Source organism: Pongo pygmaeus, chromosome 1 (assembly GCF_028885625.2).
Source record: "Pongo pygmaeus isolate AG05252 chromosome 1, NHGRI_mPonPyg2-v2.0_pri, whole genome shotgun sequence".
NCBI lineage: Eukaryota > Metazoa > Chordata > Mammalia > Primates > Hominidae > Pongo > Pongo pygmaeus.
Window position 1 is genome coordinate 162,819,048 of NC_072373.2, and position 61,122 is coordinate 162,880,169.

Here is a 61,122-nt window from a genome sequence, read left to right on the forward strand (position 1 = left end):
GGGGGTGGCCAGTGGCACACCCTCTGCAGAGAGAGATTCAAATAAACACGTTCCTTCTTCTGTTGTCTGTTTTTCAGTGGAAAGGAAAAACAGATACGTACCCTGCACTCCATAATAAGAGGTTTGGTGTGTGCCTCTCTGACTTCCTCAAAAACAGCCACAGGGAGCAGACAGAGTCCTTAGATTACTTTTTTTTTTTTTTTTTTTTTTTTTTGAGGCAGAGTCTCACTCTGTCGCCCAGGCTAGAGTGCAGTGGCGTGATCTCGGCCCACTGCAACCTCTGCCTCCCGGGTGCAAGTGATTATCCTGCCTCAGACTCCTGAGTAGCTGGGATTAAAGGCACCCACCAACATGCCTGGTTAATTTTTGTATTTTTAGTAGAGATAGGGTTTCACCATGTTGGCCAGTCTGGTCTCGAACTCCTGACCTCAGGCAATCCGCCCACCTCGGCCTCCCAAAGTGCTGGGATTACAGGCGTGAGCCACTGCACTCGGCCTCTGATTACTCTTGACCTTGGGAATTGACCCTTGGAAATGCATTCTACTTCAAGATCTGAGAAAATAAAACCCAACTCAACCCAACAATGGCTTGTGAAAGACAGTTTGTTTCTTCTGGGGACCCTATTTCTCTTCTCTAATCCATTGCCACTCCACAGTTAAGATAACTTTTATAAACACACACACACACACGTACCCCAGATCATCCCTCCTCCAGGGAAAACTCTTTACAGCTTCCCACTGTCCCTAGATTAAAATCCACACAACAAACTCTGGACACTAAGGTCTTAAATGATCCAGTTCTTGCCCACCTCTCAGACCTCATCCCATACCACTCCCTGGCTATTCATTACATTCCAACTACCCTGGCCTTGTTCTTCTTCCTGCCAGACTTGTTCCCACTTAGGGCCTTTGTACCAGCTGTTTTCTGGGTTTGAAATGCTCTTCCCCCTGATTTTTGTATGGCTAACTTCTTCTTGCCTTTGGTATCCCACTTAAATGTCACCTTCTCAAGGAGGTCTTCCTGAACCACTCAATCTGCAGTGTCCACTCTGTCACTTACCGGCACTTAATGCTATGTGGCATCTTTCTTGCATACTTGTTTGCTGATGATTGTCACTCTCACAAAACATAAGCTCTATGATCACAGGGCCCTATTTGTCCTGTCCACCTCTGTATCCACAGAGTCTAGTGTATTGCCTATCACACAGCAGAGCTCAAACCGACAAGAAGAATGAAACTCTGCTGGAGTGCAGTGGTGTGATCTTGGCTCACTGCAGCCTTTGCCTTCTGGGTTCAAGCAATTCTCCTGCTTCAGTCTCCTGAGTAGCTAGGATTACAGGTGTGTGCCACAACACCCGGCTAATTTTTTATATTTTTGTAGAGACTGAGTTTCGCCATGTTGTCCTGGCCGGTCTTGAACTTCTGGCCTCAAGTGATCCACATGCCTCGGCTTCCCAAAATGCTGGGATTACAGGCATATGCCACCATTCCCAGCCAAGAAGAATGAAATTTTTATCCTCTTATTCTCCCCACCAACCCAACCATCTTTGATGGCTTCATCTTCTACTTCAGTGACATTTGATCACTTCCCATCTTCCTTCTACACAGCACAGCGTAGCCATCCAGGTACAGCATAGTCATATTCCAGCCTCCATCATCATAATCTGGGTCTCTCATTCAACCATCTCCAGCTTGGAATTTCTCTGTTCTTCAAAACCTCCATCTTTTCCAAGCCTTCTTTACCCCATCTCCATGAAAGCAGACAATCCAATTGCTCCATTTTCCTCACATCTCCAAGCCATTAGCTTTCTCTTGACTTGATTCCCTGCACAGATTTTGGCATCATGGCTAAGAACACATGGTTGTATCCACAGCAGTGATCAGAGTTTGAGATCTCTTGGTAAGGGCTGAATGTAAGGCACAATGCTTGGCACATTGTAAGTGCTCACTAACTGTTAGCCAATCTTACTACTACCACTATTATGATTTAGGTTTCTTCTTGCCCCTGCCTCCTACCCTTTCTTCTCCCTCTCCCCTTTCACTCACATTTGGTTAGTTTTACTCTCCTTGGTTCACTTATATGAAGTGAAGCTGGGATCTCACCAGGTCTTCTTGGTGATGATACAGAGTTCTGATGCGTAAAACCAGTTCTGTGCAGGTTGGAGAAGAGCTGAGGAATTTCCACGCTCCCTGGGAATCATGCACACTAACCTCACTATAGTCCCGGGGCTCTGGCTGTCTGGTGTCCACAGGTGGGCCTCTAAAGCTGTTGGTGGGGATAGAGGCTCCCGGAGCAGGGTGGGTTGGGATGATGTACGCCTGTGTTTTCCCTTATTGGCTGCTCAAGAAGCCAGTGTTTGCCTGTTTTCATCATCAACTCAGGGCTTACTATAATCCCTTCAATTTTTTAGTCATTCTTGTTCAAGGTCTCAAGCATCCGGAGAGGCAGTCCTTGGAAATGATTGTCATTTCTGGCCTGGTTCCCTGTAAGGAAGAAGAGTAAGGTGAGCACAAACAGGAAGCTGCCTAGGTCTTTGGCTGTGGTTCTGTGACCAAGGCAAACTGAAATTGTGAGATCCTTTCCTTGCCTCACCTCAGATATATCTCAGATCCCAATTGTGAAGAATTTTTAACTTGAAAAAGTCCAATTTTATTTTGAAATGATTAGTACCTATAATATACCAGATTCTCAAATTTTTTAAGAGAATGTACAGATGAGTGAATAAAGGAACTCAGAAATGGATATGACTAGAGACCTTGCTACTACAAAGGACTGGCAAGTCTGGAGTAACCAGGGTCACTCTATAAAACTAACTAGTGATTTCCATAAACACTGTGAGCACACACTATGTGCCAGACACTGTGCTAGATGCTGGGGGTTCAGGGGGAAGCAAGGTAGGCCCAGCCCTGCTCTCATAGAGTTTCAAGTCCAGCCGAGCATTCAGGCAAGGATGGTATAGGATGACAGGTGCTACTGCCAGCAGGCAAAGTGCAGAGCAATCTCTCTGGAAGCACATGTGGGAGGCACCTAACCCAGACGAGGAGCGCCAGGCTGGTAGAGGGCTTCTTGGAGGACAATGTGATGCCCCAGATGAGGCTTGACGGATGAATGAGTCAGCCAGGTGGCAGGAGGGGAAGCGAGGTCAAGGGAAAGTATCTCAGTCAAAGCCAAGAGTGTGTGCAAAGGATAAAAGATGAGAGAGTGGGTGTTGCTCTGCCAGAAGTCAGAAGCAGCCTGTTAGGGCTCCACAGCCAGAGGTTCTTGTTTCATTGGTCTTGGATAGAGCCCAGCCTTGGGTATGTTTTAAAAGCTTCCCAGGTGACTTTAATGTGCAGCCAGGTTGAGATGAGAGCCACTGGACCAGAACATGGATGAAAGGGAGGGAGTGATGAAAAGTGAGGCTGGAGAAGTAAGCTTGGCACATCACGCTGGGCCTGGAAGGCCATGTCAAGGAGCTTGAGTTTTCTTCCCTAAGGACTGGAAAGCTATTTAAACATTTGAGCAAGGAAATCCGTGGCATGATCAGACTTGCAAACTTCAGAACACCCCTGTTGTGGAACATGGATTGGTGGGGGAAGGGCTGGAGTAGGAGTGAGAAAACCAGTTGGAAGGCTCTTGCAATAATTCAGGTAAAAGATAATCACACCCTGAATTTAGCTAGTGGCAGTGGGGATGGAGAGAAGTAGATAAATTCCAGAGATATTCAGGAAGTACAATTGCTAAGGCTTGATGAAAGATGGGCTGTAGGAGGGAGATTTCAAGGGCCATCCCTTTGTTTAGACAACTGGGTGGATGAAGTGTCATTTACTAAGATAGAGATCACTGGAAAGAAAGTACCAGAAGGAGGGCAGAAGCTGGTTTGTGGATATGTGGATGAGGACATCCACCTGGAACCTGTTGAGTTAGAGGTGACAGTGGGACATCCAGGTAAGACAAGCGGTGGACAGATGATAGTTTAGACCAGAGATGAGACATTTAGATTCAGGATAGAGATGTAGAAGTCATCAGAAAAGGTTGGGAATAAATGAGATCACTCAGGTGAGAGAGTGTGGAGTGGGAAGAGGAAAATAGGTTCATAGAATCTCGTAAGTTGTTCTCTTCCTCCAGGTAGACAGCCCTAAACCCATTAAAGGTAATTATGCTAAGTGGTGAAGTGACTTGTCCTAGCTAGTCCTCTTCAAGTATATGAGCTGGCTTACATTCAGCCAGTATGAACCCCTGCTGCTGGCCTACATTCAGCCTGTCGCTGTCAGTGCAATTGGATCAAGCTGATTTGCAATGAAAAGCAGCTGGCAGTTGTGTCGTGTACCTATGGAGCTTGGCTGCGGGAAGCAGTTCCAGATTCCGTGGCTCTGCTCAGAGGTTTCTAAATACAGTGGTAGTTACGTGTTAGACATATGAGGCATTTTAAAGAAAGCAGGTCTGAATCATCTGAGAATAAGAATATTCAGCAAGTAGCTCAATGCAAAGGTCCTGGGAAAAATTTACTGTGGAGAGGGAAGGATGGGTAGGCAGCTAGTAATGCTTTTATTCTAGGCTCTGTGCAATGGTGATTCTATTTTTGGTTTTTAGTCTGCATAGATCTAAGTTCCCAGTTATGCCCTCAGATGCCAGAATCAACCTCTGTTGTATTGCAAATAAAGACGACAAAGTGCTTTTACATTATGTTTCATTTACTCCTAACAACAAGCCTATAAAGTAAATAAGGCAGATGTGAGCCCCATTTTAAAGATGAGGAAACCAAGATTCAAGCTAATTAGCTAGCCCAAAATTGCAAAAATATATATATAAATGGGCTAAGGATCTAATCCAGTTTCACAATCCAAATCTACTCCAACTTCCCAACTGTGGCTTTTACCTCTTTAAAAAGGGGCTTTCTCTTTTTAACCCACTCTAGAGAAAGCTTCAGAAGGGGATGGGAGGCTGGGTGCAGTAGCTCAGGCCTGTAATCCCAGCACTTTGGGAGGCCGAGGTGGGTGGATCATGAGGTCAGGAGTTCAAGACCAGCCTGGCCAACATGGTGAAACCCCCCTCTCTACTAAAAATACAAAAATTAGCTGGGCATGGTGGCTTGTGCCTGTAATCCCAGCTACTGAGGAGTCTGAGGCAGGAGAATCACTTGAACCCAGGAGGCGGAGGTTGCAGTGAGCCACTGCATTCCCACCTGGGTGACACAGTGAGACTCCATCTCCAAAAAAAAAAAAAAAAAGTGGGGGGGCGGGATGGGAAGATTTGGAGAGAAGCTTAGCTTAGCAGACACCTTCTGTTATTACTGTGTTTGTGACTTTTTCTTTTGCACTGAATCTTACCCCAGCACAAATTACACATGCCTACTACCAAAAAGATTGAAGAAAGTTGTCTGGGCCAGGCATGGTAGCTCACATCTGTAATCTCAGCACTTTGGGAGGCCAAGGGGGGAGAACTGCTTAAGCCCAGGAGTTTGAGATCAGCCTGAGCAACATAGAAAGGTCCTGTCTCTACCAAAAAAAAAAAAAAAAAAAAAAAAGGAAGTTGTTCAGAGTGGGTTGATGGGTTAGAGAACCCACTTCTAAAAGAATTATAGACCCATAGGACTGAAAAAGACCAATGGGTAATTTACTTTAATCCCTGTCTTGCAGATGGGAGAAAGTAAAGATGTAAAGAGAATGTAACTCATGCATGCTTATATAGTCAACTGTTGCAAAACAGAGACCAGAACCCTCACCTGCTGATGTATGCCCAGAAGACAAAGTGAAGATGAGCTCAGTCTCAGAGCACTGAGACAAACAAAGTGAAAAATATGTGGGGGAATAAACAGCTGACCTAAAAGAAACAGTAAACACTCTGCTACACATTCCTCTTGTCTTTGGGACACATCTTCATGGGACTCTGATTGAGAAAGTTAATTAGGAAAATTATTGTGGTACTCTCTTTCTCTTGTCACTTATTTAAGTCATAGGAGGAAGTAGGTGGAAGTGCCTAGAAGGTAGAGTGGGTGGAACTGTGAAATTGCTCTGTAAGATTTAGGTTGGTGGCAATGGGATTGTTGGTTCCACCAGTTTATTATTCACTAGTCACTAGAATTATCCATAATAATAGCTTGCATTTGTATAGGATATTCTAACTTATAAAAGGCTTTTATGACATTGTCTCATTTGATCTCACTGACAACCTTGTAAGGTAGACAAGGCGGGTATAATTATCCCACTTTATGAATGAGAAAACTGAGACTTAGAGAAGTTCAACGACTTGCATACTCAGTCATTAAACTAGAGTCTGAACAAGAAACCAGGTGTTCTTACTTAGAAAGCTTCAACTTTACCAAGGTCATACGGCTAAGCAGGACTTGAATCCCAGTGAGACCATCTCCAGAGCCTATGCTCTTAACCACTGTGTTCTGCTAGTCATTTAACAGACATCTATTGAGTGTGTCTTATTTTCTTAGTTCTTTGCTCTTTAAAAATACAATCCAGGTGCTCTCGCTGAGGCAGGTATTCATTAATGAAGGCATGTTTGGTAAATGTTTCTAGTACCTTCTCCCATGCCTCAGCAACTCATTTGACCACAGAAGCAAACACAAGCTGTGGCCTAATCCCAGAGTCCCCACAAGCAGTAATTGCAGGGAAGTTGAGCCAAGAGGAGACTGACTCGCAGCCCAAAGACTACCCGCTCAGGTCCTCTGAGCCTGCAGGCTTTGGGCTCATGAGAAGTGCGTGTGGTCCATTTCCAGCCTGGATCCAATAGGAAGTGAGAAGGCTAGATGAAAACTTTTTTTCACAGGAGTTTCTGTGTTGTCCTCCCCCTTACCCTGTTAGCATTTTTTCTTAAAACCCAGTAGCAGCTGTTGGCTAGTTTTGAAAATTGTCCAAACTTAGTAGAGCCTGTCCCCAAGCACACAGGGCCTCCTTGGGGCTGGACCCTGGGGCCAGGCAGCTTGCCCAGGCAGCTCCATAAATAGCACCTGTGATACGTGCAAAAAGAGGTGAATCAGGGAGGGCTGCTGGTACTCCTCAGTGATGGTAAGCCAGTGAGTCTCAACAGCGAGTCTCGGACAAAGGCAGTTCCTATTACACATGTCTAACACTGAGGATCTAAAAATCAGTTCATATTAGGAATGGTTTAAGACTTTCTCTTTCCCTCATTCCTTCACTCCTCTTTCTCCCAGCCCTCTAGTAACATGCCTTTTCCATCGCGTCTGTCAGATGATATTGTATAAGAATCCAGACTGAGTTTTTCTGACTATTTATAGAAGACAGTTGTGCTGCGTTAGCCACTACAGGAACTAAAGTTTGGTTCTGGGTTATATGACATGTGAAAAACTTACAGAAATGTGTTTGTTCTCAAATGTGCCTATCCCGTCCTTGTCCTATCATATCAAACAGTCCTCTTGGAATAACACATTGCTCTACTATGTCCTTTTATAATTAAATTTTTTTCTGATTCTCAAAGCATGTTTATACTAGTCAAAAGTTTCAAAGACTATAATGTATATAGTCTTTTACATTTTGGGGTTTGTTTGTTTGTTTGTTTTGAGATGGTGTCTTACTCTGTCGCCCAGGCTGGAGTGCAGTGGTGCCATCTCGGCCCACTGAAACCTCCACCTCCCAGGTTCAAGCGATTCTCATGCCTCAGCCTCCCAAGTAGCTGGAATAACAGACACATGGCACCATGCCTGGCTAATTTGTGTATTTTTAGTAGAGATTGGGTTTCACCATGTTGGCCAGGCAGGTCTCGAACTCAAGTGATCCACCCACCTTGGCCTCCCAAAGTTCTGGGATTATAAGCATGAGCCACCATGCTGGCCTATCTTTTACATTTTTAGCTATATAATGTATAGCTTGTTAATCTTTCACCCAGAGGTAACAACTGCTAATAGTCAATGTGTTTTTTAGTTTAGGGGCTCCTGAACTGATGAGAAAGGTAAAGAGCACTGACAGTGGTTATAGAAAGGAGGTGGCAAATGCAAATATGCTTCTAAATAGAACCAATGGGATGTTAGGGGAAGAGGAAGGTGAAGAAAATTAGCCCCAATCTTTTAGCCTGGGCGACTGGGAAGGTGTCTCGTGAAATAACCCAGAGGCCACACGCCAAAAGATAGAACTAGGAAAGATATCTAGTCTGTTAGGCTTGTTGGTTATTTTGTATCAATTATTATCATCCAGGAGTCACAATTACAAATGATTAAAAGCCTACAGCTGGCCTCACAGATGTGCTGTTTAATATTTCAAACTCAGACCACTTCAGCATCTCAACAGGATTTAGAAGCTGAGACGCAAGAAGAAAGTTCAAATGTAGAAGTGACTGACTCACCTATTGGAGGAAATGAAAGTTTTCAGTCATCGCCTCCAATCAGCTGCTTGGAACATTTTAGCTCTGGAGTCCACATTTTCTATGAAGTCACCCATCACCATCTCAAGGTTTAAACACTCTTTAAAAAATTCAAAATCAGCTTCAAGAAAATGCTCAGAGCTCTAACTTAAGCGAAATGTACACCTTAAAGCTAAAGTAAGAGGTAGACTGTTTCTAGGTTAGAAATATGACTTTGTCAGTCTACTTGGGGGCTACATCATCTAATAATGACAGCTGATCACGAGTCAAACTTTTGATCCCATCACTCTTGCCACTATTTAATGTTGCTGACACTCATTTTGTGGTGTGTATAACCAGGAAAATTCTAGTTTTAGGGCCTGACAAACAGGTCCTACTAGTCTTTCCTTTTCTTAATGTACAATCCTGGCAGGTAGCACACACTATTAAGTAGACTGTAATAATGCTGGTTGCTATGCACCTTGAGTGATACTGGTAAGGTTAGGTCAGCCATGGGTCCTGCTGACTTCACAGTGGGAGGGTAATTGCCGCTGACTCGCAGCTCTGGCTCCCCCAGGCTTTGAGTCTCTCTGGTGAGGTTTTTGATGGGGGTGATGATTGCTGTATCTGTACTTTCCTTGCTTTTTAATTATCAAAAAAGAAAAATAAAAGCGCAGAGATAATGCTATTGTTGCTGCTACGTGGTTCTTTATTTCATTTAGTTTGTCATTTTAGGTTTTTAACATTGTCTTAACTAAAGCTCAAATTTTCTCACCATAGCTCCAAGGAGTAGAATGAGGATCAATGAGAAAAAAAGGAAATGGCAAGTTTTAGCATTTCTAAAGGCACCAGCCAAAGACTGAAAGTAATCTCATGAATACTGAGTTCTCTCTTTCTAACAGGAGCCAGGTATAAGCAGTGTGACCTATTGTTAGGATGTGGTCATCTGAATAGAGAGGCCTGGGATAAAGTTGTATGTTACTTGGGCAAGGCAAACTGGCTGACCATCTAGCAAGTTTACCAAAGGGTGGCATCACTTGAACATAGTCACCAGATTTCCTGGAAGGGTTATCCTCTTTGTGGGCTCACACATTAAATTACAAGTACACTAAGAGACAAAAAACACTAAGATACTAATTTACCAAACTCACGAGAGACAAGTGTATAAAAACAAGAGAGCCATTTACTTACTCCCATTGAGAAATATAATTATGTAGGATATTGGATATATCAGCCAATTGACTGCATTATCAATTGTGAAGGAAAAGAACAAGATGTAAACACATCTACAGAATCTTGGAAATATATTGTCAAGACTGTGTATAGTTAGGGATTTTATTGTACTTTAGGAATAAAATCAGCCTTATGTAAGACTATTGACAGATTTTCTCATGCTGGCATTTAGAAATGTGTTTTCAACTTTTGACTATACCTATGTTTCCAAAAATATATTTGCCTTTATGTGTTTAGTAGAAACGCTTGTTTTGGGGGATTCACAGATTCTTAGTTCACCTCCTCAGTTACTAAACTTAGCCTTAAATTTTGATTCATACTAATGCTCTTCTCAGAGGATTTTGAGTCCATTCTTTGTTTGTTTGTTAGGTTTTGGTTTTGTCTTTGAGATAGGGTCTTGTTTGAGATAGGCTGGAGTGCAGTGGTGTGATCGTGGCTCACTGCAGCCTTGACCCCCTGGGCTCAAGCAATCCTCCTGCCTCTCAGCTTCTCGAGTAGCTGGGACTACAGGTGTGCACCACCACACCTGGCTAATTTTTTATTTTTTGTAGAGAGAGGGTCTCGCTATGTTGCCCACACTGGTCTTGTACTCCTCCAGGCCCACCTCAGCCTCCCAAAGTGCTGGGATTACAGGCATGAACCTACTGCACCTGGTCAAGTTGAGTTGGTTCTGAGAAAAACTTATAGCTCAACCCCATGCTGACTATAGGGTATTCAGGTTTTAAGTGGGAAGCCACACTGGATGACCTTTATTGTCCTTCTGAATTGAGGTTTTATGGTTCTATGAATAGAGCAGGGGAAAGAGAGATGCATGGGAAAAGTTGGAGAGTTGAGACAGGGGAATAAGAGGAGGCCAGAGGCCAGATCTGATTTAATTAACTAAAGAAGTTATCTTTACCAAACTGGATAGAGATATGGAATTGTGTATGTTGAATTTTCTCTACTTTCATTGTTTATTGGCAAATGCTACTTTTGGCAGCTGTGTATCCAGGGAGGCTCTTCTGTGAGACAAACTAGGCAGTTGCTCAGAATTGTGCCTGTGCAGTGGTCCCCATTGTGTAACGGCCCAGGTACCTTGCATAAGATCACTAAAAACACTTCCCAACTCCATGCAGCAACTGGTTTGACCTCAATTCCATTTAGCTAAGTAGCTTGTTCTGTCCAGTAATTCATTTATTCAAATAACTTTTACTGAGCACTGAGCCAGATGCTAGCATAGAAAAATAAGGAAGATTGTTTCCACCCACAATCTAAGGAAGAAGAAAGATGTACAAATAATGGTTTTAAAATAGAAACTTTAGTGTTTTGCAAAAGGAACATGAAAAATGCTGGGGGATTCAGAGGACAGAGATATACCTCCAAGTACTGCTTTAGTTGTATCCTGCAAAGTTTGATATGTTGCACTTTCATTTATTTCAATGAATTTTTTAAAAGTTCTCTTAAGACTTCATTTTTGACCCAGGAATTATTTATATGGACTTAGTTTTGCTTTCAAGTGTTTGGAGATGTTTCTGTTATCTTTTTGTTATTCTAATTATATTTCATTGTGATTAGATAACACATTCTGTATGTTTTCATTTCTTTTAAATTTGTTAAAGTTTTATGGCCCAACGGATCACGAGGTCAGGAGATCGAGGCCATCCTGGCTAACACAGTGAAACCCCGTCTCTACTAAAAATACAAAAAATTAGCCGGGCATGGTGGCGGGTGCCTGTAGTCCCAGCTTCTTGGGAGGCTGAGGCAGGAGAATGGCGTGAACCCGGGAAGTGGAGCTTGCATTGAGCCGAGATCACGCCATTGCACTCCAGCCTGGGAGACAGCGAGACTCCATCTCAAAAAAAAAAAAAAAAAAAAAGTCTTATGGCCCAGGATATCTTCTGTCTGTATATATGATCCATGGACAATTGAAAAGTTTGTTTACTCTGTTGTTATGGGGTGGGACAGTCTATAAACATCAGTTAGATTCTGTTGATAGATGAGATTGTTGAGTCCTTGTTAATTTTTTGTCTACTTATTATATTGGTTGTTGAAAGAGGTGTACTGAAGTCTCCAATTATAATTGCTAATTTGTCTGTTTCTCTTCTCAATTTTGTCAGTTTTCGCTTCACATATCTTATAGCTCTGTTGTTTGGTGCACACACATTTAGGATTGTTATGTCTTCTTGATGTAATCCTCTTGGTGTAGTGTTCCTTTTATCATTATACATTACCCCTCTCTCTCTCTCCCTCTGTCTTTAATAACTTTTCTTGTGCTACAGTCTACTTTATCTGATATTATTATGGCCCACTCTTTCTTTGGATTAATATTTACATGATAACATTTTTTCTGTCTTTTTACTTTCAACCTGTCTCTGTCATTATATTTGAAGTAAGTTTTGTTTTTGTTTTGTGCTAACATGCCCAGCTAATTTGTTTTGTTGTTGTTGTTGTTGTTTTTCTTTTTTGATAGAGATGAGGTCTCACTATGTTGCCCAGGTTTGAAGTAAGTTGTTTATAGACAACACTTAGTTGAATCACGATTTTTAATTCAGTTTTCCACTCTCTGTTATTTGATTGGTGTATGTAGATCATTTACACTTAACGTAATCAGTAACATGTTAGGTCTTAAGTTTGTCATTTTATCTTTGTTTTCTGTTCTGTCTGTTGTCATTTCTGTTTTCTCTGTTTTCTTTTTTATACCTTCCCATGAGCTACTTGAACATTTTTGATAATTCCATTTTGATTAATCTATAGTGCTTTTGAGTATATCTCTTTGTATAAGCTTTTTAGTGCTTGCTTTTGGTAGCAATATTAAATATACACAACGTATCTACTGGTATCATCTTTTTACTAGTTTGAGTGATATAAGTGATTGAATCAGGTGAAGTTCTTTCCAAAGTCTTCAGTATTTAACAATAACATGTCACTTGAGAAGGTCTTGATGTCATAGAGGCCCAGATTTCTAACCTTCCTCAGGTCTTCAGAGGTGGCTGTCTATGAAATCCAGGCTGTCAACTCCATAGGAAAAGGAAATGTACTGAAATGTTTACCTAAAAAGCTATCAGTTATCCATGCTGGTGAGCAAAGGGAAGACTAAATAATTAAAATTCAAATGGAGCTTCCCAAATTCCAAATGTTAGCTGCATATGCCAATTTGTTAAAGTTTTAAGAGGAAGGCTTAAAAATAGCAAAATTGAATTACTCAAAAATTTCACCTGATTATTTTATTCTCTTTCTTTTTTTTTTTTTTTTTTTTTTTTTGAGACAGAGTCTTGCCCTGTTGCCCAGGCTGGAGTGCAATGGTGTGATCTCGGCTCACTGCAACGCCTCCTAGGTTCAAGCAATCTTCTGCCTCTGCCTCCCGAGTAGCTGGGATTACAGGCACCCGCCACCACGCCCTGCTAATTTTTGTATTTTTATAGAGACAGGGTTTCACCATCTTGACCAGGCTGGTCTTGAACTCCTGATCTCGTGATCCACCCGCTTCGGCCTCCCAAAGTGCTGGGATTACAGGAGTGAGCCACCATGCTCAGCCTCTTGCTAATATTTTATGTAAAAAAGGAAATGGATCATAAACGACTTACACTGTATCATCAGACTGCATGTACTTTGAGTAAAGCTGTATGAATTGGCTATTTGGACTTCTGGAAGATGTTGAAACTTAAATGTCAGAGAGCTGTAAGGTTGAATCTCAGCTTTGCCACTTGCTATCTATGTGGCATTAGATAAATTACTTAACTTTTTGGATACCTTGTTTCCTAATTTGCAAAGGTTAATCACTTTTCCTGCATATAAATTATGAACAAAGCCTAGCCGAGAAAAGGTGATCAGCAAAAATGAGTTCCCTTGCTATGCTCCTGTTGACTTTTCACAGAGAAAAAGCAAATATCTCTGTTTCCCAACTCCATGCAGGAATTGGTTTCAGTGTATGTGTATTTCCAAATTAGACCTCTCTCACCAGCCAAGGTTTGTATTTATTTATAGCATCTTGATGCATAGGCACGAGGTAGCTATCAGAGAGCAGAAAGGTATGCTAAATAGTTAATATTTTGGTAGCAGTAAAGAAGGCCCCTCTTGGCCAGGCGTGGTGGCTTATGCCTGTAATCCCAGCACTTTGGGAGGCTGAGGTGGGCAGATTACTTGATCCTAGGAGTTCGAGACCAGCCTAGGCAACATGGTGAAATCCCGTCTCTATCTTAAAAAACAATTTTTTTAAGTTAAAAAAATAAGGAAGGCCCTTCTTAAAGAGCTTTTTTTTTATTTTTTAATTTTTTTAAAAAAATTATTTCTGAGACAGAGTCTCACTCTGTCGCCCAGGCTGGAGTGCAGTGGCATGATCTCAGCTCACTGCAAGCTCCGCCTCCTGGGTTCACACCATTCTCCTGCCTCAGCCTCCCGAGTAGCTGGGACTACAGGTGCCCACCACCACACCTGCCTAATTTTTTTGTGTTTTTAGTAGAGACGGGGTTTCACCGTGTTAGCCAGGATGGTCTCGATCTCCTGACCTCGTGATCCACCCGTCTCGGCCTCCCAAAGTGCTGGGATTACAGGCGTGAGCCACCGTGCCTGGCCCAAGAGCTTCTTTTTTTAAAACCAGCATTTACTGATCACTGACTATGCGATTAGCAGGGAGTGGGCACTTTGACATCTGACATCATGGGTGTCTTTTCTTGCATCCATCTTGTCATCTCTGAGATCCAGAGAGACAAAGAGGCAGGCAGAAAAGGAGATGACCTGAAAATTAAAGTCTGGGATCCAGACCGAAGCTGTTTAGGTAATCGTTTGACCTTAAAGGAGTTACTTAGCTTCTTTACACCTCAGTTTCCTCATTTAGTAAATGAGGCTAGACCTGTCTTTGAGCAAGTTGTAAGGGAGAATTAGGTCATGTCCATATAATACTTGAGGTCTTTGGAAGAAAAGCATTTACAAACCTGTAAACGGCATAATTAATGTCATCATCAGCATTATTATTGTTGATGATGGGGAATAGTTCAATGCACATGCCAACTTCAGAGTTGGGAATATTTGTTACAGAGAATGTGAACCTAAAGACTACTATGGATCATCTGTTTCCCACTGCATTTTCTACTGGATTAAAATGTCCCACTCCCACAGAAGTATTCTTGTTCCCAGAATTGGTATTTTATAGCTGGCAACAAAATATGTGCCTACAAAGTCTCCTGACCCATTACCCTTCTTTTTCAAAATGATTCAGAGTCCCTTAGGAGTATCTTAGATGGAACCAGAAAGATTTTCACCTACTTAAAGCCTTATCTGTAATGCCACGCTTTCTATGTTAATATTAACTAACACTGATAGAGCACCCAGTGTATTCCAGGTACTGTGCTAAGAATTTACCTGTGTTATCTCATTTAAATCTCATAACAACCTGGAACAGTCGCCACTCTCTCACTTTTGTTAGTCTCTACTCAAAGGGGAGGCTTTTCAGATCACTCTATATAAAAAAGTAACCTACCCCCTCACTTCCTTTCCTTTTTCCTGGCTTCCCTCCTCCCCCCATAGCAATAGTCACCATCTGACATATTTACATTTCTTGGCTTATTCTCCGTCTCTGCCATTGAAATGCGAGGTCTATACAGGTAGAATTTTGTTTGGTTAACTGGCTATCCCCATCATATAACACAGTGCCTGGCATATACTGGGTGCTCAAAAAATACATATATTTGTGAGTGAATTATTGGCCCTGTGAATTAGGTATGATTATACCATTTATTGATGATCAAAAGAGGCTTCAACATGTGCCCATGGTCACGGGATAAGTGGCAAAGCCGGGAATGGAACGTTTCTGATTATGGCCTGATCACCAACCACTGATCTCATGCCCCACTGCCTTCAGGGAAGAACACAAAGGTGATAATTTATTGCTGTGGGATGTTTCTAACAGAAGAGTGATGAAAGCAATAGAAATGAAATAAAGGCAAGTGTTGTGTCTAAAGCATCAGATAAACTGGAGGAAATAATTAGATTCTAGTAAATGGCACTTTTCTCTCCTTCTAACATCTTTCACATCTAGAAAAGGTATCTCGGTCAATTTTCTTTTCAGGTTTAGCTAAGAAGACCTGTAATTTCAAGAGCCTCAGGTGTCTCCCCTCTCTTGTCTAACTTCTATAACCTCTCCATCAGTTTGCTGGTGCCACAAGTTCCTATACGGAGAAAGAGGGAAATCACATTAATTATTTAATACACATCTCCACTGCATTAGGCATGCTACATTCTTTATCTGTACTACTCATCGATTTACTAGCAGCAGCTATTTTAAATTTTGTAAATGAGAAAACAAAGTCTCAAAGAGATTAAATATCTATTCCAAAGTGTCTCAGCCTGACTTCAAACCTCATGCTCTTTACCCATGTAGATTACAGAAGACAGTAAAAGAGACTACTGGATTTGCCTATTGGGTAAACCCACTGGAATTTTCCTACTGGGATTCTGTTTGTTCTACTAGGATATTGCTGACAAATGCCAGGTCTTAAATACGATGATAGTCAACATTGCAGGATTGCAACACCAGAGCAAAATAACAAGATTACTATCTCCATACATGAGTGAGCTATGTCACCACCGTCTTCCACACCTTGTCCTCAGATGCTCTCATACATACAAAAAGACCAGGGTCCAGGACTGGGCATTCTCTGTTCCTGAGGCTTTATTCTCTCCAGGTAGAGAGCCTATGCTTAGAGAAGATCTTGATTAAAATAAGTTATCCTAGGACTATAGCAGAGTTGGGCCCTGAGAAAATGGATCTGACTCTGGAAAACAAAAGGGCAGGAGTATTGAGAGAAGGCAGCCTAAGACAGGAAAGGTGGTTAGGTTCCCCGGGAAGGACAGGAATTAGACCTGACACTTCCTCCTAATTCTCCACCTTCTTCCCCAACTCCCTTCCTAATTCCTCCCACCCACACCCCCCCCACCACTACACATATTCACTTTCTGTCCACCCTTCACTACTTCCCATTCTCTCTATCCCACCCCATCATCCTGCATTCTTAAAGGACTCCCTCTAACAGAAATAGGCTTAGAGAGAAATACAAATACCTAATCAAGATAAGAAAAGCTGCCAAACCTCTCTGGAAACCTAGGAAATGGAGATTTAAAACAAAGCTAACAAACCTTAGAAGAGCTCTTAAACAGGGAAGGGATGTGGTCAGAACATTTTTTTAAAATACACCTTTGTTCAACTTTAGATTTTAATGCAGCATGTAATTCCTTGAATACATTTCAAAAAATGAATGATTCCATTTCCCGTTTAAAAAAAAATACACCAACAAATACACTGATGTTTTAGTATTTAAACATACTGTGGTATTCTTGTATATGGAAAACTAGTTTTGCAATTACTTGTTCTTTCTTTTTCCCTATCTGAAGAACTTCTCTTACCTTGGGACTTATAGGACAAACAAAGAAACAAAATGGTCACTAATGAAGAAGCAAACAAGAACAATTTACACTTCATAAATATTAATTGAAATATGACAATTGAGTATCCCTTGTCTGAAATGCTTGAGACCAGAAGAAGTGTTTTGGATTTCTGGTATTTTCAGATTTTGGAATATTTGGATATACATAATGAGGTATTTTGGAGATGGGACCCAAGTCTAAACATGAAATAAATTTATTTATTTATTTACTTATTTATTTATTTACTTATTTATTTATTTTGAGACGGAGTTTCTCATTTTCACCCATGCTGGAGTGCAGTGGCACGATCTCGGTTCACTGCAACCGCCGCCTTCCAGTTTCAAGCGATTCTCCTGCCTCAGTCTCTGGAGTAGCTGGGATTACAGGCGTCCACCACCACGGCTGGTGAATTTTTGTATTTTTATTAGAGACTGGGTTTCACCATGTTGGCTAAGCTGATCTCGAACTCCTGACCTCATGATCCACCTGCCTCTGCCTCCCAAAGTGCTGGGATTACAGGCGTGAGCCACCACGCCCGGCCTGAAATTTATTTATATTTCATATATACCTTATACATATTGCCTGAAGGTAATTTCATACAATATTTTTAATAATTTTGTATGAGACAAAGTTTGTATATATTGAACCATCAGAAAGCAAAGGTGTCACTGTATCAGCGACTGCATGGTATTATGTGCCCAATGAATCCATGTGGGATCCTAGTGATAAATTCTTCCTCTTTAGTAATTCCTCTTTAGTAATTCAGCACTCAAAAAGTTTCAGATTTTGGGACCCTTTAGATTTTGGATTTTCAAATTAGAAGTGCTTAACCTGCGTGTAGATATGCATGAATTTTTTTTTTTTTTTAGTTTTTTCTTGAGATGGAGTCTAACTCTGTCACCCAGGCTGGAGTGCGGTGGTGCTATCTTGGCTCACTGCAACCTCCACCTCCCAGGTTCAAGCGATTCTCCTGCCTCAGCCTCCCGAGCACCTGGGATTACAGGCACAAGCCACCACACCCTGTTAATTTTTGTATTTTTAGTAGAGACTGGGTTTCGCCATGTTGGCCAGCCTAGTATCAAACTCCTGATCTTAGGTGATCCACCTGCCTCGGCCTCCCAAAGTGCTGGGATTACAGGCATGTGCCACTGCACCTGGCCTCATAAATGTTATTTAATAGAAAGTACACATTTAGAGTGGTACTAGGGTTAACTGCATAACTCAGAAATCTTTGAAAAGTTTTAAAAATTGAAAGTTGGTGGTTTTTTGCTTCGTTTTGTTTTGTAACTCATTCTGTGGCAAGACCTAACATAACCTGAATTCATTTAGTAGCAAAACCTGAACTGAGCTCACGTGTCATGTGGCTATATATATTCTTTATTCACCACTTACTATGAGTATTCTAAATTTCACTGCAGAAATTACATTTGATTATGATTACAAGTCTGCTTTATTGGAGTGTTACATAATATACTTTACATGCACATATTATCTTTCCTAAATCTGAAAAATTCTGAATTCTGATAACCTCTGCCTCCAAAGTTTTTAGATAAGGAATTGAGGATCACCTTTCTCTCACCTCAGGTATTAACAGCTGCATTAAAATGTCAAAGATAGAAACTATCTTAGAGCAGTAAGTCCAACATTGTCCCCTGTTTAAAGGGAGAAAACTAATGTCAATAGAGAAGGAACGTACACAAATGGTTACTCATAAGGCTGGGGCCAGCATCCCCATGTCACATATCTGATTCTGGAGAAACTCAGTCAGGGAGTAGCACCTGTGGTGTCTTGGCCTAAATCACCTATTTTCATCGTCATGATTCTGAGCCTGGCTTTCCCCTACCTTGTCTTAGAGGCTGAGAGAAGCCCAGGCCATGTATGGGTTTTGAAAATCTTGGTGGCCGGGTGCGGTGGCTCATGCCTATAATCCCAGCACTTTGGGAGGCCAAGGCAGATGGATCACTTGAGGTCAGGAGTTCGAGACCAGCCTGGGCAACGTGGTGAAACCCCATCTCTGCTAAAAATACAAAAATTAGCCAGGTGTGGTGGAGTATGTCTGTACTCTCAGCTACTCGGGGGGCCGAAGCAGGAGAATCGCTTGAACCCAGGAGGTGGAGGTTACAGGGAGCCGAGATCACACTACTGCACTCCAGCCTGGGTGACAGAGCGAGACTCTGGCTTAAAAAAGAGAGAAAGTAAAATAAAATGTTAATTGATAACACATTACAGTGGTGGGGTCCAGGAATGAAACACAAGTTTAAAATTGCATAATGAAGATGATTTTCTTTCAATTCTGTAAGTATATCTCTAGGACAAATATATAACCTCATTTGAAAATAACACCAAGAAAACCCAAGAATTACCCCCTTTGACTGCCATGGGATGCATGGAGATGGCTGAGAGTCTGTGTTTTATAAAGTGGGAGAAGGAAGATTGTACAAGGGAAAGTGGAGACTGAGAATCCCTATCACCTCATTTATCAGTGGGTTCTTAGTTAAAATAATTTTAGCAAAGAATACAAATGGAGCATACAAACTGGAATTAGATTCTCTAAAGTCATCCATGCCTAAGAGCCCTTGGAAAGTCCATAAGTGGGCGGGCACAGTGGTTCATGCCTGTAATCCCAGCACTTTGGAAAGCCAAGGGGCAGATCATTTGAGCACAAGAGTACGAGACCAGCCTGGCCAACATGGCGAAACCCCATCTCTACTGAAAATCCAAAAATTAGCTGGGCGTGGTGTGCATGCCTGTAATCCCAGCTACTTGGGAGGCTGAGGCAGGAGAATCGCTTGAACCCCGGGAGAAAGAGGTTGCAGTGAGGTGAGATCTTGCCACAGCACTCCAGCCTGGGTGGCAGAGTGAGACTCCAGCTCAAAAAAAAAGTCCATAGGTATTCTCAAGATTATCTGTACTTTATTTTTAAGACTCACCAAGTGATGTGCTAGTTTTTTTCTCCAGAATATTTGCCTTCCCAATATATGGACTATAATCCTTTTGTTTACCGTTTACGGTTTCACAATGTTACCCTTAAATCTCCTATGGTGCCTACACATTATCTTTGCACATAAGAGGTTCTCTGCAAATATTAGTTGCAGTGGAAGAATGAATTGTATCACTTTAGGTGAGAAAAGACAATTAAAAGGGCTGGGCACGGAGGCTCATGCCTGTAATCCCAACACTTTGGGAAGCTGAGGCAGGTGGACCACCTGAGGTCAGGAATTCGAGACCAGCCTGACCAACATGGCCAAACCCCATCTCTACTAAAAATACAAAATTAGCGGGGCATGGTGGCACATGCCTGTAATCCCAGCTACTTGGGAGGCTGAGGCAGGAGAGTCGCTTGAACCCAGGAGGTGGAGGTTGCAGTGAGCCGAGATCACACCATTGCACTCCAGCCCAGGCAACAAGAGCGAAACTCCATCTCAAAAAAAAAAAAAAAGGAAAGAAAGAAAGAAAACACAATTAAAGATAGCAAGCATTGTGTACCATAAGGAAAAAAACAAGTGTACATGGGAGGGCTTTGGATGGGAAGCCCAGGCCACAGGGCTCTCCTGACAGTCCTGTGTCAAGCCTCCTGGCTATCCCTGGATTGTTCACTTTCCTGTTTTAATGCTGATCTGCCAACTGCACAGAACTCTCATTTTCTGAGGGTACTAGGTTTGGTCCTTCAAGCATGGGCTTCCCCTGTATGACATATTTCTGTTGCTGAATTTATATTATTCTTATGTTTTGGGTCTGGACCTAATAATAATAAATCAGACCCACATGTATCAGGAGCCAGGATTCTCCCTCCAGGGAAAATCCTTTCAAAGGCTCTACAAGTCAGTGGCTCTTCTCTGCCCTCAGGATCAGGCTGTTAGGACCTCAGTGCCCAGAGTCTATTGAAAAAAAAGGCTATCGCCTGTGCCAAGTGCTGCCCGGAAGACTCTCCTCTTACTCAAAAACCTTTTCCTCTGGTTATTTCCTGCCTTTCACTGTAATTGTCTCCCTGGCAGAGAAACCACCTGCCCTAATTCTCTGGGGGCTGAACATAGCCAACTGACCTCAGGTTTTCCATTTAACTACTTCATGCCTACCCTATATGATTTGTGGTAGAGAGAGGTTATGTAACTTGCCCAAGTTCTTACTCCTAGCAAATAGCAAAGCAATGACATCAAAATCCATACTCTAGTCCATTATGCTAGATAGACCGGGTAGTATATTTCTTCTGACTTACAAAGCATTGGCAACTGACCGTTGAATCAATTACAAATCACCTAACTTTACTATCCTGTGACCTATATCTCTCTCTTTTTCTCAAGGAATTCATGAAATGCTATGCTAAATGCCATTAATTCTTTATGAAATATGTGGCGACTCCATCAAAGAAAAAAATACGTTTAATTTGTGGAGCAAGTATTTCTTGAATACCTACTTTGTCTGCCATGATTTTTTCCTAATGAATCCATGTGGGATCCTAGTAATAAATTCTTCCTCTTTTAGTAATTCGAAAACTATTCCCTCAACATGTTCCAGAATCTAGCCCAAGATGTACATTGAAGTAACTAAGCTGTAGTTTGTAGATTCCAACATCTTCACCTTTTAGAGAATCAGACTATTTATGCATGCACAGGATGGCCTCCTTGATGCCTCAGAGAGATAACCAAAGTAGTTTACTCCGTCATTTTTTTGTCCTGTTTTTTTAGATATGGGGTCTCACTATGTTGCCCAGACTGGAATACAGTGGCTATTCACAGGGGTGATCGTAGTGCACTACAGCTTCAAACTCTGGGTTCAAGCCATCCTCCTGCCTCAGCCTCTTGAGTAGCTGGGGCTATAAGCACACTCAACCATGCTCAGCTGTTCACTTCCCCCTTTTTTTTTTTTTTTGAGCCAGAGTTTTACTCTGTCGCCCAGGCTGGAATGCTGTGGCACAATCTCGGCTCACTGCAACCTCCGCCTCCCAGGTTCAAGCAATTCTCCTGCCTCAGCCTCCCAAGTAGCTGGGACCACAGGCATGCGCCACCAAGCCTGGCTAATTTTTTTGTGTGTTTTTAGTAGAGATGGGGTTTTCACCATGTCAGCCAGCCTGGTCTCGAACTCCTGACCTCATGTGATCTGCCTGCCTCGACCTCCCAAAGTGCTGGGGTTACAGGTGTGAACCACCGCACCTGGCGCACTCCCAATTGTTTTTTGTTTGTTTGTTTTGAGCCAGAGTTTCACACCTTCGCCTAGGCTGGAGTGAAGTGGCGCAATCTCGGCTCACTGCAACCTCCATCCCCCGGGGTTCAAGTGATTCTCCTGCCTCAGCCTCCCGAGTAGCTGGGATTATAGGCGCCTACCACCATGCCTAGCTAATTTTTGTATTTTCAGTAGAAATAGGGTTTCGCCATGTTGGCCAGGCTGGTCTCGATCTCCTGACCTTGTGATCTGCCCTCCTCGGCCTCCCAAAGTGCTGGGATTACAGGCGTGAGCCACAGTGCCCAGCCCAGAACTTCTTATTTAGGGTCTTTTGACTTGTTGCAGTCAACGTCTACTAGAGCCAGGGTTGCTCTGTGACATGTAACCTGTGCAGTCACATAGGGCCCCATGCTTAGAAGGGGCCTCATGCTTGGTTTAATGCTGTGCTGTTGCTGTCTTGAATCCTTAATACTTTTAGTTATTTCGTTGTTGTTGTTTGGTTTTGTTTTTAATTTAAATGTTTAAAAATAATTATTACCTGGGAGCAGGGACATGGGCATGGCCTGCAGCGGCCTCACCCACTCCCACCCAATCTTATTTTTTGAACATGGAGCCCCAAATTTTCTTTTCTTTTTCTTTTTTTTTTTTTTTTTTTGAGCCCCAAATTTTTGTTTTGCACTGGGACCTGCAAGTTATGGAGCTAGTTCTTGCTGAGGCTGTGGTCATCTGAAAGCTTGGCTAGACTGGACATCCAAGATGCCTCACTCACAGGCTGGCACTTGATGCTGGCTGTTGATGCAGAGTTACACTAAGGCTGTCACCTGGAGTCCTCACATCTAACTTCTCTGTTTGGTCTGAGCTTCTCAAAGAGAGTATCTCAAAAGCAAGTGTCCCAAGAGATCCAAGCATGGACATACTTCCTATTAATCTACTTCAGGAGACCCAGAGCATCACTTGCAACACATTCTATTGGTCAAGCAAGAGATTAAGAGCAGCATAGATTCAAGGGTAAGGGAATTAGACTTCACCTCTTTTATTTATTTATTTATTATTTTTTATTTTTTATTTTTTTGAGATGGAGTCTTGCTCTGTCACCCAGGCTGGAGTGCAGTGGCGTGATCTCAGCTCACTGCAACCTCTGCCTCCCGGGTTCAAGCGATTCTCCTGCCTCAGCCTCCCGAGCAGCTGGGATTATAGGTGCCTTCCACCATGCAAGGCTAATTTTTGTGTTTTTAGTAGAGACAGGGTTTCACCACGTTGGCCAAGCTGGTCTCGAACTCCTGATCTCAGGTGATCCACCCACCCCGGCCTCCCAAAGTGCTGAGATTACAGGCATGAGCCACTGCACCCAGCCTCTTTCTTTTTATTTAATTGACAAATAAAAGCTATATGTTTTAATCATATACAAACATGTTGTTTTGAAATAGGTATACACTGTGGTATGGTTAAATTGAGCTAATTAATATATGCATTGCCTCACATACCTATAGACTCCACCTCTGAATAGGGGAGTTGCAAGACCACATTACAGAAGAGGATGTGGGCTGAGACACATCTGTGCTCATCTTTGGAAAATACATTCTGCTGCAGGGACATTTGGGGCACATCATTGCTTTGATTGGGTGCTCTGCCTCTTTCAGGTTTCCCTGCAAGCCCTACCCTATTGGTAAGCGTTCATTACCATGTGTGGATGAATAAGACAGTTTCAGTGTATCAACCCTATCTTTTGGCTTATTTCTAGTAGGATTAAAGATAGGTCTTCAAAACAAGTATGTGCCTATGAGAAGTGTGCTTAAGGAGGACTCTGATCTCAACACAGTGTCAGGGGATACTGAAACAAATGACTTTTTGAGCCCTTGTTACAGATTCATGTTCAGTAAAAATATTGAGATTTTCTAGATTACACTGCTAAATCTTCAAGATTTCAGCTCTAAGACCTTATAGTGGAGATAAAAGAAAAGAAAGCTTGGAGTTTGATAATCCTAGAGATAAATCTCAGTTTTACCATTTACTAGGTAGGTAAGCCTCTGAGAGCCTCCATTTCCTTATTTATAAAGTAGGATTAATGATACTCCCATATGGGCCATTGTGATAATTAAGTGGGAATAGTGGGCTGGACACGGTGTCTCACGCCTGTAATCCCAGCATCTTAGGAGGCCGAGGAAGACGGATTACTTGAGGTCAGGAGTTTGAGATCAGCCTGGCCAATGTGGTGAAACCCCATCCCTACTAAAAACACAAAAATTAGCCGGGAGTGGTTGCACATGCCTGTAATCCCAGCTACTCAGGATGCTGAGGCAGGAAAATCCCTTGAACCCAGAAGGTGGAGGTTTCAGTGAGCCAAGATTGCGCCATTTTACTCCAGCCTGGACAACAAGAGTGAAACTCAGTCGCAAAAAAAAAAAAAAAGTGGAATAATGTATCAGGTGCTCGAAAGATAATAGGTGCTATGATATTAATAAGTATTCCACTTGTTCTTGATTCTTGATTTCTAGGGCAAAAGAAACATGGGAAGTATAAGTGAAGGGAAGGAAAGAGAACTGTACAAGGGAAGTACAGTTCATTTTAGGTTTCTTTTGCCCTGGAAATTCATGGTCGAGTTATCAAACACACCCAGATTCTCTGGGGTGACTTATGAGCATAGACATAATGAAAATAAACTCAGACCGACAAAGTCTAAAAGCCCCTATACTAGGAGCGATAATATGAGGCATTGGTTTCCACCTACAAACGTTGAGAGTTAGTGAAACTAGTAGTAGTGGTAACTAACATATACTGAGCAGGGTACTTAAATGTGTTAGTAATTTTGATTTGATTCTCACCACAAGTCTGTGAGGTGGGTACTGTTTTACTCTTAATTTTAAAGTTGAAGAAATAGTAGTTTGGTGAGGATAAGCAATTTGTACAAAATCGCCAAGGTGGTTTAAGTAGTGGGCCAGGATCCAAACTGAGGTCTCTCTGGCCCCTGGGCCTGTGCTTTCTTCATCCTGAGATATGGCTTTCCAAAATCTGAAGGCCTCTCCATCCTGAGATATGGCCTTCAGATTTTTGAATCCTCTGCACGTAACTTGAAATCCTGGGCTCTTGCTTAGTGACTGATTTAGGCGCTTAAGGCCCTAATATTTTACCATCAACTTTGGCTGTAGGATCTCGCTGGGACAGAGTTCCTGAAACCATCTGATTTTCAGGCTGTTGGTGTAAATTTCCCTGGAGAGTTACCTAGTGGTAACTCCAGTCCCTCCAGCATATGTCTGGGTAGCTTTCAGTAAGGCCTCTGACATTTGGCATTTTTCCTGGCAGGCAGCCAAGGGACTGAGTATTTCTCTGTTTTCTTTTACTTTCATCCTTAACCGTTTTCTTCTCAAACAAAAAGGAACTCAAGGATTTTACCAGCGCATTTTAAAAAGTTGTTTGTGAGGGAAAGTTTGTAGCTGGAGGGGAAAGTAGGGAAAAAGATGATTGAGAGAAAGGTGAAAACAGGATCTTGAAATTGTTCACAGAATTTAGAATGCTCTTGAGCTAGGAAGGTTCTGTCTAATTTAAAACGTTACTTAGATTCCTCAAAAGAGAGGTGTTCTCTAAGTATAAATATATGATCAGACACTCTTCAGGAGCTGTGGAGAATCCCTAAAGTTATTGTTTATTTGTGTTGTCCCCAACATTTCCTTTTAGCAAATATTTACAATGGCCTTGTCTTTCCTAATGTTAAATTCCCAAACTTGTGGAAAAGTAGTAGAAGTGATTTAAATTTGGATACTTTCTCTTCTTGCTTCTACTCATTTGGAAAAGGTGCTGGCAGCTATTCATAAACCACTGATATGATCATTTGGATCTGGTCCCCCTTTCCAAGGGGAAAAACTTTTTCTCCTTATTTTTTGAGCACTTAACTGCATGCCCTGCCCTGTTTTAAGTGTTGTACATGTGTTAACTCATTGAATCCTCAGTCCTAAGAGATCCCTAATAACTATATTCCCATTTAACAGTTAAGAAAACTGAGGCTTATAGAGGCTAACAAATGTGCCCTAGGTCCCATGGCTATGAAGTAAGGTGATGGTTTGATGGGAGAGCCTTTATTCTATAGCAACACATAGAAACATAGAAGCAAAACAAAGAAACATCATACAGCCCCCAGATCAAAGCCAGGCTCTGCCACCTTCCAGAATGACCAGCCAACTCACATTTTGAACCATTGCCAAGAATATCCATGACATTACTCCTATGAGAAATGAAGTGTATTCCAATTCCTAATACATCTTCTTTCCTCCTCCTATAAATGGTCTCACAACTTCTACTTCTGTCAAAGTAGGAAAGGATTCTATTTATTCATTTCTTCATTTGACAAGCACTTACAGACACACAGGCAATAGCGTGTAATGATAGGAGAACAGGTACTGGAACCAGACTGCTTCCTTTGAATGGTGGTTTTGCCAATTACTTGCTCAAGTTCATACAGCTTGTTGTTTAACCTTTCTGTGCCTCAGATCCCATGTGTAACATGGATTAATGATGACACTAACCTCACATAGGTATTATTATTTTAAATGAGTTAATCCATACGAAACACTTAAAACACTGCCTAGCATATAGTAAATGCTCAATAAGCATGAGGTATCATCAAACAGATATTTAGGAAATAGAAGTAAACTAAGCATGGGGGAACAAAAGGACTCATAATCCAGTAGGAAGTACTGGATATTCACTCCTTCAATAGATATTTTTATGAGCTAAGCACTAGGCCCTAGGAGTATGACAGCTAAACAAAATACCCCACTACAAATATTTACAAACTACTAGAAGAGGTAAATAGAGGAACAAACAATGACAACGCAGTGTGATAAATTCTGCAACTAGGGTAGAAGTAGGTAATGTTAGAGCACATGTGGGCCATGAGGTTTAGGAATCAGGAGGCAGCATCTCAGAAGAAGGGAGCCCAAGGTGAGACCTGATGGATGAGAAGAAATTTGCAACATGAATCACTAGAACAGAATGTGAATTATAATGTATGTAAAGGGCACGGAGCATGTGCCTGTGCATGGGGCACATGCAGAAGCAGGAAGAGGTAGAGCAAGTAGTCCTGTATGGCTTGAGGGTTAGGGTACATGGGGCAATGGTAGGAAGAGAATGAGGAGGCTGGAAGGAAAATGGCAGCAGCTTGTTAAAGGCCTGCGGTGCTTTGTAGAGGAGTTTGGACTTGATCCTTATGTAATGGGAGCCATGGAATGCTTTACCTCTAGCAAAGATATGATCAGATAATCCAGACCAGAGGAATGCTGCAGTCAGGGCTCCAGTTACAGTAACCCCTGGTGAGAAATAAAGGCCTGCAGTGGTTTGCTGGCCATTGGAATGGAGAAGTTTGAGAGATAAGAGGAAGAAGAATTATTAGAATGTGATGACTGATTAGAGCAGAGTGGAAGTGCAGTAATATGTTACACTGCTTTCACAGGTTGTATCCTTCTAGCCATTATGGGTATTTTGTTGGAAAAGTCTGAGAAGTACTGATAGCATAATGGAAAGCGCATGAGCTTTTGGAGCTTGTTGCAATTGAATTCAAATCCAGTCTCTACTATTTGTTGGTTTCAGGATTAGTATGGCGAATAAACCTTCATTATAGTTTGTTAGGATTCATAATATATTAATAATACATGTAGAGTGCCTAGTATAGTGCCTAGCACATAGTAAACACTCAGTACCTGATAGTTGTGAGTGTTGTGGGATTAGAAAATAGAAAATGGACCAGGCACAGTGGCTCACGCCTCTAATCCTAGTATTTTGGGAGGCCAAGGCAGGTGGATCACTTGAGGCCAGGAGTTCAAGAGCCGCCTGGCCAAAATGGCAAAACCCATCTCTACTAAAAATACAAACATTAGCCGGGTGTTTTGGCGGGCACCTGTAATCCCAGCTACTTGGGAGGCTGAGGCAGGAGAATCGCTTGAACCTGAGAGGCGGAGGTTGCAGTGGGCCAAGATCACGCCATTGCACTCCAGCCCGGGGGAAAGAGCGAGATTCTGTCTCAAAAAAAAAAAAAAAAAAAAAAAAGAAAAGAAAAGAAAACAGAACATGGTCAGAGGTTAATGCTAAACAGCAGTGGTTCTTAGTCTTTTGAATGTCTTACACGCTTTTATTTAAAAGAAAACCTTTATTGAGATATAATTCACATATCATACAATTTACCCACTTAAACTTTACAATTCAATGCTTTTTAATATATTCACAATGTTGTGCAACCATCACTACAATCTAATTTTAGAACATTTTCATCAACCCTAAAAGAAACCATTAGCAATCACTAGCTGTTCTTCCCCATGGCCCCTCCACAGCCCTAGATAACCCCTATCTAATTTCTGTCTCTGTTGATTTGCTCTTAGATCCTTTTCATGATCTGATGAAAGTAACTTCTACTCTGGAAATATGAACAAATTTTGCATGCAATTTCTAGGAAGTCAGAGATCCCAGATTCAAATATACAAAGGAATATCCTTCATTAACTCAAACCCATTCTCTACAAAGCTGGCACTAAAGGGAGAATCTCCTAGTGGTGGTGCTGGACAGCAGGACCTTGTGACCCTCACTCCTGTATCTCTGTTTGACCTACGATCTCTGCGTACACACACAATTTACTCCAAAATTTCTACAGATAATCTTCACTGTGAATGCCAGTCCTGGAGGCTCCATCTCTATTAAGCTTACCATTTGTTTCCTCTGGAAGCAGTGAAAACCTAAGAGATTCAAGCCAGCAATCAAGAGCAATATCTCTTGGGATTAGTCAAAGCTACTGAGATAACGGCTACCATTTATTAGGTGCTTACTATGGCTGAGTATTGTGCTTAGAATTACCTCTTTCAATTTTTCAGTTCTAGGGACACCACCTGGACATGTTTTGTCCCAGCTCTGTGGTAGCTCCTAGAAAATAATGTCATCACCATGAAGAAGGCTTCTGTCAGCATGATTTGTTATTCCTTCTAATCCACTTCACAGAAGCCAAAAAACAGAGTATGGAGAGGAAACTATTTTCTTAGTAAAAAAAGCAATGTTTGAAGTCAGAAGGCTAAGGCAGGAGGATCACTTAAGCCCAGGACTTTGAGACCAGCCTGGGCAACATAGCAAGACTTTTTCTCTATAAAAAGGAAAAAAAGCAATGTTTGAGCTCCCATTGGATAAAACAGAAATGGCTTTGCCCTCTCAGTACCTAAGGTATCAGGTTAGAGCTTCAAGAATGGGTTGATCTGGCCTCTCAGAATAACATGAGAATTTTGCTTACAGAATAGTTCATTGGTTGAAATGAAATTTTAAACTTTATTACTGTGTTAGTTGAAGGATTCTTCTTTATTATTTATTTATTGAGATGGAGTTTCGCTCTTGTTGCCCAGGCTGGAGTGCAATGGCATGATCTTGGCTAACTGCAACCTCTGCCTCCTGGGTTCAAGCAATTCTCCTGCCTCAGCCTCCCAAGTAGCTGGGATTATAGGGGCCCTCCACCAGGCCCGGCTAACTTTTTTGTATTTAGTACAGAGGAGGTTTCACTGCATTAGCTGGGGTGGTCTCGAACTCCTGACCTCAGGTGATGCACCTGCCTCAGCCTCCCAAAGTGCTGGGATTACAGGCGTGCGCCACCATGCCCAGCCAGGATCCTTCTTTAGAAGGAAAACCAGAAGCAATTCGAAAGCACACACAGACTTAATTACTTTTGCATTCACCACAGGTTCTGTTTTCCAGCCCACTCCCCTACTTCATGCTCATTTGGCTAAGGACATACAGAGATCTTTGGATTTGGTTTGGTTTTTTGTCTTGGAACCTGTAAGCAACTTCCTACCTCATGCTCTCTTGCTTACTGTTTCTTCAGATCTTTGCAAGGCTAGTTCCTTGTCATGATTCAGGCCTCACTCACCTCTAAGGGTTTCTGACCATACAATATAAAAAAGTTGTTCCCTATTCACAGCACATTCTCTAGTACTTATGACTCTGAAAATGATCTTGTTTACTTATATTTATTTACTTCCTTTTTCTTTGCTTCTCTTTGCCAGCTTGTAAACTCCATGAAAATAGAGGGGTTGCTTGTTTTGTTTACCACAGAATCCTCAGGGCTCTCAGAACAGTGCTCGACACACTGGCGGATATTCAATAAATAGATATTGAACTACATGTTTATTATCAACGTGGGTAAATAGCAGTAAGTGTGAAATATATTTTCTACATTCAGAATGTCATTGGATGTATTTAAATTTAAAAACTTGAGCTCTGTTGTAATGTCTAAAATAAAATATTTTAAAAAGAAGCATAAGATGAACAACAGTATCTCTTTTATTTCTTCTGAAGTTTTTCTTTTTGGTTTTACCATTCAAAATTAAATTAAAAAGAAGGGGAATATACTGAACACAAAATTTTTTTCTTTTTTTTTTTTTTTGAGACAGAGTCTCACTCTGTCACCCAGGCTGGAGTGCAGTGGTGCCATCACGGCTCACTGCAAGCTCCACTTCCTGAGTTCATGCCATTCTCCTGCCTCAGCCTCCCGAGTAGCTGGGACTACAGGTGCCTGCAACCACGCCCAGCTAATTTTTTTGTATTTTTAGTAGAGACGGGGTTTCACCATGTTAGCCAGGATGGTCTCGATCTCCTGACCTCGTGATCCACCCGCCTCGGCCTCCCAAAGTGCTGGGATTATAGGCGTGAGCCACCGCACCTGGCCCATAAAATTAACTTTTAATAGATTAAGCCCTAGCTGTAAGGCCTAAAGCTATTTTTAAAAAATCTATAAAACTTTTTTTTTTTTTGAGACGGAATCTTGCTCTGTTGCCCAGGCTGGAGTGCAGTGGCGAGATCTCGGCTCACCGCAAGCTCTACCTCCCAGTTCACACCATTCTCCTGCCTCAGCCTCCCGAGGAGCTGGGACTACAGGTGCCCGCCACCACGCCCGGCTAATTTTTTTTGTATATTTAATAGAGATGGGGTTTCACCGTGTTAGCCAGGATGGTCTCCATCTCCTGACCTCGTGATCCACCCGCCTCGGCCTCCCAAAGTGCTGGGATTACAGGCGTGAGCCACCGCGCCTGGCGTAAAAATCTATAAAACTTTTAGAAGAAAACATAGAAGTAAATCTTTGTGACCTTAGATGAGGCAAAAGCTTGTTAGATATGACAATAGAGGTCTGGGTGCAGTGGCTCATGGCTGTAATCTCAACACTTTGGTAGGCTGAGGTGGACGAATCGCTTGAGCTCAGGAGTTTGAAACCAGCCTGGGCAACATGGTGAAACCCCATCTCTACAAAAAACACACAAAAATTAGGTGGGTGTACTAGCGTGCACCTGTCGTCCCAGCTACTTGGGAGACTGAGGAGGGAGGGTCATTTGATCCCAGGAGTTCAAGGCTACAGCGAGCCTTCATCAGCCCACTGCACTCCAGCCTGGGCGACAGAGTGGGACCCTATCTCAAAAACAAACAAACAAAAAAACAAAACAAAAAAAGACAATAGAAGCACAAGTGACCAAAAAAATAGATAAATTGGATTTTATCATAAAGATCACATCAAATTAAAAATTTTTATGACCCAAAGGATACTATCAACAAAGTAAAAAGTCTTATGATGTTGGCTATGGGGGAAAAACAAAAGAATAAAATAATTAAAAAGAGAAAAACAAAAAAAGAAAGTGAAAAGTCGATCCCCAGAATGGGAAAAAAAAATATTTGCAAATCATATATCTGATAAGAAACTTGCATCTAGAATATATGAAGAACTCTTAAAATGTGATGATAAAAAAGAGAGGTATACCAGTTTTTAAAAGGTAAAGGATCTGAATAGACACTTCTCCAAAGAAGATACAAAAATGGCTAATAAACATGTAAAAAGATGCCCAACATCATTAGCCATTAGGGGAACGCAATAAAAAACCACAGGGAGAACCACTTCACACCCAGTAGAATGGTTATAATAAAAAAAGACAGACAATAACAAACATTAGTGAGGATGTGGAGAACTTGGAACTCACATAATTGTTGGTGGGACTGTTAAATTGTGCAGTCTTTTTGGAAAATAGTTTGGCAGTTCCTCAAAATGTTAAATGTAGAGTTACCATATGACCCCAGCAATTCCATTCCAAAAGAATCAAAAACATATGTCCATCCAAACCTTGCAAACAAATATTCCTAACAGTATTATCCATAATAGACAAAAGGTGGAAACAACCCAAATTTCCATCAACTGATGAATGGATAAATAAAATTTAGTCTATTTGTACCGTGGAATATTATTCAGTTACAAAAAAAAAGAAGTAGTGATAAATGGTACAACATGCATGAACGTTGAAAACATTGTGATAAAGGAAAGAAGCCAGTTACAAAAGACCACACATTGTAAGATTCCATTTATATGAAATGTCCAGAATAGGCAAATCTATGAGACAGAAAGTAAATTAGTGATTGCCTAGGGCTGGGGGTAGAAGGAATAAGGAATGACTGCTAATGGGTATAGTTTTCTTTCAGGGGTGATAAAAATGCTCTAAAATTAGATAGTGGTGATGGCTGCACAACTCTGTGAATATACTAAAAACCATTAACTGGTATCCTTTAGGTGGATATTCATGTGAATTATATAGCACATGAATTATATCTCTATATAGCTATTTTCTCCTTATGTTTTTTTTTTTTTTTGAAGAGCATAACACAGAAAAAAAAAGGAAGTTTAAAACGAAGAAGCTCAACTTTCAAAGTGAGTTTGAGGTGGAAAAAGGAGCGTAATATTTCTATTTTTAGCTCTGATATTCTAACTTTAGCACAAGCCTAGACTTGCAATATTATACTTAGCATTCCATTGTCAGACATAGGGGATCTGTCCTTTTCTTCACAAGGACCACCTTTAGTGGTTTTGTTTTAAAAATACATTATATATTGAATACGCTAAAAATTAGTCTATTTATATTGATGTGATGACTATATCCAGTGTCCCCAAACTGTTAGAATAGTTTGATTTTGCTACATATGGTAGCGATGTAAAGATGAAGGACTTTTTCCTCTTCCATGTTACCACTGGGTGCCCAGGCTGTAAGGTCAGACTGCCAGACTCTTTCAGTCAATGTGAATTTGGAAGGGGCAATTAACCTCAGGTTCCCTATCTATAAAAGGGGGATAGAGGTAGTAATACTTTTTACTTTATAATGTCATTCTGAAAATTAAAGGAAATAATGCATGTAAAGTATTTAATACTTAGCAGTGTCTAGTGCATAACAAATGCTCAAACTGTAGTACAGTAGGCCCGGTGCAGTGGCTCACCCCTGTAATTCCAACACTTTGGGAGGCCAAGACGGGTGGATCACTTGAGGTCAGGCGTTCAAGACCAACCTGGCCAACATGGTGAAACCCTGTCTAAATACAAAATTTTAGCTAAATACAAAAATTAAGCCGGGTGTGGTGGCACAGACCCATAATCCCAGCTACTCCGGAGGCTAAGGCAGGAGAATCACCTGAACATGGGTATAAAAAAATGTAGTACAGTAATTGTTAGTCATTACTACTATTTATAGCAACAATAACAGGGGGTTGAGATTATCAAGAAATGGATGAAAGCAAATTGTAAGGTGGCTGACAATTGAGTACTATATTAGCATCCTGAAAGTAAATGAAGGCAGGAAGGAAGGAGATATAATATTGTTTCTCCATTTTGTTAACATTAGGCAACTCTATCAGATATTTAATCATGGTTTTCAGCATTTATTGCTAGAAAACCCTTGTAGATAAGACTGTGAAGTTTCATGAGTATTTTTCAGAGAAGATGTGATTCAAATATTGCTACAGAGAGATGATATTTTAGGCCACATGTCTAATCAGTGATATCGTCTGACACTTTCTTTAATTTGAATAATAGTGTCTTCCAGGAAATTTCTCTTCCTTTGAGGTTTATTTGGCTGATGTTCTCCTATTGAGAGTAGCAAGAACTTTTAGATATTTTAATATTTAATGTTAAGAAAGTAATATTTCAACTTTGTAGAATAAAGGAAACATTAGTGAAAATAACTAGTTATAAAATAACGATTGAGAGATGTAAAAGACCATCTTGAGCTTTATTTGTATACTTTAAAAATGGGCTTTAAAACTTTTTGGAAATGTAGAAGATTCTCCCCTTTTCTCCAAATGCTTATTCATAACATTTTTATGTAATCTTAATAGGTAAATTCTCTGAAGAGCATAAATGAACCTCATAAATTCATAGCCAGAAAATTCCTCTATGTGTAGCTTATTTTCAAATATTCTTATTGTAATAATGCTTGGTGGTCACGAGGATCTGTTTGAGCAAACCAGAAATCTGTAATGGAGGAGAAAAATGAATACAACAGGCCTGCCCCACCCCCCAGATTGTGGCAGGAGTAGTTAACTTACTTAAGCTCTTTGTTTTCATTTTCTTAATCTTAAAACAGGAGTAATAACTTTTTTTTGCAGGGGGGAGGTATGGAGTAATAACTTTCTTATAGAGTTGATGTAAGGTTTAAAGGAGATCACATACGTAAAGTGCAGCAAGCACACACTAAAACATCGCGTTTTAGTATGAATATTGTTACTGTGGCCGTGGCCAGAAAGAGGTAAGAAGAGGAGCTGTCACAGATGTCTCAAAGATGCAGGTAGTCTCAGAGATGCAACAGCCCGTGAAGACAGAATCTGTCAAAATGTGGAGATCTTCTACATGGCACTTGAGCTATTTCAAAAAGGTGGGAAGAGTGTGGTCAAAAGCTCCTTGTCTTGGTAGGTGCCACAGAACTAGAGCCTGTGGAAGAGGGGATGAGATAGGGGGTGTGTTTGAGGTTGGGCGTGCGGGGGAGGGTGTAGGACTGAGGCAGCAGGGAAAGAAGTGACTCTGAGGAATAGGGGAGGATTGAGAAACAAGAAAACCAGGAGGCTTGCTGCCACATGTATGTAATATGACTCGTGTCTTCTATTTTCCCTGCTAAGGAATTGATTTAAAATCTGATCGGAAATTGATGATTACATTCCGCCATGTTACATACCCTGACACGCAACAATGTTTAAATTATATCGGAAATCTAAAAATTGGACTGCTTTCTATCAGGGCAGAGTCTGAATTAAAGAGCTGACGTCCAGTCTCCTAGTGGAGGTAGAATACTGGGCTAATGCCTGTCACTAGCACTTACAGAGGTGTGAATTTGGTAAATCATTTCATCTCTGAAGTGGTTTCAGCAATTTGTGAAAAAAGGCAAACTACCTAACAAAATGTTGAGTTCAAGGTTATTCATAGCTCCTGCCAAATAAGCGATGCATTTGCTATTTTGTGTTAATGGAAAAGGACTTAAAAATTATGATATATTTAAACACGGTGCTACCAAATGTGCTTAAATACGCATTCAAATTGTATTCTTTTAATGAATTTTAATATTCTCAACTAGTATCAATGCTTTGTCATTATTAAGTATTGACTTCAATATTTCCCTCCCCTCACCGCAACTCCCAGCACACATGCACTGGAAATGTTCTAAAATGGTATGTATGGAGCGCATGTGACTAACAACACAGCCACCTAAGCCCTGACTTGCCGGACACGAACGGACAATTAATTGGAAAGATTGTAACAGGGTTTCTATAAACAGTGCTTCCTGGAGGCTTGCCGCGCGTCTAGCGCTGCACAGTCAGGAGTTAACCACTCCTACGACACCGGCCGCCACACGATGAGAAGCCCGGGAAAGACGCGCCACGCTCCCATGTGATAGTTTCACTTGTCTTTTTGGTTAGTTCTGCTACCCTAGTTCATGTCCCCGCGAGAGGAAACGTATTCCCCCTCACATGAGACAGAAGAGCCTCGATTCACCGGGGAGGCTGACGGAGGGCCACTCCAGCAACTGAGCAGCTCGGACTTGGCACAGGCAGGGTCCAGCCTACCCGCGGCCGGCGCGGCGCCTCAGCAACACCCCCCTCCCCCGGAAGTTTGTGCGCCTCAGATGTAAGGTCTGGGAGTCACCTTGACCCTCCTGGAGCGGTGGGGAAAGTTAGCCCTGAGCCCGAGGGGGCGTGAGTGAAACCAAAGAGCACTTTCGCGAGTCAGTTACGCCGTCACGTTTTTTTGGTTTCAGGGTAGCTGAAAACCTAGAGAGATTAAGGGTGGCCAGAGCAGGTGGCAGGACTCCGCCCACCACCACGCTTCCCTTCCTTCAGCTCGCACGCTTCACTCCCTTCGTGGGGTCCCGCCTCTCAGGCGCGCGCGAAGAGTTGTCGCGCGGTGCGTCCTGGGAATTGTAGTCCCGACGCAGAGAGTCGCCTCAGGAGAAATAACTCTGGCCTACATACCCCACAGTGCCTTGCGGCGCTGGCCGCTCCCGGATGTGTGCCTGGCGCCGGAAGAGAAGACGGCCCCCCTCTCTCGGCCCGGCCATCTTGTGGGAAGAGCTGAAGCAGGCGCTCTTGGCTCGGCGCGGCCCGCTGCAATCCGTGGAGGAACGCGCCGCCGAGCCACCATCATGCCTGGGCACTTACAGGAAGGCTTCGGCTGCGTGGTCACCAACCGATTCGACCAGTTATTTGACGACGAATCGGACCCCTTCGAGGTGCTGAAGGCAGCGGAGAACAAGAAAAAAGAAGCCGGCGGGGGCGGCGTTGGGGGCCCTGGGGCCAAGAGCGCAGCTCAGGCCGCGGCCCAGACCAACTCCAACGCGGCAGGCAAACAGCTGCGCAAGGAGTCCCAGAAAGACCGCAAGAACCCGCTGCCCCCCAGCGTTGGCGTGGTTGACAAGAAAGAGGAGACGCAGCCGCCCGTGGCGCTTAAGAAAGAAGGTAAAGCAGGGGCAGAATGTGGGGGAGACTGGGATGGAGGGAAGGAGCGAGGGGGCTGCCGGCTGCCACTTGTTTCTGGAGCTTCGAGGGTCCGCGGGAGACTTTGCCGCCTGTTTCCTCACGTTTCTTCACGCGACAAAAGCCAGGTCCTGCGAAGGTGCCAGGAGCGTGGTAGCCCCAAGTTCAAGCCACCGCCGGCGAGGTTCTCGGAGCCACCCCCTTCCCGTCTCAGGTTGTGAGCAGAGGAGCGTGGTCGGAGATGAGCTGCTCCTCGAGCGCGCTCGAGGTCCTGGGAGGCTATTGCCTTCCCGCCGGATTCCTTGGCGGGCGAGCGCATGGACTGAGGTGCGGGGAAGCCGGCCGCTCACCGAAGCTTTCCGTAGTTACGGAGGAGCTTGAGGTCCACCGCTGCTTACTGCGCAGAGCTGCTCCTTTGAGGTGCTGTTGTTTTCAGGTTCCTGTCCTGCCGTCTTGTCCCACGACGGCGCGGAGTATCCCCGCTGAAAAGCAGGGGGTCGTTCCAGGCCATCAGACGTGTGGAGTAAGCTGCAGGTTGGGGTGCCGCATGTCCTTTATTGTTTCTTCTCCACCTCTCAACTGTTAGGACTTTCTCATAACTTGCTGGGGTGAGTTGAGCCGTTGGGAAATGGAGGAGTTTGGCCACACTTGATGAAGCAGGAGCGGGAATTATGAATGAAGACTGGTGATTGCAGGACATCCCGAGGAACGTCCTCGAGTCACGATCCTCTCTCTCGACTCCCCAAACTGAATCTTTCACGTGGTGGGGTCTGGGCCTCGTGGGTGAAGTGAGTGCAGAGGCTGTCACAGCGTTAGTCGCAGCAGAGCTCTTTAGAGTTTGCAGCTTTTTTTCCCCCACATGTGCGTGAAGCATGGTCAGAGTTTCACTGGCGGTTAATAGTTGCTTCCAGGGCAGTGTGAGTTTCACAGGATTGTCTTGATTTTTGCATTCGCATTACCAGTTTGTTACGGATGAAAAAGAAAAGGAGCAAGTAGTTTGGAGATAAGAACGTGCATGATCAATAGCAAGCAGGTGTCGGACCTAAGGTCTGAATCTTTAAAGCTGCATTTATGTGTTGAAAGTTGAAATTATCCCTTCCTGCCACGTGCTTCTCTGAAAGGAGTTGTTTCTCGTTAGCTTTAGTTGAATTCTGTAACAGTCAACTAATTTTAAAAATCAGAACAATTTTCTCGTGGTAGGATTTGTTTTAGGAGGGTTTTTTTTTTTTTTTTTGAGGACTTTTGTGAGGCTTGGAATGAAGAACCTCGGTCCTAGGTGGTGAATAAAAGAAAATAATTCTTGTGGTAAAATTATAGGTTGAGGAAAAATACAGTTAGAGTATTAGAAAGCATGTACATCACTTAGGCCAAGTATCTCTTCAGCCAGTTAAGCTTTATGGCAATCTAGCACAATTAAATAAATCATTTAATTCGTGTGTTAAGTAACGCTGACTTGTGTAATTATTTAAACTATGTTTAAGCTTAAGAAAGTACACGAGAAAGTTGAATCTGACGAATAATGTGTACCAGGTAGATGTGTTCACTCATTTTGAATGTTCAAAACATGAAGCATGGTTTAAATGCCTGAGTTATTTTGATCATGAAGCCCATCTATGAAATAAGCTCTTAGCTGAAAAGTAGTGTTTTTAGTTACAAATGTGGGGAATGATTTCATGAAGTTAGAACCAAGACTTAAGTTCACCATTCAATAAGTCTTTCCATGGGAAAATTATTCCATGTTAGCAATCAGCATTTTCCTTAGGTCAGTATTTCAGAACACTCCTATTAAGTTGCATAAAATACAAGCATGTAAAATACAGGAAAAGTGTTGAATGGACAATACCCGTTTTGAGATTCTACTGTCCTGTTTACTGGGAATAAATCTGTAAACAAAGTCGCTGCATGTAGTAGGAAGGTTAACCTGATTGTGTTCTGTGATTTTGATAACACATTGTGCCATAATGCTTGACATAATTTAGACAGATATTTAATGTTTATGTTTTATGAATTAACTTTGTAGATTCTCTTGCCCATTTGAAAAACTTGAGAATTGACAGCAGAATGTAATTGAGAGTGTAGACCAGGGATTTTCTAAAAAAGAATGAATGCCTTGAAACTAGTGCAGTTAGTGAGCTTGCAAGTTATAGATAAGTATATCAAAAGAAGCTTGCATTTTTAAATGTCAGTCTTTTTCATTAGGTGAGTTTAATACGTTTTTAAGATTCTGTAAACTTAATATTGATATTGGGTGGGGACGCCAACTATTGTTCACTTGGGTGTGTTTGGCTTGGATATTATTGCAAGGACTGGCTCCATAACTCCGCCCCAGTACACTTTATTACTGATGACATTTATTTAAATACCTTCGTGTAAGGTCTAACATTTGTAGTCTATCTTGAGTATTTGCAGGGAATGAACTTCAAAATTCTATTGAAGAGATTGATAGTTACTATTTGGCTCCCGTTACAGGCAGTAGAACAACTGGGTGTGTCCTGATGTTCTACTTTCTTAGAAAGAACCAAAGTGAAGCAGCTTAAAATCTTATAAAACCAATTCCTCAGCTGGTTTATGACTTTGTCAGAAATTGGGAATTAGAGCATACCAACAATCTTAAAGTCATTAATTTAACCATCAATCTATTGATCCTTATGGGCACCAATAATTTAAATTGGTTGCCTTTGTGGGGTTTCAGACATTACAGGAAAAAAGTAGTAAAGGGGGAAATTAGTAAATGCTTCAGCTATCACTTAGTGTCACAATTTCTTATTTCTTACGTATTGCTTAAAAGGGGTCTTACGTGTGTGTATTTGGTTTTTAAAGATTCTTTGAAAATGAAGATAGTTATTAGGGCAAATTTTTTAGAGGACTCTCTCCATGCATAATAAGTAACTGTTTTCTAACTTGGAAGTACTTAGGGATGTGGGAGTGTGTACAAACATATATACACTTATATGCTATAAATTTTTAAACTTTAATAGGGGAAGATGGCCCTTTTTGTGTGCCTGTAGCTAAGAAGACCAAAAGATGACACTTTTTCTGGTTAAATGGCTGTTTTAAACTGAAATGATGTTCTCTGATAATCCTAAATGCCATATTTTCCTTTCAGATTTGTAATTTCATAGAATTATGAGTCTCAATTGCATTTTTTTTTTCAGATTAGATAGAATAACATAGTGTGGCCCTCACTTTTGTGAGGGGCCATATCTAGTGAGTGTGATTTGCTTGGTTATTTATGAATGGCTGCTGGTATTTTCTTTGGTATTTTAAAAGCCAAAATGTATTGCTTGCCTAAAATTTTTTAAATTTAAAACTTTTTATTAAGAGACTGATATCTTGGAAAGTGACGGGAATAATGGTTGCCCAAATGATTTCCAAATCAGTTATAGAAAATGTTTTTGAGGGGGAGAACTTGGCAAACTAAATAGAAGTTTAAAACAAGTTTATTATTTTTATTTTATTTATTTATGTATTTAGTCGGTGGTATGGATTGGAAGGTTTATTGTCTTTAAATGGCGGTTTTCCTAAGGTACTTTGTTACACATTAGAGTTGCCCAGTGTTTGCTTTTTTCCAGCAGGAAATGGTAGTGGATTGGAAGAGAAGCAGCTTTTGACAGTCCAGGCCTAAACTTTTTGGATTGCAAAAATAGTTTGCTTATGCAGGTTATCTTATCGTTTTAGGAATAAGACGAGTTGGAAGAAGACCTGATCAACAACTTCAGGGTGAAGGGAAAATAATTGATAGAAGACCAGAAAGGCGACCACCTCGTGAACGAAGATTCGAAAAGCCACTTGAAGAAAAGGGTGAAGGAGGCGAATTTTCAGTTGATAGGTAAGTTGTTTTTTGTTTTTGAGCCAGGGTCTTGGTCTAACGTGTAGGCTGGAGTGCGGTGGTGCAAGCTTAGCTCACTACAGCCTCTGCTTCTTGGGCTCAAGTGATCCTCTCATCTCAGTCTCCTCTTGAGTAGCTCGGACTACAAGGTCACGCCATCACACTCTGCTAATTTTTTTGTAGAGCTGAGGTCTCACTATATATATTGCATTGGTTGGTCTTGAGCTCCTGTGCTCAAGCTATCCTCCTGCGATATTGGGATTACAGGTGTAAACCAAAAAAGTCTTCGTATTTTGTTACTTTATGGAGTCACATTTTAATGTTAAGCTATAAATTGGGCATAATTGCCAGGTAGCAGTCTGGCTAATTGTTTCTATTAGTTTTTCACAGAAACATCTGTATGTGTGCATTGTTAAGCTTTAGATCTTTGGGTAACGGTTCAAACTTAGGTCTCTTGTAATGGAAACACTTTGTTGAATTGATAACCAATTTCTTTTTCTTGCTGTCTCCAGATACAGAGTTAAAAGGAAAATACTGTTGGTTTATTGTTTATAGCAAAATAAATTACTTATGCAAGTTAGATGTGTTTAATTTTTAAGTGTATTGGTAAATAGTGATGGATTGGATTATATGTGCAATGAATAGCAGTGGAAAAGTATATGCATTGGTAGTAATGCTTTAGAGTGCTAAAATAGTTTTCTTGTTCTGGGAGGCTGTCTTGTTCTGGTTTCCTTTGTGTTTAGAAATAGACTATCTTGAATTTTCTGAAGTGTATGTGTTTAACTATTGGTTTTTGAGCCAGTAAACATGTTCTATATTTTTGATCTTTTGGACGCATTTTCCTCATTTCTTCTGGAAACCATGGAAGTATAATTTATTTGTTTATATTATAGACCGATTATTGACCGACCTATTCGAGGTCGTGGTGGTCTTGGAAGAGGTCGAGGGGGCCGTGGACGTGGAATGGGCCGAGGAGATGGATTTGATTCTCGTGGCAAACGTGAATTTGATAGGCATAGTGGAAGTGATAGATCGTAAGTCTTACTGGTTTTTATTTTACTTTAATATTTTAATCTATTTAATAAACAAACTTTGAATTTCTAGAACTAAAGAGTGTTATGTTAACTCAGTTTTGTTAGTTCTTTTTCACATTACAGTGGCCTGAAGCACGAGGACAAACGTGGAGGTAGCGGATCTCACAACTGGGGAACTGTCAAAGACGAATTAACGTTGGTATTCTGATTTTCTAAAAAATTCTGTACCTAACTCTAGAGGTTAATCCATACCTCTGTCAAATTTTACTTGTCTCTGAGATAAGAATGCTCTCCTCTGAGAGTTACTATATTACAAGATAATGTCTTATGGGATGGGTTTGGGTTATAGTATATTGAATGACCGGTTTTTTAATACTTCGATATATTTGTTACTCATTTTTTTCCCCCATATGTATTTGTAGCTTTTCCTGAAACCCCACAATAAGGTTATTTGGGTATTCTGATTATCTTAGTGTCCTTAATGGTTCCTATTCTAGCTTTTGACTTTGTTGTCATTACAAAATTTGATAAGCTAGTAAAGCTTCATTTTATAATTAACTGCCTTGTTCTGTTACTTTTTAAGTATGAAGTATATGAACTAACTAGTTTATATTGTTTACTTTTGGACGTCTTCTGGGGAGTACATTTAGTAAGAAAGGAGTTAGAGAATGTGAGGGCTTATGGTATTTTTGTGTGAAGAACTTTTCAGCTACATGTAAATGGACCTAGATGCCTTTCTTTTTCTTTCTTTCCTTAGAGAGTCCCCCAAATACATTCAGAAACAAATATCTTATAATTACAGTGACTTGGATCAATCAAATGTGACTGAGGAAACACCTGAAGGTGAAGAACATCATCCAGTGGCAGACACTGAAAATAAGTAAGTGGTTTTGCCTGTAATAGTAATGACCCAGAATTGAAAGCACTGGAGTTTTACCAATAAGATAACCCATAGATTTAATGCTGTTATTTGATGGCTTTTTGTTTTTGACAAGGGAGACTTACTGTACCCTCATCCCTCAAAGAGTATTTAAAAGAATGCTTTTTTTTTGCTTTTTTTTTTAATAGAGACAGAGTCTCACCATATTGCCTAGGCAGGTCTCGAATTCCTGGACTCAAGTGTTCCTCCTGCCTTGGCCTCCCAAAGTGCTGGGATTACAGGCATGAGCCACTGCACCCAGCCCTTAAAAGAGTGCTTTATGTGTATATATTTGACTTTAATGCTTTGAAAAATAGAATATTTTAATGTGGTTATTTCTGTTTGATTAGTCATTTTACCATTGTCACAACTGTACAAATTTTACTTTGAGATAGTTAAAACTAGAAAATGTGGCCATTTTAAGATTAATTCTATCTTGAAGTTATTTCCAATGTAGAATTCGGAACATAGCATTACTGGCCTGTTTTTAAATGTATGAAGAGAGCAAAGATCAGAGTATGTTATTCACTTTCATTTTTTTTTTTTTTCTTTTTTTGAGACAAGATTTCATTCTGTTGCCCAGGCTGGAGTGCAGTGGAGTGATCTTGGCTCACTGCACCCTCTGCCTCTTGGGCTTAAATGATCCTTCCATGTCAGCCTCCTAAGTAGCTGGGACTATAGGTGCCTGTCACCAGGTCTGGCTAATTTTTGTATTTTTAGTAGAGACAGGGTTTCACCATTTTGCCCAGGCTGGTCTTCAACTCCTGAGCTCAGGCAAGCCACCCACCTTGGCCTACCAGAGTGCTGGGATTACAGGAGTGAGCCACCCTGCCCAGCCCTTCACTAACTTTTTTTTTTTTTTTTTTTTTTTTTTTTTTTGGTGAGATGGAGTTCGCTCTTGTTGCTTAGGCTGGAGTGTAGTGGCGCTATCGGCTCACTGCAACCTCCGCCTCCCGGGTTCACGCGATTCTTCTGCCTCAGCCTCCGGAGTAGCTGGGATTACAGGCACCCGCCACCATGTCTGGCTAATCTTTTATATTTTTTAGACCAGCTGGCCAGGCTGGTCTCGAACTCCTGACCTCGGTGATCCACCCTCCTTGGCCTCCCAAAGTGCTGGGATTACAGGCGTGAGCCACCACACCCGGCCCTTCACTAGCTTTTAAAATTACATGGTTTTTTGTTTTGTTTTGTTTTGGTTTTTTTGAGACATTCTCGCTCTGTTGCCCAGGCTGAAGTACAGTGGCGCTATCTCGGCTCACTGCAACCTCCGCCCCCTGGGTTCAAACGATTCTCCTGCCTCAGCCTCCTGAGTAACTGGGATTACAGGCATGTCTCACCATGCCCAGCTAATTTTTTGTATTTTTAGTAGAGACAGGATTTCACCATGTTGGCCAGGCTGGTCTCAAACTCCTGACCTCAGGTGATGCATCCGCCTTGGCCTTCCAAAGTGCTGGGATTACGGGCATGAGCACCGTGCCTGACCTAAAATCATGTTTACTTTGCCAGTTATTTGTTAAAGTATTGTGGTTTAAAGTCTTGGATTACAGGTTATTTAGGACAGTGATTCCTAACCGGAAGCATATTCAAGTTAGTTGAGGGGTGGGAGGGGCAGATGTTTTCTAAACTTTTTCTTTTTTCTTTTTTTTTTTGAGATGGAGTTTTGCACTTGTTGCCCATGCTGGAGTGCAATGGCATGATCTTGGCTCACTGCAACCTCTGCCTCCAGGGTTCAAGCAATTCTCCTGCCTCAGCTCCTGAGTAGCTGGGTTTACAGGCATGTGCCACCACGCCCGGCTAATTTTGTATTTTTAGTAGAGATGTGGTTTCTCCATGTTGGTCAGGCTGATCTCGAACTCCAACCTCAGGTGATCCGCCCTCCTTGGCCTCCCAAAGTGCTGGGATTACAGGCGTGAGCTGCCGCGCCTTAAACTTTTTCTTTTCTTCAGGAAGAATTTGCTCTTGTGGTGAGCACTGTTAATGATGGGAATATCATAATCCGTGGATTTGTTGGGATAAGGAAAAACGATATGCTATTGGAGGGAGTAGATAAAAATACATGGTATTGGGTGATGTTTTGAACTTGGTAATAAAAATTTATGCAAAACTATAATGTAATCATAATTTTGCATGTTAAACAATGAAATTGTGATTGGTGCCTTAACAAATGAACCCTATGCAATGTTAAGTTTCTCATAGTGGTCAACACAACTTTTTTTTGTTTGTTTCTTTGAGACACAGTCTCCTGCCTCACATGCTAGAGTGCAGTGGCGCAATTTTGGCCATTCTGAATTTCAAGCGATTCTCTTGCCTCAGCCTCCCGAGCACTGGGACTACAGGCATGCTCCACCATACCCAGCTAATTTTTGTATTTTCAGTAGAGACGTGATTACACCATGTTGGCCAGGCTGGTCTTGAACTCCTGGCCTCAAGTGATCCTCCCGCCTTGACCTCCCAAAATGCTGGGATTACAGGTGTGAGCCACCGTGTCCAACCACAACTGTTTAATAGAGCCCATGTTCAATCACTCAGAGTGATCTGCAAAGATTATAACTGTCTACCAAAAGGTACTAATGTATTGATAGGCTATTGGTAGCAAATCCTTAGCTCAGTGCCCGGGAGTGAAATTGAGGGTGTTTGGTTTAAAGAAAATAATTATCCATCACATTAGAATTGTCTCTAATCTTACTCCAGACTAGGGGAGAATCTGGGCATAGCATATGGAAGTATAAATTTAAGAAACACAACATTGGCTGACTTTGATTAACTAACTTATATATAGCTTCCAGAGCTTCTGTTTGGTTTTTATTTAATCCTTGCAGTAATTCCTGAAAGGTAGGTGTTATGCCTCCATGATATGATAAAAGGTATGCTAATTTCTATTCCTGGCTGTGTTATAACATATGGGTAACCAGGACTTTTTTTATATTCTTAGATTTCTCATCTGTAAAATGACTAGGTGGACTCAGTACCCAAGATCCCAAGATCCTGTCAATTCAATATAAACTTGCTCTAGGAAGTTTTTTTTTTTTTTTTGCAGCATAGATGTAACTGGAGGAACTTTTAAGATAGCATTTGTCAAACAGTAAAGGGCAGCAACCAGGGAGATATTTGAGCTCTAAGGCTAACTGAATCACCTGCTATCTTTGGAAAGAAGCAGGGCTCCCCAAATAGCAAATGACTTGTTTGGTGACAATTGCAAATTGAGATTATACTAAAATAATGGATCCTTAGGCCTGTGCTTTGTTTCTGTAAAAAGAGGAAAGGATCATATTCTATAGTTATGACCTGAGAATTATATTTGGAAATAAATGGTTTAGTATTAAATAATGAAACCAGTGTGTGTTTGTGGGTAGTTCTATTAGTAGTGAATCCATGGCCTCCTTTCCATATACAGGTTGGTTTGAAAATTGGAGTATAAGGATTTTAGGATTTGTAGAAACACGGCTATTGTTTTGATTTGCTCTAAGTGCTAGTTGCTGAAACAAAGCATAGAGGAACAGTTCTTTTATATTCCAAAATTTGAACGCTGGTTGCTGATAGACATCCTAGAGGATTACCTTCTTGTATGTTATTAAAAGTTACATATTGTGGGAATTATGGAAATTAAAAATGTGGTTTAGGAGAAAATAGGCTGAAGATTTTACATAAGAGGGTAGTTTTTAAACAAGGTAGTGTTTTTAAGAAATGTATATTTTAGTATTGGTAAAGCCAGTTCTAGATTGTATTACTGATAAATGATCATTTAAGAGTTCATAAGTATGAATTCCATATTCCTTACTTGTCTCTAATCAGCAAACACTGAATTCCTGGTCTCTACCAAGTTGCTTAGTTACATAGGAAACTAGGATACCCTCATCCTTGGATAATCTTTCTCTAAAAGATTACAAGGTTAACTTTCTTAATTAAAATCATAAATTTGAAGTACTTTTATGTAATATCAGCTCTCTACCAGCTATAAAACTTGAAAACCTTTTCACAGGGAGAATGAAGTTGAAGAGGTAAAAGAGGAGGGTCCAAAAGAGATGACTTTGGATGAGTGGAAGGCTATTCAAAATAAGGATCGGGCAAAAGTAGAATTTAATATCCGAAAACCAAATGAAGGTGCTGATGGGCAGTGGAAGAAGGGATTTGTTCTTCATAAATCAAAGAGTGAAGAGGTAAAACTAAGTTTTGTCGTGTTTGAAAATGTTCAGCTGTGACTTGAATTGTATTTGTAATTTTTGTTTTAAAATTTCACATGGGTTATTTGTCTAAAAAAAAGCTTTACATAGGATCATTTGGGGCAGATAATTTGCTTTATAAGGAAAATAAACTGTATTACCACATATTCTAAGAAATTTAGTCCTTTGATCAATTCGTAATTATGTTTTATGTGGTAGAGTTGCTTTTTCCTGAAAAGCTGTCAGTGGAGTATCTTGTAGTTATTGGTGTTCAGAAATATGATAGTTCTTTTCAAAGTTGTGGTTGTATTTTTGAAATCTTGCCAAACTGGGGATCATTAAAGGGCTGTGGTATTACGGTGTTAGGTTGAAATCTTGACATTTGCATATGGTTTAACCTAAAATGTAAGTGACTTCATTTAGAATTCAACTTTTGAAACTGTCTGCCTATACCATATATAATGGCCAGGACACTCAGTAAATGGTAATATGCATTTTGTCTAGGGAATGATGGCTTTAAAAACCAAAGTATATGTGGGTTTTACTTAAGAAATATGGAAACTAGTGAAAATACAGTTGACTTGTTGAACAACATGAGGGTGCTAAGGGCACTGACCCCGCAGATCAATGCACATGTAACCTTTGACTCTCCCAAAACTTAACTACTAATAACCTGTTGACTGAAAGTCTTAGTGATAACATAACCAGTTAACGCATTTTGTATGTTGCGTATTATATACTGTGTTTTTACAGTAAAGTAAGCTAAATAAAATGCTGAGAAAATATATTTACTGTTCATTAAGTGGAACTGGATCATCACAAAGGTCTTTATTTTAGATAGGAAGAAAAGGGGTTGGGCTTGCTTGTCTCAAGACTGACAGAGGCAGAATGTTCAAAGACACGTTGTTCAAGGGTCAGCTGTATTGGAGAAAGTCACATTGATGGCTTTTGATTTGGTAGCTTCCGTTCAAGCTTTGGGGTGTGTTCTTAGAGGAATGTTTCAGTGCCGCTTCCTGTTTGGCTTTAAAAACTCATACAAGCCCTAACTATATTATTTCTTCTCCTGAATTCATTTTCTCTATCAGCTTCCTTTAACCTTTTGACATTTGTGTTTGATTTATTCATATCATAAATTGGGCTGTGCCAGAAATCCAGACTGTGAGTTTTATCATCCTAAGGTAAAGTTAAATTAAAATATTGTGAGGGCAAACCCTTTCAATAAGGTATTAGTTATTTTTATTTTTTTTGAGACAGAGTCTGGCTCTGTCGCCCAGGCTGGAATGCAGTGGCACCATCTCTGCTTACCGCAACCTCCACCTCCCGGATTCAAACAGTTCTTGTGTCTCAACCTCCTCAGTAGCTGGGATTACGGACACTCGCCACCACGCCCAGATAATGTTTGTATTTTTAGTAGAGATGAGGTTTCATCATGTTGGCCAGGCTGGTCTCAAACTCCTGGCCTCAGTGATCAGCCTGCCTCAGCCTCCCAAAGTGCTGGGATTATAGGCGTGTGCCACCATGCCCAGCCGATAAGCATAATTTTTTAAACTGCAAAATGGCTATAAGACAAACTTGGAAACATTTTAAAATAAAATGGAGGTTAAAAAGATTAAAAGTTATTTTTAGGTTTAGAGATGATTTTTAACATTTACTCCATATGAGTAGTAAATGAGGACATTGTCTTTTCTAAGTCCTGTAGAAAAAAAACTGCATCAGAACACGTGGTTTCGGCCAGGCGCAGTGGCTCACGCCTGTAATCCCAGCACTTTTGGGAGACTGAGGCGGGCGGATCACCTGAGGTCGGGAGTTCAAGACCAGTCTGACCAACATGGAGAAACCCCGTCTCTACTAAAGATACAAAATTAGCCTGGTGTGGTGGTGCATGCCTGTAATCCCAGCTACTCAGGAGGCTGAGGCAGGGGAATCACTTGAACACAAGAGGCAGAGGTTGCAGTGAGCTGAGATCACACCACTGCACTCCAGCCTGGGCGACAGAGCAAGACTGTCTCAAAAAAAAAAAAACTCTTTAACTTTCACATGTCTTCATATGACAAATGTGAGTTAAGGGGAAGGAAGAACTATTTACAAATGGAGAACTGTGTTACCGTGTTATTGATAGAGCTCAGAATTTCTGTTTTCTGCCCCTCATTCTCTGAGTGCTCTAGAAAAAAGGTTGGACACAGTGGCTTACACCTGTAATCCCAGCACTTCGGGAGGCTGAGGTGGGCAGATTGTTGAGTTGAAAGTTTGAGACCAGCCTGGGCAACATGGCAAAACCCTTTTTCTACAAAAAATATAAAAATTATCTGGATGCGGTTGCACGCACCTGTGGTCTCAGTTACCTGGGAGGCTGAGGCAGGAGAGGATCACTTGAGCCCAGGAGGCAGAGGCTGCAGTGAGCCAAGATTGCATCACTGCATTCCAACCTAGTTGACAGAGCAAGACTGTCTCAAAAAAAAGAAAAAAAGAAAAGGATCCCCCCCCACCCCCTGCCCTGACTTTATCCCAGTACAGTTTCTTGGTATCTGCAGGGGATTCGTTCCAGGACCCAGAGATACTAAAATTTTCAGATGCCCATGTCCATTATATAAAATGGCATAGTATCTGCATATAGCGTAAACACGTTTTCCCTATACTTTATTTTTTATTGTTTCTGTTTTTTAATTTAAAATATAGAACAATTTACAGTTTTGCGTGTCATCCTTGTGGGGATCATGCTAATAATCTTTGTATTGTTGCACTTTTAGTATATATGCTGCCAAAGTGAGCACTCCCTCATACACTTTATTTTGAGACAAGGTCTTGCTCTGTCATGTAGGCCGGAATGCAGTAGCATGGTCACAGCTTACTGCAGCCTCAACCTCCCTGTGCTCAAGCGATCTTTCTAGCTCAGCCTCCTGAGTAGCTGGAACTACACACCTGTGCCAACTCCTGGACTCAAGCGGCCCTTCTGCCTATGCCTCCCAGAGTGCTGGGATTACAAGTGTCAGCCACCACACCTGGCCTACTTTTTATTGTTATATGGTTGGTTGGTTTTATTTTTTTCTGAATATTTTCGATCTGCGGTTTGCAATAAATTGAAAGCATTGGTTTGAAATAGCAAACATTTAAAAATCACACAATTAGTATATATAATTGATTCTAATTTGCTGGTGTTTTTGTGAATTTGTTTTTATGTTTCTAGCCTCCTTTAAAATTTGTATTAGAACATTCTGTTGCCTTACAGTGTGTTGGTGTGGTACAAAAGAGTGACATTTAATACTAGTATGAGTTGATGTAAGGGGTGAAAACATGGATAAAAACACAAAAATTTATTTGTACTTTAAAGGCTAGTTATTAACAGCTGTAATATTTTAACTTGAGTCTAATGGAATTGTAATAGTACAAGTTCTAATGAAAGAACAAAATGTTCTTTATCTGTTTAGAAAAGAAGATTTCTTACATGTATTTAGGAAAAGAAAGCTGTACTTTCAAGTCCTATAAGCACAGTTTTCAGCTAGAAGATTAAAACCCATCCCAAGCGTACAAGAAGACATCAGGCATGGAGCAGTATAGAATTGTCTGGCTTTTTGCTTTTTTCCCCCAGACTGGGTCATGCATCTTAAACACAAATAGAAAAGAGGATCTGGATTTCACAAACATGACTTCGTTTTTAAGAAGTTTCTAGCTGGGCATGGTGGCTCATGCCTGTAGTCTCAGCACTTTGGAAGGCCAAGGCCAGTGGATCGCTTGAGCCTAGGAATTTGAGACCAGCCTGAGCAACACTGCGAAAACCTGTCTATAAAAAATACAAAAAAATTAGCCAGGTGTCATGGCATGTGCCTATAGTCCCAGCTACTTGGGAGGTTGAAGTGGGAGGATCGCTTGAGCCTGGGAGGTGGAGGTTGCAGTGAACCCAGATTGTGCCACTGCACTCCAGCCTGGGTGACAGTGAGACCCTGTCTCAAAAAAAAAAAAAAAAAAAAAAAAAAAAACGGTTCCTGTGACACATTTAAGGTGTGGTTTTATTTGTGCATAGCTTTACAAGATTCCCTTCTTATGTAAAGTGTGTAGTGTTTCACTTGAATTTGTAGCTCTCCAATTTGTGTAGAAAAACATAATGGTTGTGTATTGACAGAAAATGCTTCTGAGAAGTTTATATGTAGTAAGGTCTTTACCCTAGTTGTAGTTGGAAGAGTGTAGAACAGAGGTTTTCTTTTTGAGTGTTCTTTTTAACTTCAGTGTTAGTGCTAGTAGTAACCTTATATGTCATCTCTCCAGAGGTCTTCATCAAGGATTCACATTGGAGTCCTGATCTGAAGGGCATATTTAAAATGTACTTGTCCAGATTTCACTGCTAAAGATTGTGATTCAGTAGGTCTAGGATGGGCTTCAGCCATTTGGGTTGATTGTGATAACATACATGTCTTTAGTTGAGGACTGCTGATATTACCTGCAATTTTGAGATAGAGAAAAGTAAAGGAAATTCTTCCTCCAGGATCACTATAGCTGAGCCCTAGCTTGTTACCTGTGGAGGCATTGAGACATTTGTTCACAGAAAGTACAGTTTGGATTTTTGGTTTTTTTTTTTTTAGAAGAAAGCTCATTATTTAGAAATTTTGCAACATTACTTTTCTACTAATAACCCAATCATCTTCACTTATATTTTTAGGCTCATGCTGAAGATTCGGTTATGGACCATCATTTCCGGAAGCCAGCAAATGATATAACGTCTCAGCTGGAGATCAATTTTGGAGACCTTGGCCGCCCAGGACGTGGCGGCAGGGGAGGACGAGGTGGACGTGGGCGTGGTGGGCGCCCAAACCGTGGCAGCAGGACCGACAAGGTAATTTCTTTTCCTTTTACATAGTTTAAGGACCTCTTATAAGTCACTGGCTGGGTCAGACGTAGAAGTCACTTTTGGGAACATAAGTAGAAGTAGTAGCAGTGTCTTTAAGAAACTGCATGTTAGGTTATATTTTTGTTTAAAGCACTTAAATGCCTTTTTGTGTAGTGCTGTTAGTAGTGTTAAGTTACCACCCTTTTGAGTTCTTTCTAGGTGCCGGTCATGGTCCTGGGCTAGGCATTTTATGTACTTAATGTCATTTAATTCTTGTTACTGTAATGACATTCTCATTTTCCAGATGAGAAAATTCTGGTATAGTGAATCAGGTTAACTCTTGGCCTTTGCTAAGGCTTACCTGAAAACCAATCTGTTCACTTTGATAATTCCTAACTGCTTTTTAGGTCTCCACTTAATAACCATTGTGTTCCTAGTATAATTCCTCTTATGACACTCGTGATTGTTGACACTTTTTTCTTTTACTAGACTCTTCTGTGAGAGCTGGTATTCATTTTTGGCTTACTTGCTATAATCTCTCCAATGCCTTGAACAGTATGTGGCACAAAACAAGTTCTTAGAGAAATATTTTGATGAATTCCCAAGTAATTGATAGATATGAACTCAGATCTGATGCTTGGAAACAACCATAATGTCCTCCTAAATTCTCAACACCTTACACACAAATTTGGGGACCCACCTGCTTGATTGAGTCTGTTTTTGATGATTATAAGGGTAACTTACCATTGCCAGTGTAATGATACTTTGTTCCTCCCTCTAAGACCAACCTTTTTTTTTAAGGTGATGGTTGTGTTGATGGGCTTTTCCCATACTTTCTTGTTTAGTTCTGTTATTTATACTTTAGGCTATAAAGAGCAGTTTGGATTCCTTTTTTCAGACTTTTAACCTTGATGATTATTGCTACTTAAATATTAGTTTCTTAGCATGCTTTCACATTGGTGCCATTCTTATTTCGCAAGTGGAAAAAGTATAAGAATACTGAACAATGCGAATGCAAATACATAATTGCTTGTGAATCTACTTGTATGGTTTATTGGAAAAAGTAAAACAACTGGGCTGGGCGCACTGGCTCATGCCTGTAATCCCAGTACTTTGGGAGGTCTGGGTGAACAGATCACCTGAGGTTGGAAATTTGAGACCAGCCTGGCCAACATTGTGAAACCCTGTCTCACAGAGTAAGACTGTCTCCAAAAAAAAGAGAAAAAGAAAACAACCCATATTATTACTCTGGAATGAAAATAGGCCTTGGTAGAAATTTAGGACAGGGCTCATTGCAAATATATGTAGTTTTTTTCTGATCCATAATTCTGTCTTGATACATTTTACCTAGAATTTTAACAGTAGGAATTTTTTTTTTTTTTTTTGAGATGGAGTCTCACTCTGTTGCCCAGGCTGGAGTGCAGTGGCACAGTCTCGGCCCACTGCAACCCTCACCTCCCAGGTTCAAGCGATTCTCCTGCCTCAGCCTCCTGAGTAGCTGGGATCACAGGTGCCTGCCACCACACCCAGCTAATTGTTTATATTTTTAGTAGAGACAGGGTTTCACCATGTTGGCCAGGCTGGTCTCAAACTCCTGACCTCAGGTGATCCACCTGCCTTGGCCTCCCAAAGCGCTGGGATTACAGGTGTGAGCCACCGTGCCTGGCCAACAGTAAGATTTTTTTAGAGTTCTGTCTTAATGTAGACACTAGCTAACAAATGTAATTTTGAAGAACTGAGAACTGTGGTTAATTTTGGTTCTTCTTTTTCAGTCAAGTGCTTCTGCTCCTGATGTGGATGACCCAGAGGCATTCCCAGCTCTGGCTTAACTGGATGCCATAAGACAACCCTGGTTCCTTTGTGAACCCTTCTGTTCAAAGCTTTTGCATGCTTAAGGATTCCAAACGACTAAGAAATTAAAAAAAAAAAAAAGACTGTCATTCATACCATTCACACCTAAAGACTGAATTTTATCTGTTTTAAAAATGAACTTCTCTCGCTACACAGAAGTAACAAATACGGTAGTCAGTTTTGTATTTAGAAATGTATTGGTAGCAGGGATGTTTTCATAATTTTCAGAGATTATGCATTCTTCATGAATACTTTTGTATTGCTGCTTGCAAATATGCATTTCCAAACTTGAAATATAGGTGTGAACAGTGTGTACCAGTTTAAAGCTTTCACTTCATTTGTGTTTTTTAATTAAGGATTTAGAAGTTCCCCCAATTACAAACTGGTTTTAAATATTGGACATACTGGTTTTAATACCTGCTTTGCATATTCACACATGGTCAACTGGGACATGTTAAACTTTGATTTGTCAAATTTTATGCTGTGTGGAATACTAACTATATGTATTTTAACTTAGTTTTAATATTTTCATTTTTGGGGAAAAATCTTTTTTCACTTCTCATGATAGCTGTTATATATATATGCTAAATCTTTATATACAGAAATATCAGTACTTGAACAAATTCAAAGCACATTTGGTTTATTAACCCTTGCTCCTTGCATGGCTCATTAGGTTCAAATTATAACTGATTTACATTTTCAGCTATATTTACTTTTTAAATGCTTGAGTTTCCCATTTTAAAATCTAAACTAGACATCTTAATTGGTGAAAGTTGTTTAAACTACTTATTGTTGGTAGGCACATCCTGTCAAGTGAAATAGTTTTATAGGTATGGGTTTTTTCTCCCCCTCCACCAGGGTAGGTGGAATAAGTTGATTTGGCCAATGTGTAATATTTAAACTGTTCTGTAAAATAAGTGTCTGGCCATTTGGTATGATTTCTGTGTGTGAAAGGTCCCAAAATCAAAATGGTACATCCATAATCAGGAACCATTTAACCCTTCCTTGTTCTAAAACAAAAACCAAAGGGCACTGGTTGGTAGGGTGAGGCGGGGGAGTATTTTAATTTTTGGAATTTGGGAAGCAGACAGCTTTACTTTGTAAGGTTGGAACAGCAGCACTATACATGAAATATAAACCAAAAACCTTTACTGTTTCTGAATTTCCTAGATTGCTATTATTTGGTTGTAAGTTGAGTATTCCACCGAAAGTGGTAATTATCTCTTCTCTCTTCCTCCATTAGAAAATTAGGTTAATAATGGATTCCTATAATGGGAGCATCACCACTTATTAAAACACACATAGAATGATGAATAAAAAAAGTTTTCTAGGATTGTCTTTTATTCTGCCACATTTATTGATAAACAGTGAAGGAATTTTTTAAAAAAATTTTAAGAATTGTTTGTCATGTCATTTTTAGAAATGTTCTACCTGTATATGGTAATGTCCAGTTTTAAAAATATTGGACATCTTCAATCTTAAACATTTCTATTTAGCTAATTGGTTCTCACATACACTTCTAAAAGAGAAACTTTATGTTATAAGAGTTACTTTTTGGATAAGATTAATTAATCTCAGTTACCTACTATTCTGACATTTTAGGAAGGAGGTAATTGTTTTTAATGATGGATAAACTTGTGCTGGTGTTTTGGATCTTATGATGCTGAGCATGTTCTGCACTGGTGCTAATGTCTAATATAATTTTATATTTACACACATACGTGCTACCCAGAGATTAATTTAGTCCGTATGAACTATTGACCTATTGTTGATTGAGACAGCAACATACGCACTCCTAAATCAGTGTGTTTAGACTTTTCAAGTATCTAACTCATTTCCAAACATGTACCATGTTTTATAAACCTCTTGATTTCCAGCAACATACTATAGAAAACACCTGCTACTCAAAACACAGCTTCTTCTCAGTGTCATCCATTGCTGTCGTGAGAGACAACATAGCAATATCTGGTATGTTGCAAGCTTTCAAGATAGCCTGAACTTAAAAAGTTGGTGCATTAGTTGTATCTGATGGATATAAATTTGCCTCCTAGTTCACTTTGTGTCAAGAGCTAAAACTGTGAACCTAACTTTCTCTTATTGGTGGGTAATAACTGAAAATAAAGATTTATTTTCATGCTCACTTCTTAAAAGTCATAAAAACAATCAAATAGGATCATGTTTATTGTCATGTGTTTCCTGGTTTCTGACCTGTGTGCACACCCCTGTGTGTTTATAATTTTTAAATTGAATTTTATATGGGGTTTTTATTTGCTAAAAACCAGGCTGTTGAATCACATTTGGGAAGGGTACTTATCTTAATGACTAATGACTTAATTGGGAAAGTTGAATTCTTGTAAAATACAAAATCCAAGGGACTTCTTGGATTTAATCTAATTGTCACTTCTTAGCAGATCACTTTTTTGCTAATGAAAGTTAAGCATACTGAATGCTACTTTTGATTGACAAACTGGCTATAATAGTCTAGGGGAAAAATCCCTAAACAGATACAGATTCCTAAAGTAATGGTGGCAGCTGATGTTTCAGTGAACTTTTATCTAGATGCGTTTAAATGGAAGTAATGCCAGAGCTGACATTTTTAAGGCATTTTTACAGCTTGTATTGAAATGATTAGAGACATGGTTTCTTTGTTAGCTATTTTGAGACCTATGGAGTTAAGCAAGAATTTTAAAAAGTGGCACCATATACATCTAGTTAGTTCCTTTACTCTTATTTTTTAAATAAAAGTAGGACACATCATTTCCAGGGTTGTAAATATATTTGGGGCTTGTTTTTGGTATGGGTTTAAAAGGAGGATATTAAGTATTCATTCTAATTTTGTTATTTTTCTAGTTGTCAGAGATGGTTGCACTGAAATAGAATAGGGAGTTGCATACAAAGCCTAAATGTGTATTGGATTTCGAAAATACTAGGTTGGTGCAGTTACTTTTGTACCAACCTAACATGTCTTTAGGAAAGTACCATCATGTGGAAGGAAACAACAGGTGTTAAAAGGTTCAAAGGAATGAGAAATAGGAAGTTGCTAGAACCTAACTGATGTCGACTTTAAAGGTAAGATTGTTCAGGTATATTAGTGGACATCTAGTCCAATGGTATAGCAAATTCCAGGGATCTCAGGTGCATGCAATTCTACTTTCTAAAGTAAACACTTAGAAAATAGATTATAACGCAGACGTTTTGGATTATACTGAGACAAATACGTAAATAAGTTTTAGCAAGTCAACATGTACAAGCCAGATCTTCAGGTTAACTAAGAAAAGCCCAGAAACTTCATTATTTACTGTGCTTTGTATGGCATAACTGGTAACAAGGCAGTAAAATGATACATATTTGAACTGGACCATAGTAATTAAATGATTTATCAGTATCATTTGCAAGGTAATTGTCAGGTTGAGTTAATAGTAAGTGGCAGCTTCCCACAAATTTGGGTTACTTGGCCTAAGCTGTGCCCTGGGATTACCTCTTCATCTTCCTTGACTTTTAAGTTCAAATTTGGAGGTTATGTGAAGTGATTGAAGTAAATCTTTCAGGCTGAGGAAGTCGGTAATTTCAAGGATATAGAGAAAACAAGGTTGTAATCTAAACATAGAAGCTTAAGTTTAGGAAATGGTTAAAATATAAATTGCTAAAGCTATCAAGATTTTGGCCACAGATGAAAATATGAACATTGGAAATGAGTGCCATTTAAATAAGATGCTGTATGTAAGCCAGGGGTCAGCAAAGTTCAGCCTGTGACCTGTTTTGTGTGTGTGTGTGTATGCATCCCTGAGTTAAGAATGGTTTTTAGGCTTGTATAGGATTAAAAAAAAAAACCCCACAAAAAAAGTAGGCAGCCCAGCATAAGATACCGCCTTTCACAGAAATGTTTGCTGACCCCGGAACTATCACTCTGAGGTTACAAGAATTTGTCATTTTGAAACAGTCTGTCTCTGTCACCCAGGCTGGAGTGCAGTGGCATGATCTCAGGTCACTGCAGCCTCTACCCCCCGGGTTCAAGCAATTCTGCCTCAGCCCCCTGAGTAGCTGGGATTACAGGTGTACACCACCACACCCAAGAATCACTTGAACCCGGGAGGTGGAGGTTGCGGTGAGCCAAGAACATAGCACTGCACTCCAGTCTGGGTGACACACACTGTCTCAAAAATAAGAGTTTAGTTCTAGGTACAAATTAAGTGGTCTACCCAACAGGAAGCTGTGAAATTAGAAGTAATTTTAAAGCAAACTTGACACCTCTATATAATCAAAGTAAGGGCAAGATAAAACTTGTTAGTAAAACATGTTATTTTTTAGATACGTAGCCTGCAACATAAAATATATTCTGAAAGCTGTTAAGGGGTGTATAATCTGTTACAAAAGTACCATGATTATAGTTTAGTATTTCACATTTAGTGACTTTTTCAGATCCCTTTGTGTAAGTCCTTTGCGTTGTGCAAAGAGGTTTTTCTATGAGATGAGAATTATGAACACTTCATATAGGTAAATAAACTCCATAGGTTGAGTTGGGGCAGAAATTAATGGCTCCTGGAGACTGCATCTTTTTTTTTTTTTTGAACTTGGAATTCCCATTTGGACAGAATTTAGCTTTTGTGCTATTGATTACTTCTGTACTCAACTGGTAGCCAATTGTTCACTTCTAAATGGAAGGGAAAAAATTACCCACACAAGTTAGAAAATGATTTACCAAATTTTTTTTTTAGTTAGTATGTATATACTGTTTTAAATCAGTAATGTTTGTTCCTTTTGCTGCCCATTTGGGAGTATGTGGCAATTCCTAGTGCCCTTGTATGACATTACTCTTCTTGAGACTTGTATATGCAAGAAAGTATATATAAAAGATACCTGGTGGTAACTTTGTATCTGAGTTCTGATTCATTATGGACTTTTAGAAATCTGTTTAGATAATTGGTTCATACTAGGTGCTCAATTACTCTGACCTTGTGTAGCTTTATTCCTTAAATAGTTGCTTTAGGTGTTACTGGGTAGAAGCATGGAAAGTGACGGGCTAATATTAAGGATTTTTATGTATTACTGAGTAGGGAAAGTGGGAAGTAGCTTATCTTTGGACAGTTATATTACTTTGCACTAATCACCTTGTTTGCAGTTGTAGCTGATTCAGTTCTAGATTTTAGGACCAAAAAGATCTCTAATTTAAAGAAATAGTTTTTATATACCTAGAATGAAGATTCTGCTTAAAGTGGTCTTGGTTAACTTGGTTCTTGACATTTGCCTAAAATTTTGTTGGATTGGGAGTAAAATGTTCTATTAGCCAATGCATAACGTCCAAGTAAATTTTTGTTTTATTTTGTGAACTTTGCATATTGAATTCTTTGTTTTACACGTAACCCACAAAGAAATGTTGCTTCATATGGCAGCTGCACTCTGAGAGTACTAAGATAAGCATGTGTTTAGACATTGTCAGAGTGCTCCGACTGCTGGGGTTCTTTTGGAAAGAAATGGACTGAAAGTGGGTGGGTTTTGTATTTTTCCCATTACATGATGACATGTTTAGGCCTTTATGATTGGTGTGAACTAAACACATATCTTTGTTTAGAGATAAGACAATTGGTTTGTGTACTTACCCTGAAAATTCATAATTTCGTGTTTTTTGTTTGTTTTTGAGACGAGTCTCACTCTGTCGCCCAGGCTGGAGTGCAGTGGCGCGATCTCGGCTTACTGCAACCTCGGCCTCCCGGGTTCAAGTGATTCTCCTGACTCAACCTCCTGAGTAGCTAGAATTACAGGCGCCCGCCACTGCGCCCGGCTAATTTTTTGTATTTTTAATAGAGATGGGGTTTCACTATGTTGGCAAGGCTGGTCTCAAACTCCTGACCTCAGATGATCCACCACCTCGACCTCCCAAAGTGCTGGGATTACAGGCATGAGCCACACGCCTGGCTGTTTTGTTTTTTGAGACAGGGTCTTGCTCTGTTGCCCAGGCTAGAGTGCAGTGGCATGATCTTGGCTCACTGCAACCTCTGCCTCCTGGGTTCAAGCAGTTCTCATCCTTCAGCCTCTCAAGTAGCTGGGACTACAGGTGTGCACTACCATGCCCAGATAATTTTTGTATTTTTGATAGAGCGGGGGTTTTGGCATGTTGACCAGACTGGTCTGGAATTCCTGGCCTTAGGTGATCCACCTGTTTCAGCCTCCCAAAGTGCTGGGATTACAGGGGCATGAGCCACTAAACCTGATCAAAATTCAGAATTTCTAGTGAACCTTCCACTTTTTTTATAAAAAGAACTTTTCATTAACAACTACAGATAATTTGGTTTTAATTTGATTTTGTGTTCTAAGCTTTGTAGTATATTTCTTGCATATTTGCCAAGCCTTTTACTTAGGGGCTAAAACCTAAATCAGGATCTTCTGAAGAATGTATCGGAAGCCTGGATTGGATAAAGCTTTTCTTAAGGCAGATGTTCATTGGTCACTAGTCACAGGCAAATCAATACACATGGCAGGTATATTGTGTGTGCTTCAGACCTCTGTATTTTGTTCATAACAGTATACGTTGAAGATGGAGTGGCACTTAGTCACAGTGTATCAACAAAATTCGGTAGATTTTGTTGATACACAATCCAGTATTAACAATTGGACTGACCTCTTGCATCTTTAGTCAAATGCTAGACCTGGAAGTCATGTTGAATTAAGAAATGCTTTGTATGCTGAGTACTTCCAAGTGAAAATACAAACAACATGAGAGGTTGTCTTCAGGAGGAAATTGACAGTTTATTAAGAGAAAATTTCCAATAAACTGTTGATTGAAGAATTTAACCAGCACTTCTCAGTTACAGGAGAGCATGGATGTTTCCTTTTTTCAAGATCATCAATCTCTTGCTACTTAGGGTTATTAAACCTTAAAAATAACTGCAGATTTTTAGATGAAAAATTTTGAATTGAAGATTGCAGCTGTAGCTGATGAAATGACTTACTGATTATCCTTGCAAATTATTTTAATCTCACAAGCAGGTTAAAAGTGGGTGTAATTCTTTTTAAGCCATCTCTACAGCTACTCTGCCAAAGACAGATTAGAGTCGGTAAACTAAAGAGACTCTGAAGTGTTTACAGAAAGGCAAAGGAATCCAGTCAGTTTAAGTATGAGAGTTGGAAAAAAAAACTTTGGAAACAAATGTGAAAAGAAGGAAATGCTCTTTGTTACCAATTTTCATCCAATTTTGTAAGTGTTTTTACAGTTTTTCTAACTAGTGAAAATGCCCTGAGGGTGAGTGGGTGTTCTGCCCTTCCTTGAAGTGTTTCCTTGGGTCCTATTACCTATAGGTGGTAAAAAGCCTGAAATTGGAAAGTATCTTGAACCTCACCTGTCACAGTCTTGCATAGGCAATGCCAAGGTCTCTTGATGGAAGAATTCCTTAAAGTTGTGGAACTTGAAAAGAGGCCTGAATTGACCTACAGGGACCCTTTGGCAGCATATGAGAGGTTTGTATCTTAGTGATGTGATTGAAGTCTCAGAGGAGCCAACTTTAGAATAGTTTTGACACTTGTAAATAAGGAAAGAAGTGACCACTAGCAAAGTATGGAGCCAATTACCACAGAATGAAGGAAAGGCACTTATTTGTTTCAACAGCTCAGCAACAAAATTGAGTTAAATACAGCCATAATTCCTTTTTGTTTAAGAAATA

At 40.6% G+C, this 61,122-nt stretch overlaps 1 protein-coding gene and 1 non-coding gene across 9 annotated transcripts; one reads left to right on the plus strand and one right to left on the minus strand.

Moving 5' to 3' along the window:
• Positions 1-35,681: 35,681 nt before the first annotated feature.
• On the plus strand, positions 35,682-55,607 carry SERBP1 (SERPINE1 mRNA binding protein 1). 8 transcript variants are annotated; one of them, XM_054483456.2, is made up of 8 exons: positions 35,682-36,837; positions 40,534-40,684; positions 41,578-41,718; positions 41,842-41,913; positions 42,521-42,598; positions 46,617-46,794; positions 51,449-51,622; positions 53,389-55,607. In XM_054483456.2, the coding sequence occupies exons 1-8, from the start codon at positions 36,525-36,527 to the stop codon at positions 53,443-53,445; spliced, it is 1,164 nt and encodes a 387-aa protein (XP_054339431.1). In that variant the 5' UTR covers positions 35,682-36,524; the 3' UTR covers positions 53,446-55,607. The 8 variants fall into 8 exon arrangements, 4 of the variants coding, with proteins under 4 accessions (XP_054339431.1, XP_054339420.1, XP_054339409.1 ...); XM_054483445.2 differs by having other exon boundaries at positions 35,696-36,837; positions 41,824-41,913; XM_054483434.2 differs by having other exon boundaries at positions 35,724-36,837; positions 42,476-42,598.
• On the minus strand, positions 49,464-49,568 carry LOC129023320 (U6 spliceosomal RNA). The gene has a single exon (XR_008496765.1). It is a non-coding gene; the product is annotated as a U6 spliceosomal RNA (small nuclear RNA).
• Positions 55,608-61,122: the final 5,515 nt, after the last annotated feature.

Bases quoted from the DNA above. Each gene is read 5' to 3' on its own strand.
- SERBP1 (XM_054483427.2), top strand. From the start codon at position 36,525: ATGCCTGGGCACTTACAGGAAGGCTTCGGCTGCGTGGTCACCAACCGA. The intron at 41,719-41,823 runs GTAAGTCTTACT...CAGTTTTGTTAG, and splicing joins CATAGTGGAAGTGATAGATC to TTCTTTTTCACATTACAGTG. The intron at 46,795-51,448 runs GTAAAACTAAGT...TTATATTTTTAG, and splicing joins ATAAATCAAAGAGTGAAGAG to GCTCATGCTGAAGATTCGGT.